Below are 72,089 nucleotides of genomic sequence, written 5' to 3'. Positions count from 1 at the left end.
GCCTTGTCTCCTAAACATTCTGGTTTGAAGAGTTAATATCAATCTTCTTTCCAAGATGATATCTCAACTGCAAATGGACATGAGGTTGCCAGCAGAACTCTCTCACGACAAGAATGGTCTTCTTCAGAATAATTACTATCCATTTGCTACATTAAGATCCTTTTTATGACTTTTCTCCATTGTTGCACCTCGTTCTGGCTTTTATTCTGAAGAGTGACTGACTTTCCATCCATGCTAATTCGTTAAAGAATGCATGGTGTAGCTCATCACTCCTTACACTGGAATTCTCTGAGATTTCCACTAGAGCCCATGATTAGAATCCAAAGATGACCCATCATAGCTTTCTCATCTGAAGGGCAAAAAGGGTTGGGGGAAATGAAAGAGAAGAAAGATCATCAAGTCTTTGGGGACAAACCGCACGTGGAAACAGTATTTTTACCAAAGTAGCCCCAAATTTCTTTTTTTTTAAAAGATTTTTATTTATTTATTCATGAGAGACACAGAAAGGCAGAGGCATAGGCAGAGAGTAAAGCAGGATCCCTGTGGGGAGTCCGATGCAGGACATGATCCCAGGACCCAGGGATCACAACCTGAGCTGAAGGCAGACACTCAACCTCTGAGCCATCCAGGCGTCCCCCCAAATTTCTTATTATCCCTTTACTTCCAAGATGGGGAAACAATTTCAGAAGTAATTTGTACCAAATCATGAGGCTGGTCAGTGGCAGTTGGGGACATCCACTCCTGCCTGCTTTTCCTTAGGGTGAGAGGTCCCAGACAGCCCTGTCACTTATCGTCCTGTTGTTTCTAATGAGTGATGGTCATCTATCCCTAAAACACTCTTTACCTCATTGCCCCCTCCTCCTAGAATGTTCTTTCCCCTTTTACGTAGCTCACTCTGTTTGGTCAGGTCAATGCTCAAATGACACCTGCCACCTCAGAGACACCTTCAAAAATAGATCCTCTCCTCACTGTCTCTCCCCTGACCCTGCTTTCCACTTCTCTGCAGACCCTCTCACACCTGAAAATGTATTTCAACCTTGTTTATTACTTCTTTCCTCTATCCATAAGTAGACTCCACAGTCAGAAAGGTTTTTGCATAAAGTAGGTACTCAGTATTTGAGCAGCAAAAGTTGGGTGGTTGGATAGAGGGTTTCATGTGGTGAAATTGCAAGAATCACATGATCTTATTTGACTCATGAAAGGCACTTAAAAATAGGAAGCCTCTGTTTCATTTAGTTTGGTTTCCCCACCACATTCTTGCAAAGCAGGTACTTAAAAATAATTATGTCCAATAAAAGTAGCTTTGGGTTCCCAGCCATGAATCTTGCCAAGTCTCCCAGTAGTCCTCCTGAAGCTCACCCTTCTATGGAAGGTGAAGATGGAAGACAGTTGGGAAAGGCTCACAGGTGGGATGACATAGGCTTCCTCTCTTCTGTTTTGTCAACATCCCCATATGTACTTATGGGCCTGAAAGTCACCATAAAATATTGGCAAGTCTCTATTTTGACCCTGGGTCTGCCTTGGCTCATGCCCATACTGAGCCTACTGACCCATCTACAAAATGGCCATAATAGTTTTGCCCCATCCAAATGAGAAGTGTGGAGAACTGGGGAGCCGGTCTGCCTAAATACCTCTTAAGTCATGAAGTCCTGCACAAATATACAGCCTCACTTATCCACCACAAAATCTCACTAAATGGTGTCTTGCTTTGTTTGGTTTAGTCGTTCGGGACGAAATGTTTATCCTGATCTCGCATTCTGAGAGCTCACAGGAATTTTAAATTTAATTTGATTTCTCTGATTCTGGCTTTCCCTCGACTTCCTATTTCAAGAGTGAAACTAAAGGAGGATCTATTTCTCTTTGGTTTCAGGTTCTAACAACGTTTTTTTTTTTTCCTTTTCCTTTTTTTTTTTTTTTCTCTTTTCTTTTTGCATTCTGATTGCAAGCAGCCTAACAAAGCCATATTTAAACGCGGGGAAATGTCACTTACATGTTAAAAAGCTCACAGAAGCAAGTCTGTCTCTGCTGAATCTTTGAAGACACTGTTTAATAAAACGGAGAGATCTTTCTGACGCTGTCCAACAAAACCTCTGGTAGATTTGTTCTGTGCATATTTTTGATGATCGTGATAAAAAGGTTGGGGGGGGGGTTGAGAGGCAGGGTGCATCACAACAATCATTTTTCATTACACTGAGATATCCTCCAGCCTTAGTGCAACAGAGTCGATCCGCAAAGATTGGGTATTAATTATGAAGGTGCACTTCAATTTATCAGCAAAGGATATCAAACAGGCCAAACGCCACAGCCTCTCATATAATTTATCTCTTCCTTGTAGGGAGGCAGATAGCAACGATTTGCAAATTGCCTCCTCTGCAAAAAGAAGGGAGAAAAACATACACACACAACACACAATTAAAAGCAGATAAGCATCAGGCGATGTGTCACATTTTCAGCAGAAAGCCAAAAGTGGAGGTCTTAATCTCCGGGGTTGGTTTGCTTCGAGTACTCAGTGATACTTCTCTTGATGTGACTACTTAACTCCTATTAAAATTAATAGGGGTCAGGCTTGATCATCAAGGGAGAGAGGGCCTCCTGGCGCGTATGGGCTTCAAGTAATAAGGATTTGGTGATTACTATATTATTTGTCTGTTCATTTTCAGATTATCTTGTAAGTGTATGCTCTTTGTGATCTTTGGTCCAATTATAAAGAATAACATGTCGTGTAGGATCTATTTTTATTAAAGCAGCTTTCTTCTCTTAAGAAGCATATAATTTGAGAGGGCATATTGACAGGATCTTAATGCAGAGAGCTCGAAACTTATTTTTCCCCCAAAGAAATCATGTTAGTTACTGTCGCTAACCTAGGGGTACTTTTGTGGGAACTTGGACCCAAAGATTTGAAGAGTATCAGTTCATAGAAGAACCCAACTCACACATGCCCTGGGTCATGGAAGGTGAGGGTACGTTTGCTCCCGCCTGTGATCTGAATTTGGAGTCAAATGCAAAATCCACAGCAACAATAGTTACCAAATTTCTTTGAGACTTACTTTACTCTTCTGTTAAATGGGCATAAAATCACCAGCCTTAGTGTTGTATAAAAAAGACCAGGTTTGGGGCACCTGAGTGACTCAATCGGTTAAGCATCTGCCTTTGGCTCAGGTCATGATCTCAGGGTCCTGGGATCGAGCCCCACATCAGGCTCCCTGCTCAGTGGGGAGTCTGCTTCTCCCTCTCCCTCTGCCTCTTCTCCCTGCTTATGCTCTCTCTGTCTCTGTCTCTCTCTGTGTGTCAAATAAATAAATAATTAAAAAAAAAAAGACTATGTTGAAGCACTGGGTGTCATATACACTGTATGTTCACTAACTAATATTTAAATTTAAAAACAAACCTTATTTTGACACCTGGAATGCTCATACATGGCTGGTGGAATTATAAAGCCGCATAACCACTTTAGAAAGCTGTTTGGCAGTTTCCTACAAAGTTCAATGTAGACCTATCCTATGAACTGGCAATTCTACTCCTATATATTTACCTAAAATTAAAAGCAGCAAAGGTTGGGTGGTTGGATAAAGGGTTTCATTAAAATTAAAAATATATATTCCAAAAAGAAAAAAAAGACCATGTTAAACTAAAAAAAAAAAAAAAGATTTTACTTGAGAGAGAAAGAGAGAGTGAGCACAAGCAAGGGGAGGGGTAGAGGGAGAGGAGAAGCTGGCTCCTTGCTCAGCAGGGAGGGCTGGATCCCAGGACCCTGAGATCATGACCTGAGCGGAAGACAGATGCTTAACCAACTGAGCCTCCCAGGTGCCCCCACACACAAAGACCATGTTTATAAAAGCACCTGGAATGAGAAGCCATGGTAAACATGGCAAAAGTCACCCAACATCATGGTCTCTGATCTGTGCGTGGAGGAGGATAAAGGAAAATGAAAGAGTTAGAATAGATTCACAACATTTTTAAGTATTGCCAACTTTGAATTTTGTGCATTAAAGAAATGAGAACAACAAAAACAATGAACATAACATCGGCAGCATCAGTTTGTAGAAGGCATATTTTAAAGATACAGTGAAAAATAGGGCATTCCTTTGAAACAAAATTTGCCATCATGAAAATCATACTGCACACCTCTCATTGCTCTCACTTTGCCACAGATGGTGAAAGGCACCTCTCCAACCACCTCCGATCTACAGGTAAGCATTCCAGAGCCTCTGAGATAAACCATCAGGGCAAGTGAATGTCATGAATGGGATCAGTCGCTCACAGAGAAAGTAATGATTAAGCAAGAAGTGGTGTGATTAAGCCTTTTAAAACTTTTATCTGCAGATAAAAAATGCTGTGCTCTGACCTATGGGATGGGAGAAAAGAGTTGCAAAACAAGTATCTGATGAGTGGTTAATATCCAAAATGTGTATGGAACTCATACGACTCAACAGAAAAAAAAATTAATAACCTGGATAAAAAATGGACAGAAAACTTGAATAGATGGTTCCCCAAAGAAGACACACAAATGACCAACAGGTACATAAACAAGTGCTTAACATCACCCAGCATCAGGAAATACAAATCAAAACCACAAGAATTCACTTATTATGATGAGCAATGAGTAATGTACGGAATTGTTGAATCATTATATTGTAAACCTGAAACTAATATAGGATGTATGTTAACTATACTGGAATTAAAATTTTTAAAAAAGGTAAATAATAAAACCACTTTGAGATATCCCCACATGCTTGTTAGGATAGCTAGTATTAAAAAGAGAAGAAATAAATGTATAAACTTGTCCAATCACTATCTTATATCCCTGAAACTAATGTAATAATGCATGTCAGCTATACTAATATGGGGGTTGCCCCCAAAATAAAAAAAGAGCTACCAAAAAAAAAAAAAGAGCTACCATATGAGCCAGCAATTTCACTTCCAAGTATACATCCAGACAAAATGAAATCAGTATCTCAAAGAGATGTCCCATGTTCATTGCCGTATTATTCACAATTGCCAAGCCGTGAAAATAATCCAAATGCCTATTTAGAAGAGAAACAAGGAAGTTCTGCCATTTGAAACAACATGGATGGACTTTGAGGGCCTTTCTTAAATGAATGAAATCAGATAGAGAAAGACAAATACTGTGTGATCGCATTTATGTGTGGAATCTAAACATATCAAACTCATAGGAACAGAAAGCAGAGTAGTGGTTGCCGGGGGCAGAGGGGCAGAGGAGATAGGGGGATATTAGCCAAATGTTACAGACTTTGAGTTATGATATGAATAGATTCGGGGACTCTGGGTATTCCATTGTGACTCTAGTTAACAACTCTATTTGGGGGGCACCTGGGTGGCTCAGTGGTTGAACATCTGCCTTTGGCTCAGGTCATGATCCCAGGGTCCTGGGATTGAGTCCCACATCGGGCTCCCTGCAGGGAGCCGGCTTCTCCCTCTGCTTATGTCTCTGCCTCTTTCTGTGTGTCTCTTATGAATAAATAAATTTAATCCTTAAAAAAATTAAAAACCAATACTATAGTATATGTTTGAAAGTTGCTGTGAAAATAGAGCTTTAATGTTCCCACCATAACAGCATCAGCAACAAAATAATTAGAGGAGGCGAAGAATGTGTTAACTAGACTTGTTGTGGTAAATACTTTGCAAGATATGCACGTATGAAATCACCATGCCATGCAACTTAATCTTACACAATATTATGTGTTAGTTATAGCTCAGTAAAGCTGGAAAAAATATCATCGCAGAATTTGGGAAACAATCACAACCCCAGATCCCTTCTAAAAAATGCTGTGCAGTTTATACTGTTAGACAAGAGCATTCCTGCTTATATTACTAAATTTTCTGCCACTCTCTTTCTTCTCATTCTTGTCATTGGATCAAGCTTATTATTTTTAATACTTGAATTTTCCTTAATAACTTTTTGTCTCTCAGTTTTTGAGCACTTAAAAATCTCCCACTATAATTGAAAATCTCTTTTATTACTATTACAGTTCTGCCCATTATTTCTTTATATATTTTAAGAGTATATTGGTAGGTGCATACTGGTTTAGAATTGTTATTTCTTCCTACAGAATTGTTCTTGTTTTGATTGTTATTTAATAAAATTATTTTCCTTAATGCTTCTTTTCCCCAAAGTCTTTTTTTTTTTCTGATATTGGTATTGCTATTCTAGCTTTCCTTTGCATTGTACTTTTACTGTCTTTTTAAAAAAATACTTTTACTCCCAACATTTCTGTATCATTATCCTTATAAGACAAATACAATATAGATGGAATTTGTTTACTAGGTATTGTTAACTTCTTATTTTAAAATAACTGTAGGTTAACTGTAGGTTATTTTAAAATACCTGTAGGTTTATATGCTATTGTAAGAAATCTTTTTTTTTTTAAGATTTTATTTATTCATTCGTGAAAGACACAGAGAGGCAGAGACACAGGCAGAGGGAGAAGCAGGCTCCCTATGGGGAGCCCGACATGCGACTCAATCCCAGGACCCCGGGATCATGGCTTGAGCCAAAGGCAGACTGAGCCACAGAGGAGCCCCTGTAAGAAACCTTAAAGCGAAATCCTATTTACCCTTTATACTGTTTCACCCAATGTGTACATCTTGCAAATCTGTAGTACAATGTCACAACCAGGATATGGACAGTGTGCAGCCAGTGTACAGAGTGTCCCTATCACTACAGGAATCTCTCATGTTAAACTTTTAATTTCCACACTTGCTCCTGTCCTGCTGCTAGCACTCCAAAGCCCTTTACAACTCTTCATCTGTTCTCCCTTTCTATAATTTTCTCGTTCCAACAATGCTATAGAAGTAGGATCACACTGCAGGCAACCTTTTGGGATTGGCTATTCTTTTTACTCATCATAATTCTTTAGAGATCCATCGTATGCATCAATAGTTGGTTCCTTTTCATCCCTGAGTAGTATTACACAGTATGTACATACTACGGTTTAACTATTCACTCATCTGGGTAGTTTCCGGGTTTTGACAATTATGAATAAAACTGCTATCGATATTTGTGTACAAATTTTTGTGTAAACATAAGTCTTCCTTTCTTTTTTTTTTAATTTTTTTATTTATTTATGATAGTCACAGAGAGAGAAAGAGAGGCAGAGACACAGGCAGAGAGAAGCAGGCTCCATGCACCGGGAGCCCGACGTGGGAATCGATCCTGGATCTCCAGGATCGCGCCCTAGGCCAAAGGCAGGCGCCAAACCGCTGCGCCACCCAGGGATCCCTAAGTCTTCCTTTCTCTGGGAAAAATTAACCAGGAGTAGAATAGGGGCTTTGCATGTTTAGTTTTTAAGAAATTGCCAAATTATTTTCCAAAGCAATTGTACCATTTTACATTCCCACCTTCAAGGTATGAGTGATCCAGCATCTCCAACCTCATCACCCTTTGGCCCTGTCACTGTCTTTGATTTTAGCCATTCTGAAAGGTGTCTGGTGATATTTCATTGTGGTTTTAATCTGCATTTCCTTAATGGCTAATGATGCTGAACATCTTTGTGTGTGTTTTTTTTTATTGGAGTTCAATTTGTCAACATATAGCATATCACCCAGTGCTCATCCTGTCAAGTGCCCCCCTCAGTGCCCATCACCCAGTCAATCCAACCTCCCACCCACCTCCCTTCTACTACCCTTTGTTTGTTTCCCAGAGTTAGGAGTCTCTCATGTTCTGTCTCCCTCACTGATATTTTCACTCATTTTCTCTCCTTTCCCTTTATTCCTTTTCACTATTTTTTATATTCCCCAAATGAATGAGACCAAATAACGTTTGTCCTTCTCCGATTGACTTATTTCACTCAACATAATACCCTCCAGTTCCATCCATGTCAAAGCAAATGGTGGGTATTTGTCATTACTAATGGCTGAGGAATATTCCATTGTATACATAAACCACAGCTTCTTTATCCATTCATCTTTCGATGGACACCAAGGCTCCTTCCATAGTTTGGCTATTGTGGACATTGCTGCTAGAAACATTGGGGCACAAGTGTTCCACCATTTCCCTGCATCTGTATCTTTGGGGTAAATACCCAGCACTGCAATTGCTGGGTTGTAGGGCAGGTCTATTTTTAACTCTTTGAGGAACTTCCACACAGTTTTCCAGAGTGGCTGCACCAGGTCACATTCCCACCAACAGTGCAAGAGGGTTCCCCTTTCTCCACATCCTCTCCAACATTTGTTGTTTCCTGTCTTGTTAATTTTCCCCATTCTCACTAGTGTGAGGTGGTATCTCATTGTGGTATTGATTTGTATTTCCCTGATGGCCAGTGATGCGGAGCATTTTCTCATGTGCTTGTTGGCCATGTCTATGTCTTCCTCTGTGAAATTTTTGTGCTGAACATCTTTGGATGTGCTTATTTGCTATATGTATATCTTCTTTAGTAAAATGTTTCTCCATAGCCTGTCTTTTCATTCACCTGGCAGTGTCTTTTGCAAAACAAAAAAGGTTTGTTTGTTTGCTTTAATTTTGATGAGGTCCTATTTATCAGTTTTTCCTTTTAGGGTTCTCACAGTTTATATGGACTTTAAGAATTCCCTGTCTAGTCCTAGATCCTACAATATTTCCGTTTTTACTTTAAAACTATTATGGTTTTACATAGAAGTCCCTCATTCATTCTGAGTTAATTTTTGTTTGACTTTCAAAATTTAGGTCAAGGGTTGCATGTTTTTGTTTCTGTTGTGTTTGTTTGTTTGTTTGTTTGCCTTTGGACAGCCAATGGCTCCAGAACCATTTGTTGAAAAAACCATTTGTTGAAAAGGTTATCCTTCCTCCATTAAATTACTTTAGCATTTTTGTTAAAAATCACTGGATATGTTTGTGTGCATCTATTTCTGAATTCTCTATTCTGTTCCATGACTTTTTATGTCTAGTTCTCTGCCAGGACCACATGGTTTTAATCACTGCAGCTATGTAATAAGTCCTGAAATTGGGAAGAATGATTTTTCTCACTTTACTCATTTTTTAATTGTTTTATCTATTTCAGTTCCTCTTCTTTTCCATACAAGTTTTAGAATAATCTTTTCCATATTATCAAAAAAAAATCTTGCTAGGATCTTGATAGAAATGACATTATACCAACATGTCTATATATGGACAATGACATCTTTATATGTTAAGTTCTCCAACCCATGAGCCCAGCATGTCTCTCCATTTATTTAAATTTCCCCTTTGATTTTTGATCAGCATTACATAGTCTTCAGCATATAAGTCCTATGCATGTTTTACAAGTTTTGCATATAACTATTTCATTTTTTCTGAGGCATTATAAAAGGTAGTACCCTCTTAATTTTGGTGTCCATCAGTTCATTGCTAGTACATAGATATAGAATTATTTTTTTCTGTTTGTCTTATACTCTGTGACCTTACTGAACTCACTATTTCTAGAAATATGTTGTAGGTTCCTTCAGATTCTCTACATAGACTGCTTATTTTACTGCCTTTTTTTTCTAATCTATTTTCCTAATCTTTACATTATTATTTTATATATAACTCTCAAAAACAAAATAAAGCTGGAAATTATTTTTTACTCCAAAATATAAATCTCTTATAATTAATAGTTTCATTTACTTATATGTATTGTGACTAATGATAAATTTAAATTCAATCCAATAATTTTATTATTTACTATTTTTTTTCTTTCTTTTTTTTCCCTTCTAATTTGTCTTCTATTGCATTCATTGGGTTTTCATTATTATTTTTTATCTTCACTTCTTTGGTGGTTTTTTTTTTTTTCTCTTTTAAAATACACCTTTGAGTTATACCTGTGGTTGAGCTTCTCTGCCTTTGGCTCAAGATGTGATCTGGAGACCCCGGATCAAGTCCCACATCAGGATCCCTGCGAGCAACCTGCTCCTCCCTCTGCCTATGTCTCTGCCTCTTTCTGTGTGTCTCTCATAAATAAATAAATAAAATCTTTTTAAAAAAGAAATAAAATACAACTTTGACTTAAGAAAGTCTAGTCATTATGATTATTCTCTTGAATATTGCGAAGTCTATCAAACAATTTTATTTCCTCTCCTATCTTTCATGGTTTTATTGTCTAAGTTAGCATTTTTTTTCCTAAACTTTTCCAAATCCATCCTTTGGACAATACTTTGTTTACTCTAAATCCATATATAATCAATCACATGTAAATAATCAATCCATTTCTCTGCCTAGTGTTGTTTTTTACATCCTTCCCAGTCCTGGATTTGAGTGTTCTTCCTCCACATGTCTGTCCTCTGACGGTTCTCTTAGCGGGAGTCCATGAGTAATAACCTCTCTCAGGTTTTGTTTGCCTGAATTGTCTTACTTTACTCTTGAATCAGCATTTAGCCGTGTACCCAACAAGTTGAGATGTATGTTCTCAGCGCTTTGACAATTACCCCGCTGTCTTCTGGCCATTGGTGTTGGAAACAAGAAGTGGGTTGTCAGCCTAATTCTTAATGCTTTCCAGATAATATGACTTTTCTTAGAGATTGCTTTAGATCTCTAAGAAATGCCTTTGCCATTCTCCAGGATCACCACATATACCTAGGGATGGATTTCAGACTCAATGTTCCATGGCTCAGAATTGGGGGCCACGAGAACATCACCTTCTCTCAGTATTAGCTTCAGTTTGGTGAAGTCACAGTGAGATCTCAACTCCTTTTGAACGTGCCTTAAGTAAAACACACTTGAGCTCAAACCAAGAGTAATTGGGAAGAGAAGCTCTAACAACATTACAGAGATGTCTTAGAAGCAGAAGTAAAATATATTGTCAACCTGCAGAGGAAGGGGATATTCTTTGGCAAAACATACACTGGTATTTTAACAGGATGCCCCCTCCTTAGTGGGAAAGCTCAACTTAAATTGAGCTTTTGGCCTGGTTACTACCTTTTCCTTCAATCTTGTGTTCATTCCTTTTGTGTTTGCCACGTGCAGAAGAAAATGCAAGCAAGATCATCTTCAAGCTCCTTTGCACAGCTAACGTTCTGGGACTTACGTGGTGGCTCCAATTCTTTCTATCTCTTCCAACTGGTTAGGCAGGAAGGCCACGAATGCAATTACTTACTTAGTGCTGAGAACATGCAAGGCCTCCACTGTGTCTGCCTTATCATCGGATGCTTGGGTTTCGGCACGCCAGCCGCTATGCCTCCTCCCCCTGACTTCCATCTAAAGTGATGCTAAGGGTATACATCTCATTTCCTTGACAAAAATGTCAACGGCATTATCTTATGCATGTGTTGTACAGATAAGGGAAAGTCACGTTAAACAATCTGTTCCATTCACTTTGGATTTACCGGCTCACGTCTTTATTTTTAATTCAGCAAAGCTGTGGTCTTTGTACTGGAGGTGGGGAGGCCAATCCAAGTCACTAGTGAGGTGAGTGGGTCACCTTCCATGTGTGTCACTTTGTTATTTTCTCAAGGAATTTTACAGTCAGTCAGAAAGAACGGGACATTCTCGGTTCTTCCAAGGAAAACGTATCTTGTTTATTTTCGTACAAAAATCCCCTGAGCACTGGGTGTTATACTATATGTTGGCAAATCGAACTCCAATAAAAAAATATACACACACAAAAAATAGGCCCCTGCAAAATAATGAGCTTTAAGCACCCAGCCCAGATGGTCATTTGTGGGGTGTAGAGCTAGAGGTAGCTTTATTTGTAGAGTGCTTCAGTTCTATCTCCCATCTCAAGTGTGACAATAAGATTTTTTGGTCCTAATATTTTGACAACAGGAATAAGGACAGCTAATACTCACTGAATGCTTTCTACCTGCCGGGCACAATGCCAAACACTCTATACATCACCTTTTTATCAGCCTTTATAACAACCCTGCAAGATACATACGGTTATATTTTCTATTCATGGATCAGGAATCTGAGAATTATTAACTTGCCTAAGATTGTCTATCTTGGAGGTGACCGAGCAGGGTTTGACTCCAGGTCTGTCTGAATCTAAAACCAGGTTTCCCCTCCTCTATTATTTACCAGTCAGCTACCAACACATTAGCCCTTGCTATGTCCACTGTTCTGAGAGCCGGACCTCAGTGGTCTCTAGACCATGGTTCATCCTTACGAGGCAGCAGTTTTTGGGGTGAAGAACCTGTGGCATCAGGATGCTGACTCACAACCCAGTGCATTTGACCCCTGAATCTGCCCAGAGCCACTGCCATCGACAGCTCGGAGGGCAATTCTCCCATGAAGACGTGGCAGGAAAGATCAACTTCTGTTCGGTTTTACAATTTTTTTTAAAAGAACGAAAATGCCCCTGGATGAACAAGAATCATTTTTATTCCCAATTTAACCCAGAACAAAGTGAAACGGAAATTGGCAATTATCCTGCTTTGAAGGAGGATGTACACTGCCAGCAGACGTAACTAGAGTTCAAAAGGAAGGTTTGTGTTTTCTTAGGCATGCAAGTGAAGACAGGTGAACTTTGCAAGTGAATCTCACATCACATAAGGAGGGCTCACATCAGAATTCCTCGCAGCATTGCTCTGCAGCGTTCAGGAACCACGGTCCACATGCACACTGCCAAGGAAAGTGAAAAATTGTGGCAAACTGCCTATGTGTTCATGTGGCAAAATTAATGGAAATGAGAATTAACACAGGCAGAGCAAATACCTGGGAATTCCACTTTTAGGAATCTGTCCTATGCATTATATAATATAGGAACAGGGCTGTTTGTTGTCTCTTTGAATGTGTATGCATAGTACAGAAAAATTGCTAACAAACGAAATGGAATTTATCAAATTAATTTCTATGTATGCGTAATATGGGATACCGGATGACTTAAGAAGAAGACATATCTGACCTGGAAAGCTTTCCAAAATCCCTTGGTAACAGTCAATTATACAACAAAGTGCGTTGTTCAATTCCAATTAAATAAATAAATAAATAAATAAATAAATAAATAAATAAATAAATAAATCAGAGACATGCATGCATGTATATATATGAAAATGTGTAAGGAGAGTCCTGGAAAGTCAGAAGCTCGGTCTCTGATTACCTGCAGGGAGAAGAGTCACATAGCAAATGTGAGGGGGAGAAGTTTTTTGCTCTTCATGCTCTTTCTTAGGTATTATGTATGGTGATGATTACGTATCACTTTTTTTTTTAACAACCAGGCTTTCTCAGTGTTGCATAATTTAAAATTTACTCATTCAAATTTTTATAAATTAAACCTCAGGAGCTAAGTCTACAGATGTGCTTTACCCAGAAGTCCAGCAAAGTTAACTTGTAAAAGGTAATAAGGTTGCTACAAAACAACTTTAGCAACAAAGTTCACTTGTACAAGACAACTCTCTCACATCAAGATATTGCATTATTTTGAAAAGAATACTTCATCTAAGCATTACAATTTAAAAAATACATTTTAAGTAAATCACTGAAAGTTCCACGAAACACTTACACTGAACTTAATCTTGCAAGAGAGGCCAACTACGTTTCTAACACAGTTGGGCCCTTAGGCACTGAGACTCTCTCCTTACTGTAGGAATTGCTGTGAATTTCAGCTGAAAACTACTTTACATCTCAATTACTCATGATTAATGTAATCAGATGGAATCAATTAATAACGTCAAAATATACAGGGAGAATTAACAGAGCACAACTGGCTCACACAGTTATGCAGTCAGGAACAGAAGCCAGAGGACACCCGCACACACCTAGCCTTGAACATCCAAGAGTGATGCCAAAAGTAACTCCTCGAGGTTACGTACTGGTGCGTTATGCAAAACACAATCAATTTGTTAAGAGTACAATATTTTACCTTAACAGGTATGTGGGACGACACCATGAAGTAGGTACGGTGACACCACCAGGGACTTGGTGGACCCTGGTTGCAGACCTGGCCATTATAGAGAGAAGCAAACAAGCATTCATGCAACAGGACAGCAGTAGCTTTGTCCTTCCAGCCCCTTGGAAGGATGGGGGAGCCTTGTGCAATTTGTAGTGTATCCTGATTTCTATTGAGGGCTTTGCATATGTTTGGGTGAGAGATATAACAGTGAGCATCAGCCAGTAAGAGTGCCTGCCTTTATGGACACCAAGTCAGGGGAGTGAGGATGGGTATTCATCAAAGAGGCAAACTGTCTTAAGATGGGAATGGAGTATGCTCTGAATGTGAACAGTTAGAGGTAAGAGCACATCATTCTAAAGTGATACCTGAATCCAGCCTTAAGAATGGATAGAAGGGACGCCTGGGTGGCTCAGCGGTTGAGCATCTGCCTTTGGCTCAGGGCATGATCCCGGGGTCCTGGGATCGAGTCCCGCATCGGGCTGCCTGCAGGGAGCCTGCTTCTCCCTCTGCCTGTGCCTCTGCCTTTCTCTGTGTCTCTCATGAATAAATAAAATCTTAAAAAAAAAAAAAAAGAATGGATAGAGGATGGGTGCCTATCCATTGGGTGGCTTGGTGGTCGAGCACCTGCCTTAGGTCCTTGGGTCCCAGGATCGAGTCCTGCATCGGGTTCCCCGCAGGGAGCCTGCTTCTCCCTCTGCCTATGTCTCTGCCTCTCTCTGTGTGTCTCTCATGAATAAATACATAAAATAAAATAACATAAAATAACATAAAATAAATAAAATAAAATAAAATAAAATAAAATAAAATAAAATAAAATAAAATGATGGGGGAAATGCAATTAGAAAAAAATAGAAAAGAATTTGGTAGGAGTGAGGAAAGGGTGGAAATGAGTATGAGGAAAGAACATTCTAGGCATAGAGAACAGAATGTTCAAAATCTGTGAGAGCTCGTTGAGACTTTTATCAACCCAGATGGTTCTTACCAACTCTCTGAGGTAGGTAGACCTCTTATTCTTCTCATTTTATAGGTCTGGAAACTGAGACACAGAGAAATTAAGTAATTGGTCCAAGATTGACAGAGGGAATCCTGGCAGTACCTCTGGGGCAACCGTGTGACCCCAACAAGTCACCTGCCCTCTCTGACCACCTCGTGTTGCCTGTGTGAGGTGGTGCTAGCAGCCAAGTCACTGTGTCATAGGAAGCCTTGCACACGGCGTATCTAGCAGGATGGCAAACTCACCGTCTGTTACTAGTGTTGCAAGGGGGGGCTCAGTTTATTTTATCAGGAAACAGCAGGAGCAGTTTTGGGGAGCACTTGCTGTATGATGCAAGTACCTCAAGTGCTCCAAGTCCATCATCCAGACCTTGAGATTTGTGTGTGATTTATCCTTGTGACAACATAAACAAGTCCGCTCATAGATGAGGACGCTGGGAGAGTGAAAGGTTAACGGCTGGCTCTGGATCACACTGCTAGTCCTCGTGGCATGAGATTCAGACCCAGCACTCAGGATGTCTGCAGCCCACCCTGGTCCCCATGTCCCCCCATGCAGCACTGACCACAGGAGGCCCCTGCCCTGGACATTGGCCTGAGTGCTGCTAAGAAGGGGCACCGTTTTCACATCTGAACAAAGGGGATGTCGGAAGAGCAGTAGCACTGCTGCATGTTCTTTTTCTCAGCAAAGCCATACTGAGATCTCATGTTATTGCTGGAGCAAGATGGGGTTTCCCTGAAGACTCATGGTATGGGGAAGAAAAGCAGAGATACTCCTTGGTCTTATCTTGGCTGGCTCTTTCCTTCTACATACACGTGGGATGTGTCTCTGTTTCTTTTTAAGATTTTATTTATTTATCCATGAGAGACACACAGAGAGAGGCAGGGATACAGGCAGAGGGAGAAACATGCTCCCCACGGGGAGCCCAATGGGGGACTCGATCCCAGGACCCCGGGATCATGACCTGAGGCAAAGGCAGACACTCAACCACTAAGCCCCAGGAGTCCCGAGATGTCTTTAAAACAAAAGAGGAAATACCCCCCTACACTCACCACCAGAGTGTGGCAGGGTCTGTGAGGTCCAAGTCAAGCAGTTACCCTCCAGATACAGGGGGAAATGGGTACAGGACTCCGAGTGACAGAGGAACCTGCCCGCTGGAAATCAACACTCCCGGCACAATATTAATGTGTGTTGCACCAGTGCCTCTACTTTGCCCCATGTCATCTCTCTCCTAGGAGCAAAAGAAGGAGGTGAGTGCAGTGAACCCCGTGGTTAGGCAGAAATGTTTACATATTCCCTGTTGGTTACTCTCTGGATGATCAGATAAAGGAATGGGAGTCAAAACTCCTGCACCAGGGGAGGCGTGACCCATTCCATTGAAGGGGAAGCAGGAGTGGGTGGCGGTACCTTGTGTGGGCTCAGGGCCAGGCTGTGGGGCTCACATGTCCACATCTCCTGTCCCCCACTCAACTGCCTCCGTGACTGGGCAAGTCACTCACCCCCAAGCCCCAGTTTCCTAAACTTCAAAAGGGATTCCTAGTGACTACAGAATTGTTCTCTGGCTTCAATGGTTTAAATCAAACACCTAAACGGTTTCCTGGCACCTGTGTGTCATGTTGTCCATCATGGTTATTAGCACTTGCCAATGTCGCACCCTTGCCCCACAAAAATAAATGAGCATCTGGAAGGAGCTATGCTATCTTAAATCCAAATGGCCTCTGACCAGAATATCCTTTGTGCTCTTTCAAATTCCTAAATCAACATTATTCTCTTTACAGATCAATAGCCATGTCACCTCTTCCGGGAAGTCTTCCTTGCATATTTAGCCTGTGCTAAAGGACTCCTCTCTGGAATCCCCCAGAAACTTCACTTAACTCAGTGTGTCATATCTAGCAGACAAATTACCTGCTTTTTTTCCTGGACTGTGAGCATTTGACAGACAGGAATTATATTTTCTTAAGTTCCGTATCTTTAGCATCCAGCACCATGCCCGAAGGTACTAGGTCCTCCGTTAATAGTTACTTGCCGAATGAGTGAAGGAATAAATGAAATGGCCTGAAAAACGCATTTCTGGAGTGGGAGGAAAACGGGCCAGCTGAGCAAACTGCCCAAGCTCTGGACAGACCATGCGTGGGCAAGTCGATGGGCCACTGTGTCTCAGTAAGCTTATCTGCAAAGTATAAACCGACGCCTAATCTGTGCGACCAAGGCCCTCTAGAACAACCGATCATTGCAAAGTGCTAAGAAAATTGAAAAGACAACAGAACTGCCATGAAAAAAGTAGTAATTTCCAGGAGCTGTCGCGCTCATCGTTGAAGCAGCCAACACAAGCGAGGCATTGTTCGTTAGCAGCGTCAGACTTGGATCCGAATGTGAGAGACGGTGGTGCCGACAGGCTGGTCCCTTGGGGCAGAGCTAGGCCCCGCCGTCACCTCGTCACCTCGCTCGGTCACGGCGTGGATGACATCAGCCTCCGCCAAGGGAAGCCTGCATCTGTGGCTGGCTTTCCAAGCCCCTCGCGTTAGGATTTTCTTCTGCACCTGTAAGTCATCCTTGGGGGAGCCGATTCCAAAGTTGGAAGTGGGTTTCAGGGTCACTAGATATTCATGGCAATGAATTTTCATAGAACAGAAAGGAAGAAATAGTTACAGATCCTTTTAATCTGCCTCTCTCCAGCATTTCTTTGCTGAAAAGTTCTGCAGGTATAGGCTGGGACGCTGGAATTTAGGTCAATGACATTCATGCTGCCTCTTAGAACAGAACCTTTCTGCAGCAAGTGCATGATTTCCTGTTATGACTGCAGATCTCACCAGCAGTGAAGTGACTGTAAAGGCGTCCATCCTGTTTGTTTATAATTCTTAACAATGGGCTTTTGGGGAAGGAGGGACCGACGTTGCCAACGCTCTGACGAGCGGCGCAGAGCATGTGATGCCACCTGAATAATGCATGCCCACTTTGTGTGTGTACCCGACGCGGGCCCGAATGCAGGATAATGCTGAAGGCTTTGAAGCACCTGCTCTGAGCGGCTCCGATGACAGCCAAGAGTCCAGATAAGATCTGAGCCCTGCCTCCTCCCCACCACCCGCTCGCCATGCTGCCCCCATTTCCCTTTTGCATTTAAAATAAGCTCTGAGACGCAGCCACCTGTCAAAGACACCGCTTTCCTGTGGTTCCTATCAGTCCCTTCCTGTCTAGCCCCACCTGGGTTTAGGGCCTTCTCATAACCAGGGTGGGACGTACACCCTCCCCGCATGCCTGTCCCCTTGGCCCCTCCTCCAGCTCCTGCCAAGCCACCCTCCGCTGCACTGACAATAAAACCATCTCTCTGGGCTGTTGTAGCCCCAAAGGCACACAGCTTGGATGTAGGACCCTCCCCACCCCCTCTGCAAGAGTGCTCCTTTCCTGCATAATAGTCTTCAGTGACTCCCCACTGTTTTAAGTCATGTTCGAACTTCTGAGCCTGACAGGTAAGGCCCTTCATGCTCCCTACTCACCACTGCAGCTTCATGGCATGGCTGGTCTCGCTGGGCCACCGTGCCCCAGCCATGCTCTGAGGTTCCCTCCCTCCCGGCTGCACCTGCATCCCCACACCTGTGTGTCCTGGCAATCGTTAGCCTTGTTATCCATCAACCCGAGCGGCAGCCACAACCACAACAATAAAATAGTGGTCAACACTCGCGTTGATTAGTCTATTCTGAGAACACGGTGGGCATTCCTTTATATAACCCTCAAAACCACACTGGGAGGTATGCACGCTTCTTAACTCCATCATGTGGAAGCCCACTGAGCCTCGGGGTGATACAATTTCTCCTCCAAGGTCTCCCAGCTAGAAACTTGGCAGACAGAAGACTCAAACCCAAGTCCATTACCAACCACAGCATCTCACTGCCACTTGCAGGACCCCACACTTCATCGGAAAGATGGCTCAAGTTCCAGGAACTCTAAAATGCCTGCTTCAAAGGGCTAATCTATTCTGGGTCCTTCTCTGCTTAAAACTGTACTTCTTCCCCCCCTTTGTTTTTCCCTAGCTGGGATGTTCTTCCTCACTATGGACACAACAAAGTGCCTATTCCTCCGGGAAGCGTTCTAGAATCTCAAGGTACAAGTAACTTCATCTCCCTCACACATCTGCAACATATTCCTCAATATTGGAATAACTCCCATCATCAGCCGTACATAGGTACACTTTTTTTTTACTATATTAAGAATACATATAAAAATATTTTTATAAATTACTGAATAAATACACAATTTTTTCAAAACATATATAAAGGTATGGAAAGTAAAAATATGACAAAACACCTGTGTGGTCCACCCACTTTAGACCTCACCAGCTGGAACAACCATTCTGTCTTGTTAACGTCCCCTTACTTTCCCGATGGCTTTACCACTTGTTTGTGTGCCTCAGATTGTTGTTCAGTGATGCACATTTTTGAACCTCGTGCATTATATTGAATGGGTTCTCTTGACAACATGCTGTTTTGCAAATGTTGTTGTTGCTTGTTCGTTTTGCATTCTTGGCTCAATATTGTCACTGAAAATCATCTATATTTGTTGTGTGTCCCTGTGCTTCATTTCTTTTCACTGCCAAACAATACTGTATTGTGTGTCTATACTAGGGCGTACTTACATAGTCCATAGCTATGTATGAGTTATTTCCGGTGTTTTGCCAGGACAGAGCTTCCATAGGCCGACGTTCTCCGTGCAACAGATGTGCAAGTGTTAGAGATTCTCCAGGATGTATACCTGAAAGAGAAAGTGCTGGGACCAAGGGTATGTGCATTTTCAATGCTGCTAGATAATGACTAATTGTTCTCCAAAGCAGTCTTGCCAATTTGTGCCCTCTGGAGAAATAGAAGAGAGTCTCCTTTGCTCTCTATCATTTTCAAAACCTATTATTGTCAGTTATTGTCAGGTATTATAATTGTTGTCCATCTGGTGAGTATAAAACAGCATCTCATTGTGGTCCTAATTCTCATCCCCATCTACCAATGAGATTGCCCATTTCATCCTCATCCTCTGTCCTTGACCTCTTGAAGTTCCTGTTGTGCGAAGTGCCTGCTCAAGTATTTTGCCCACTTTGCTTTCAGGTTTCTTGTATTTTTTCTTACAGGTTTGTAGGAGTTCTTTATTTATTCTGTATACTACTCATTTTTTATTGTATATGTTATACATAACTTTTCTATTTTGAAAGTTTTTATTTCCTTTTATTTTGCTATCTTTTTAATTTATTAATCTTTTCCTGCATGGATTTCGCTTTCTATGCCTGTTTAAGGAATATTTCTTCACATGAACTCATTTCATATATTTTCGTATACATATATTTTAATTACTTTTATCATTTTGCCTTGCACTTATAGTTTTTAACCTGAAATTTGTTTTTATGCATGTTGTGATGTAGAGCTCTATTTTTTCCATATGAATAACAGATTGTCTTGCACCATGTATTTAAAAATCCATTCTTCTGCCACTGATCTGTGATGCTACTTCTACTCATAAAATAAACACCCCCCACACACACACCATCTTTTACTATTAATCTGTTTCATTGGTTGGTTTGCCTAACCCAGGCATGATATCACACTGCCTTAATTACTACCATTTAAGTAATTATTGATATCTGCAGAAGCCAGCCAACTCAACTTGTTCTTCTCATTCAGGAAAATCTCCCTTTTCCTGCCATTTGAAATTTCATATAGATTTTAGCATTAGCTTGTCAGTTTTCACACACATACCCACAAAACCTACTGGGATAGTATTTGAATTACAAAGACTCTGTAGATCAATTTACAGAGCATCATCATATATATGATACTGACTCTTCCAATTCATTTATCAATGTTATTTCAATTTCTATAGATCTGTAAGGTCTCATAATAATCATTTTTCTAATTTTCTTCATAAAGACATCAACCCTCTTTTGTTAGACATATTCCTAGATTTTTGAAATATTTTTATGTTATTGGCAATAATGTATCTATTAAATTGTACTTTGTGTTTGTTGTCTGTGTATAAAAGTATGATTGATTTCTGTAGATTGATTTTGATTCAAAAAAGCTTACTAAACTCTCCTGCTAATTTTCACTCCTGAACGTGGCCCTACTTGGGCATGATAAATGATCTTTGTTATGTCAGGCTGTATTCTGTTTGCTAATATTTTCTGTAGGAATTTTTTATATCTGTTCACAGGAATATTGATCTGTAATTTTCATTCTCATAAAGTCTTTGTAGGATTTGGCAAGTAAGGTTACTCTGGTCCCCAAATTTATTGAGGTATGTCCTCTTCTATTCTGTAATCTTTAATAATTTGTATAAATTGGATTATCTGTTACTTGACTCTCTGATAGAACTTGATGAAGACATCTAGTTCTGGAGTGTTTGAAGAGAAGGTTTTTTAAGTTTGACCAAGTTGCCTTATTTGTTACAGGGCTATTCACATTTTATTTAGTTCTTGCTAAGTTTTAGAAATTATATTTTTTTCCTAAGACTATGTCCATTTCATCTCAATTTTAAAATTTATCAGTAAAAGTTGTTTATAATATCCTGTTATGATCATTTCAGTATCTTCAGTTTTGTAGTAATATATAAACTTTTTTCTTTTCATTTCTTCTTCCTCTTTTTTCTTTTTTTCTTTTTTTATTTTTTTTTATTTTTTTTTATTGGTGTTCAATTTACTAACATACAGAATAACCCCCAGTGCCCGTCACCCATTCACTCCCACCCCCCGCCCTCCTCCCCTTCCAACACCCCTAGTTCGTTTCCCAGAGTTAGCAGTCTTTACGTTCTGTCTCCCTTTCTGATATTTCCCACACATTTCTTCCCCCTTCCCTTATATTCCCTTTCACTATTATTTATATTCCCCAAATGAATGAGAACATATAATGTTTGTCCTTCTCCGACTGGCTTACTTCACTCAGCATAATACCCTCCAGTTCCATCTATATCTGTTTGTTTTCTTAATTTTTTTTCAAAATATCTAGTTTATACTCTATTGATCCCTCTTATTTCTTGTTATTTTTAATTTCGCTTTTTTACTCTTTTAAAAAACTCTTTCCTTCTTTTTAATTTCTTGTCTTTGTTTTTTGTATGTGTGTATTGATTAAAGTCCTAACTTGGAGATTAAGCTCATTAGATTTTAGTCTTCTTTCTTTTATAGAATAATCTTTAAAGGATATAAATTTTCCTCTACATGCTGCTTTGGTTGTATCACACATATTCTGGAAAGTTTATTTTTTATTTTCAACTCTACATATTTATAATTTCCATTATAATTATTCTTTAATGTATGAGTTGGTTAAAGCTATATTTCTAAATGGTCAGATATACTGATTTTCTAGATATATTTTTATACTGATGCTAATTTACTTACTATAATTCAAATTACTTCCCTGCTACTTTTGTGTGTTGTTATTGTTGTATCTTGATGTATTTTCTTAAAAGATATATTTATTTCAGTGATAGAGAGAGTGCTGGAAAGAGGCAGAGGGAGATGGAGAGAGAAACTCAAGCAGCATCTGCACTGAGCATGAACCCTACGTGGGACTCAATCTCATGACCCTGAGATCAGACCAGAGCCAAAGCCAAGAGTTGGACACTTTTTTTAAAAAAAGATTTTACTGGAGATCCCTGGGTGGCTCAGCAGTTTAGCACCTGCCTTTGGCCCAGGGCGTGATCCTGGAGTTCCAGGATCGAGTCCCACGTCGGGCTCCCGGCATGGAGCCTGCTTCTCCCTTCTCCTGTGTTTCTGCCTCTCTCTCTCTCTCTCTCTCTCTCTCTCTCTCTGTCTATAATCAATCAATCAATCTTAAAAAAAAAGATTTTACTAATTTACTTGATAGAGAGCATGAGAAATCACAAACAAGAGGGAGGAATAGAAAGAGAAGTAGACTTCCCACTGAGCAGAGAGCCTGAACTGGGCCTCGATCCTAGGACCCTGAGATCATGACCTGAGCCAAAGGCAGGTGTTTATCTGACTGAGCCATCCAGGCACCCCAAGAGTCAGACACTTAACCCACCAGCCACCCAGGTGCCCCTTAAAGTTAACACATATTTAGTATTTTTTAAATTGCCAATACTTGACTCAGTATCCCCACAAAGATAATATTTCATTTGATCATGTTTCCTACATTGAATTTCAGAAATCATCTTGGTTTATTTGACATCTACTGGAAGAACAACCTTTAGAATTTTCTTTAGAGAAAGGCTGTTTAAGGTTAAACTTTCTTCTTCATTTCTGTTTTCAAAAATGACTTCATTTTGCTGTCCTTCTTGAAATATGTTCTCTCTGATATACATAATTCTTAGTTGACAGCTATTTTTTCTCAATACATGGAAGCTATTAGTTGCTGTCTTTTGGCTTCAATTATTGCTCTTAAAAACTTACTTTCATATTTCAAGGGATAACTTTTATCCCTTCTAGTTGTTTTTAAGATTTCCTTTTTGTCTTTGGTTTTCTGCTTTTCATTATAGTGTGTTTAAGTTTATATGTATGTACTTTATTTAAGCTGTTTGGGGACTTGTTGGGCTTACTGAATTTGCAGATTGATGTACTTTGTCAGTTATGGAAATTTTTCAGATATTAGCTCTTATATACTGCCATATTATCTCACACTCCTTTTGAAACCCTGTATGTTAAACCTTCTTTCTGTATCCTCCATATTTATTAACCTCCCTTTCATTCTCTTTGTCTTGCTAAGGTGTATTCTAGACTATTTCTTCAGATGTATTTTCTAGTTCATTAATCTTTCAGTCAGCTACATCTCATATGCTGTTAAACAAAGCTGTTGAGTTTTTCATTCTGTTTTTTTTATTTCTTGTTTTTCTATTTAATTCTTCTTCTGATGAAATTTATCACTTTTTTTCATTTCTTGATCTTACATTTTTCATTGTCTTCTTTTGCTTTGCAACACATTGAAAATATGTATTTTTAACAACTTTGTAGAGGTATAAATTCTATACAATAAACTATTTGTATATATATATATACATTCTTTAAGTGCTCATCAGTTTGTTGTGTGATGTATCAGGACCTTTTGTTTGCATGAGGGCACCTAGCTCTACATACAGCTAGAAAATGATCTTGGCACTGACTGCTTCATCTCCCTTTTTTGTTTTGTTTTGTTTTGTTTTGTTTTTTGTTTTCCTCCATCCACCCTCCCTCAACTCCTAAAGCAGATTACAGGGTTCCAATTACATACACTTCACAATAGTACTTTTCAAAAAAATAAATTTTCTAAAATTGCATAATACAGAGAACTTTACCATAGGGAGAGACTAATTTCCTAAGTGTCTTTAAAAAAATCTCTGCTCCATAATTTGATTTTTTACTTTCTGTTTACTAATAATCCATGTGCTACAATTTCATCCAGGTTGCTGTTTGTTTTGCTTCTTAATCTTGCTACCAGATTTATATGTATGAAGTGTTCCAATAGTTAAAAAGAAGTATTTCAATATTGTACCTTGAACCATACCTCTCTATCCTTTGGATCAAATCTACTAGTGATGTTTCAGTGCCTTCTAGGCTCTACCATTATGCTCTAACATTATTCTCTAAAAGTGCAAATATGGTCATAGTTTCTGTGAGTAATGGGATTGTGCAGCTTGAATATCTGTGCTAAACTAGCCATCAGGCAGGCTTAATTTCACTGTGACATCAAAAAACCCTTTCTTCAAATTCTATTAATCATAATTAACAGTAATGATAGTTCACATTTATTGAGGATTACTCAAGGCCCAAGCACTATGCGAAAACTTAAAAGTGGGCTAACAGGGGATCGCTGGGTGGCTCAGTAGTTTAGCACCTGCTCTGCCCGGGGTGTGGTCCTAGAGTCCAGGGATCAAGTCCCACATCAGGCTCCCTGTGTGGAGCCTGCTTCTCCCTCTGCCTGTGTCTCTGCCTCTCTCTCTCTCTCTCTATGTCTCTCATGAATAAAGAAATAAAATCTTAAAAAAAAAAGTGGGCTAACACATTTAATTACTACAGCAACCGTATTGTTGTCAACATCAGGTAGAGAAACTGAGGCACAGAAAGGATAGTTATTTAATTAAAGTCAAAAATGCAGTGCTTGGTCGATCCAGGATTCATACCCAGGGCAACTAGCCCCAAGGCCCAAACTTTTAACCACTATATGATGCTTATGGTATTCCCTAATGGATTTCTAGACTCTGATTTTCGTATAAATGAATAGCCTCAGGGCACCTGGGTGGATAGGTGGTTGAGCCTCTGCCTTTGGCTCAGGTCGTGATCCCAGGACCCTGGGTTTGCGTCCCTGTCAGGCTCTCCGCAGGGAGCCTGCTTCTCCCTCTTCCTATGTTTCTGCCTCTCTCTGTCTCTCATGAATATATTTTAAAAAAATCTTTAAATACATAGCCTCCATTATATTGACCACTTCTGTTATTCAAAGATTACTTTAATACCAAGCAAGTCTGTTTGTGTCAACTATGATTCTTGATGTTTACCAGCCTTTTTTATTTTATATAACCTAATTGAAATCTAGCCACAATTTTTAAGGTATTTTAACAACCCTGTTTACAAGCATAGAGAGTGAGATTTGTGTTTATCATGTAACTTGTCCAAGTTACACAATGGTAATTTAGCGACAGCTCAAAAAATTTCTACTGTTCATCTATGTCAGACACCAAGGAGAGTCAATCAGCCTGTGATAAAGGAAAGATCAAGGTTTTATAGAAACAGAGAGCCACTGAGATAGGGAAGGGGAACCACGAAGTCTGGTTGGGCAGTTAACACCAGAGCTGCATCTTATAGGAGGAAGAAAAACTGTCCAATAGAAGTTGTGGTTGGATATATGTTGGCAGAAATCAATGAGAGATGGAAAGGTGTTGCAGACCAAAGGAACAGCATAAGCAAAGGCACAGAGGCATGAAATAACATATTTAGTGAAAAGTGAAATCTGTTCCACTGTATTGAAGATAAAATGTAAGACAGGGAGCACCAGATGACATTAAAGAGTTGGATCTTTATCTCAGAGGTGTTTTAGAACCAAAGGAAGATTATAAGCAGTGGGTTTTTTTAGGAAAAAATAAAAGATGCATAATCATGAAAATACAGTTGGACACAAAAATAAATATTTATTTCAAAAAAGTAAAAAAGGATGTTGGAAGAAGCTGTGAACTTATGCATCATCATCTTCACAGTCAATGGGCCCTTATAATAAAATATGAAAGAGGCAGAGTCAAAGAGCATTTCCTAGTAAGTGTTTCTATCCTTCCGCTATTTTGCCATATTATTGACAGCATGGTATGGTGTGAATTAAGGGAGGCAACACATGTGAAGAAAAATATTATAGTAATCCTTCTGAATGGATGTAGCATTGCAGTAGTCATCATGGACCAGAATGGGTTGAGAATTATTTCACAGATGAAATTAGCAGTATCTAGTGGGTGGTTATTTCAAGAAGCAAAGTTGACAGCAACTACTATATTTTGTCTTGAATGGCTGGTTGGATGGGTAGTCAGTTGTGGCTGTCAGGAATCACTCACTGAAATAAGTAATAGAGAAGTTGAGTTTGAGGTGTCCATAAAATATCCAAAATGAGAAAACCAATAGGTTTTTGAGTTAGGAGCTCTGGAGATTGCTCAGGGCAGGGGTCATGGATCTGGGCTGGGTCAGCACATGTGTTACCATGAATGCCGTGAACACACAGTGTGGGAAGAGAAGCAGGGCCATAGGGACTACGCACGGGTGAGCTGTGGGTAGAGGAGGTAAATCACAGACAAAGCTGAGTAGTGGAAGGTAAACTGGTGATGATTCTCATGGAAAGGTGAGAAGTAGAAGGTAAACTGGTGAGGATTCTCATGGAAAAGGAGAGAGGAGATATTTCAACAGGGAGTGATCAACAACATCAGAGATACTTGATCAAAGATCATCAAAGATGGCCCACAGTGCCCATCTAAGTTGGATACTGTAATGTGACCACTGAGCTTTCGTACTTCCATGAAAGCAATTTCACCCCAAGTCTTCTGCTCTTCCCATAAGACCATAATGAACTCCAAGAAGTTAAAACATCCAGTGACATGGTTCTAAGAGATCTCGTGTTAGTTAGATAACTAATAATTTTTTTAAATCTTTAAATACATAGCCTCCATTATATTGACCACTTCTGTGATTCAAAGATTATCTTAATACCAAGCAATTCTGTTTGTGTCAACTATACTGCTGCACAACAAATTACAACATATTTAGCTACCGAAAACAACACACATCTATCACCTTACAATTTCTGTGGGTCAGGAGTCTAGGCACAGCTTGACTGGGTCTTCTGCTTCAGGGTCTTCCAAGACTGTTACTGAGCTGTCATTTGGAGCTGTGGCCTCATCAAGGCAGGGCTGGAGAAGGTGTCCCTCCAAGCTTATGTGATTGTTGGCAGCGTTCAGCATCCTGCCAGTTGTTGGACTGTAGCTCTCAGTTTCCCCCTAAATATCTGCTTGAGGCCACTCACAGTCCCTTGCTTCCATCCTCTGCTGAAAGGCTGCTTATAGCACAGCAGCTTGCTTCTTCAAAGCCAGCAAGGGAGGTGTGTCTGTCAGTAAAATAGATATATAGCCTTAAAATGTAATCACAAAAAAAAAAATGCATCCCATAACTTCTGTTGTTTTCTTTTGACTAAAAGCAAATCACAGGTCCTGCTCACACTCAGAAGGTGGTATTCAAGAGGGTTACCTTAGCATCCCTTTGCTACAAATCCCCTTATAATATGTCTCCTACCTTCTTACATGTTCCTTTGTCAGCTGTTGGTCTTTCAAGGCCATTTGCTGTCATTATTAGTTTGTTTGTACCCATAGGAACTGCATCACTGGCCAACCTTGCCTCTAATTCAAAACTCAATTTTTTTTCTTGATTTTAAAATGCCTCAAATTATCCACACATGGCCAACTGGAGATACATACTTCTGCTGCTAACCTGGGTGTCTCTAGATGCATGTCTTCACTTTTCTGAACTTCAGTTTCCTGCCCTTAAATAGGGAATAATAGTCCCTACATCCCAGAGATATTGTCAGATTACCAAATTAATCACAGTGATTCATGTAAATTGCTTAGCCCGGTGCCCAGCTCATAGAACTTGCTCCATGGTAGCCATTTTCTTTGCTGTTAATAAGTGAATAAAAATGAACGGAAGGCAAAATGGGTGTCATGTTTATCCCTGTGAAGTACTATTTCAGGGAAGGAGGGAAGCTATGAACACGGAAGATTAATGGTGATTACCCACGGCCGTGTGACTTGGGGAGAAGAGTGCACCGCAATCTGAGAATTTAAATGTTAAGAAATGCTGCAGGCTTCAGCATGAAGTCCTTCAACTGGATTTTCCCCTTCAACTCTGTGTATTATTAAATACCCTTTTTAAGTTGACTTCCCCTAGGCTGACATACAAGTGGGAAGTTTGGGCTATTTCTAAATGAAAACTCTGTTTTTCATAACGAAGTTCAAGGTGGAAACGCTGAAGAATGGAGTACCCAGTGTCGTTCCTATCTCTGAAGCCCAAACAAAGCTGTCCAGGTGATAGAAACACACAGGAGTGTGATTTCATTCTGATACGGGGAATTTATGGATCCAATTTCGTTTGTATTTGTACAAATACATAGATAAAAAGCGAGCCTGGAAGGTATACCTCCAGATGAGATGAAAACCAATCTTTGAATATGCATGTAATATTGACTGGATAATTGGAGACATTTTAAAATCCAAATAAAAATTGAGTTTTACATTAAAGGCAAGGTTGACCCTAGAGGTGGTTTGACAGTTCAGTCTTCACATGCTCATCATCTTCAAAGTGTAAGTAGAAATGTCTGGAATTTTTTTTTAAATTGATAGCTTATAGTTAATGTTGGCAAGGTATATTAAGGCCAGGAATTCTCAATCACTGGCTGGTCAAATGCTTAAAGAGAAGAAAAAAAATTATAAGTGGCCCTCAATCCATATGTACTAAAAGCATTATCATTTTTATTTTTATTTAGTTCCAATAAAATTGTGCATGGAAAATACTTTCCTGTCACTTCTAGAACTAAGTGTTGATCCATCATCCCTCTGGTTAGGTCCTGGGCTACGTATTTATATGTGTTGCTTCATTCGGTGTATACCACAGGCCAGGGAGGCAGTTGCTCTCATTATCAACATGTCATAGGTGAGGAAAGTAAACTTCTGGGAGTCTAAGAACCTGGTATACTTCACTTTCTTATAAAGAGGAAAATCTGAAGCCTAAAGATAGCTCTTTCCAATCCTAGAACACTTTGGATTTCCAGTAACTTTAAGTTAACTTAATGATATTGTTCAAGAAGTACTACTCAAAAGTAAAAGTATTATTATATAGGAATCCATAACCCTTTTTTAATGTTGTATGAGGTGACACTGATCAAAACATTTGGGGACATTAGGGCAATTCTTTACTTGCAACATTAAAGTTGAAATATAGTCTGTATCTTTCTCAAAGAACCCCTCCAAGAGTTCTCCAGTTTCAGCAATCATTTCATATATTTCTATTTTATACTTCACTTCAGATAAAGAGGCTCTAAGTGAATATGTGATAATTAGAGATACCTGGATTAGGAAACACCTGGCTCTTCTGTGAGGAGCCTAAGGAAAGTACAGGCTCACTTGTGACAGTCCAAAAATGAGACACTCATAAGTTTAATTAGTGAAATGGGAGGAGAGCTTGCCTGTTCTGATGTTATTCTCTTTCCTGTACAAGCCTGAGAAGGCGAATTGGTTAATGGTGACAGTATCATCTGTGAGCCTCTTCCAACCCCTCCCCCGCTTCCCAGATCAATGGGAAGTCAGCAAGTCTTGTGAAATCACCACGTCCCCCCAAGTAAGCTCCATACATACACTTGAGGTGATGCCCCACCCAGACCCTCCTTGTCAATGCTGTGATCCTCCCCTAGCCCGAGATCTCACCTTCCACCATCCCATTCTCTTGTCAGAGCCATCCTTCCAGTCATCCACAAAGTCAAACTCCCTACAAGTTCACTTCCCAGCACATGGTAGAAGTTAACATCATCTACCCTTAGCAATCCCAACCCGACAGCTCAAAGCAATTTAGATCCTCACTTCAGTCTGTTGGGAAAATGCAAAATATGAGCATAGGTGACCTTAAGGGAATGAGTGATTACAAATAAAATTCCAAACACTAAACAATTCATTATCTTTCCTTCTATGCATGTTGAGATTAAGAAACAACATCGTGCCATCTTGTACTGGCACAGACCACCCAAGGCTCCCCGTCTCCATCTCTAACCAAAAGGAAACAAAATGAAATACTAGTGCCTAGTATCTTGGTGTCAAGAAAGGACCCTCCACTCTTCTTAGCACCCAAAGATCCAGCCCTTCCCTCTTGACATTTAGAGTAGGGACAAAATCCTTGGAAACAGAATTCAACTTTCTGACAACATCCTAACAGAAGTCACCGGCAGAAGAACAAAATCCTTGTGGGCAGAGACTATATCCACCTTACTCTCCATTGTTTAGGTCCTCAAGCACCTCCAACAGGATCCAGCATACAAGAGGTGCTCATTAAATATTCAAATGAATGGATAAATAAATACTTGAAAGAATTCAAGTGATCTTCACACATATTTTAGTTTTTATTGTATTATTATTAAAAATACACACAGGCTGATGGCAAACCTCTTAAATCCTGCTTACTTAGTTTAGCCATGTCGATGTTACACCAACATGATTTTAGCAAATAATAATTGTGCCACTTATTGAACAATCTATGTGCCCTGAGATTCGTCACTATGTATCTCTGGGTCTAAGCTCAACAAATAATATAATTGAGAGAATTAATAGAATGAGAGGATTGTACTGAAGCTCATATGCTTTGTAATCTCATCCTGAAAGAACATGGACATCTAAGGGATAGATGCTAGCCCCAGGCCACCAGCTCTCTGTAGGTATTGTCTAGTGGGGAGATGGTGAACGTCACCTCTCTCTATGGGGTAAGACACAGTGAATGCCAACTTTAGCATCTCCAGAATGTACCAAAACCTGTGCCAGATCAGGTTGCCTGGTATGTGTGTGTGTAGGTGGGAGCCATGGAGGAGGGAGGGGCCTTCTCCACATACACACTCCATTTTACAGTTTGAGAAAATACTTTATAGTCATCTTGTCATATACCACTAGAGCTTTCTCGGTCTGAGGGACATCTGAGTGAGAAAAAATCTAGGTATGTTCCCTAGAAGTGATGCAGAGGTAGATCTATAATGCAGTTTGAGGGAAAAAGGAAAATGAAAAAGAAAAAGGCTTCTCTAGTGTTTCAAATATTTTCTTCATTTTGGCTCTGAGCCCACATTGCAGTGGGAAGAAAGTGGAGAATGGTAAATCTAGTCCTCCATCACAAAAGACATTTTTTAAGCTTTTTTTTTTTTTAACTTAGCACTCTGTATTAAATATGCATAGATTTAGGGTTTTTCCCCCCAAATAATTTCTGATATCTATGGGGTTATGTCTTGATATTTATGATAATTCTTAATACTTCTTCATGTACTACTTCCCCCAAAGCTACAAGCATCCAGTAAGTATCTCAGGTACTTGAAATTAGTGCTGATTTTTTTGCGCAAGTAAGGATAATTCAAACTAATTAGAATTCCTCCCTTTTCACGACACTGTCTAAAGCCTTCACAAAACCACAAGTACACACTTGTGACAACATCACAAAAGTCTGTAAGGTGTTTCTTAGATTTTTCCAGATCTTTCTGTGTCCTTAAGAGAAAATTTTTATTCTGGGATGGCTTCTTTTGGTGAGCTCCTGTAAGGAAATAAGAAAAGAAATGAAAAATTGATATAATCCATATCTCTAGCCAATCGAAACAAATTTCACTACTTATTTAAATATAAAATAGTGACACCGAAGCACATTTTAATCATGACCAATAATTGTTAATCCAAGTCAGTCACCTTGAACTCCGTAACATTCTGCTTTCTCTTTTTGGCTCAGTCATCCAATGAAGAAGGAAGCAAAAAGTCGATGTAACTGTACAGGGATAGTGTGATTCTATTTCATATTTCATTCAGTGTAGAGGGACTGTCTCAGCATCTGTCAGCATCCAGGAGTCTCCTCGATCCCTCCTGGATGTATTCATCTTCTCTCACTAACTGATTCATGCATTAATTTGTTTGTTCAGTTGCCATACTCATCTTCTCATGCATTGACCCACTCATTTGTTCACTATCTATTCCCCCATTTTCTCATTCCATTCATCAATTGACTGTCTCACTTAGACTTCCATTGGTACATGAACTGATTCATCCATTCTGACAGTAAACATTACTGAGGGCCAGCAATGTTGCACATGTGGCAATAGAGTCTAGTTGCTCATGAACTAGTAGGCAAAGAAGGGATGCATTACACCATTACACAAATTAAAGCACTCTGGGATCATTGCCTTGACCAAAGTATAAAGAGAGTATGTCAAGTAGAGAGTGAGCTTTTTAATGGTGGCCAATGTTTTATTAGGGTGATTGTTTACAGTTTGGTCTAATGGATTTGCCAGATGGCAATGGTGGAAAAGGGTATCATCCGTGCAGTGGGAACAACATCACAAAAGCTCAGAGTCATGGAAGTTCTCAGCATTTTCAGAAAATGATGACTATCTCTGTATGGCTCAAGTGAGAATAAAATAGAAGGAAGATATGAGGCATGAAGTATCAAGTCAGCACTGGGTCAGACTTTACCATGAAGCCATGTGGAAATGCTTGGACTCTATCATTTTAGGACATTATTCCAAAATGTCATCTTTATATGCAATTTACTGGGTCCAGATCTCAATCGTGTTTATATTTCAATCATCAGCAATCTGTTCCTTGCTTAACTTTCTGGTCATATCTCCTATGACTTTCCTATGTCAACATTCAGTGTACACAGAGTGAGTTGGGGACTTAGAAGGAGGAAGTTTCTTTAACCTCTGTGTATTAGACAAACTATGCAGATGTCACTGTGTCCCTAGCATTTCTTATGGTTTAAGTTCCTATTCCATATCCTGGCCATCAGAGACATTAAAAAGGTACCTTAAGCCAGTCAACTAGCTAAAAGACTCTGGAGAAAGCAGACATATAAAGTTAATTCTTCATCTCTCAGGAAGAGAAGACTCCATCCATCCATCCATCCATCCATAGATATAGGTGGAACAGTCAGAGTATGATTAAGATATTCTTATATCAGAATGAAAAATCCAGGGACAGGAAAAGGACAGGTATGTTGTGGGGTGAGAGGATGCCAGTGGCCATGAGAAGGATTGTGAAAGAGATTCTAACAGTGTATAATGTGCATAACTGAGTCCTTTGCTGGAGCTCAACTGGGTTCATAAGCCTACAAAGTTTCCCTAGGTGTCCCGGAGGTCACATGGGACCAAAGTGCAAGTTGATGCTTTCTTATGTGGTTTCTGGACTGTTCACTCATGTCCAGGAAGTGAACTGGTGTAGTGTTAAGACTCCTCAAGATCTCACATTTCAAAACATCTTATTCTGTGTTTGCACACTTCGCTCAAGGAGTCCTGCCTTCTGAAATGCATCCATCTCTCCCACGCTCTACATTCTGAAGTTCTTTTCACTCATCATAGCCCACTTCTGGTTCCTTCTCCAAGATGTGTTCCTGGTCACCCTTGAGTCTACTTGTATGATCTCTCTTTTTCATGATCCCCCATCACTTTTTCTATGAATGTGTTCCTGGAGACCTGGACAAAGCCAATGTGGTTGGAATGGACTTATTTTCATCATAACCCTCATAGTCAGCCAAAGTTGTGCCTTGTGAACAGCTAGAGATGAGTCGAAGTGGAGTTTACCCTCTAGCTGGCTGTAGCCCACACAAAGGTCAGTGAGAGTCCAAGGTAGCCTATGTGTAGAAGAGAGAACGTGACAAGCAAGAATTCTACTAGAAGTTGAAGGGGAGATGCATCATTTAGGTAGTGTCCACTCCCAGAGAATGGACGAGGCCATGTTGAGCACTCCTCTGGAGACATATATCTTCCTGGGGTCACTGTGTGGTGGTACCATGTGCCTCCTTGCTTAGGTGGCAGCGGTTGACCCAGAGATACAGAGTGGTCTTAAAGGTCCTGTTAGAATTATGTGGCAATTTATCGTGTGCTCCCTCAGTAGCATTTTCCTAAAAAATCCCCCTAAATATAGAGACCATGGGTTTCATTTGGTTACATGACAGGTAAACGAGAGATCATAGCTGAATGAGGTCAGAGATCATGCCTAAATTGTCTTCCCTGCTACAATAGCAACATAGTCAACAGTGAGACAAAGACCAGGAGTCCATTGTCTTACATTTCATGATTCTGCTCAATGCTGTACTACTGACTCTCCTTACTACTGCACATGCAGGGTCCCTCCTTCCTACAGGCTAAAGCTGATGGGAATGGGATGAATGTAAGTAACCAGATCTGCTTGACCAAAACGCAATAGTTGACAAAGACTGATTTTTAAGGGAGGCTTAGGAGAGAATGAAGAATTTAACATGTCACTTCATCAATCACTCTTTCAAGCCCCCCATCTACACACCCATGTAACTCAGTCACCCACTCACTCCTTCATTCACCCACTTATCTATTGATATATGATTGTTTGATTGATTGTTTTTTGATTCATTCATCATTTTTTTTTTATTCATCTAACATTCACTCATTCTTTCAGCCATCTTTTCTGAATGTCTGGCCTGGTTAGGGCCTTGTGGTGGATCCAATGATACAAGGAGCTCTCCATCGAAGAACTGACAGAATGAGGAGAGGGCAGGAGGTGGACTCCAACATGCAACAAGCAAATCCTTTAAGTCAATATATAAGAGCCGTGATAGAGAGTACTACAAAGTGCCTGGGGAGCCCATCACCCTTTTCTGCATTTAATGTAGTACTTTCAGAGAGTTCTAAAAAATTCAATACTTATAAATTCAAGATCCTCAGGGGAGGAAAAGAGAGCTCATAGGGGGGGAAATAAATCTTAGCAAATGAAGGAATCTAGAGGAAACCTCTTCCTTCCTGCTGTCTGATTGAATATAGAAAGGAGGCTCCCGTAGCCAGCTCATATTTCCCAGCTTCCACCCAAAGGGTCAAGCAGCTGAGTCTGAACAGGCAGAGCAGAGGGAAGATGTGCTTCTCCCTCAAGGCCCACACCCCTAGTCTCCTGATCTGTGACCTGGACCACAGGGGCCTCAGTGCACAATAGTAGTTGCTGTGATTCATCACTGTGCTCTTGCCCCTGGGACTTGGTATTTGCTCATCTTGTTTTAGTCTCTCAACTTGCAAAATGTGAGATCTTCTTTCCTAAATGAGGTGAACTCCAATATTCATGGACACTCTGCCTTTTGGGGGCCTTAAAATCTATTTTCTAGTGCCAGACAGCTTCATGGGTTTTCATCAGAAAGAGAGGAACTTGGACAATAAGGGTCTGAATTATGGCTCTTCACTTATTACCATATGATCCCAGAGGAGTTGCATAACCTCTCTGAATCTCAGTTGGATCATCTGTCAAGTAAAGAATGGTATGAGTGATAAATTACCTGGTTTCATTGGTCCTTCATTGTGTACTAAATTTTTCATTGTGTTACATAGCTTTTTATATATAATTCTCAAAACAAGTCTATGAGGTAGGTAGCTTGGTCAATTAGATTATTGCTCAAAAATGTGTATTATTAGGGCACCTGAGTGGCTCAGTTGGTTAAGCATCTGCCTTCCACTCAGGTCATGATCTCGGGGTCCTGGGATAAAGCCCTTCATCGGGATCCCTGCTTAGCAGGGAGTCTGCTTCTCCCTATCCCCTGCTCATTCTCTCTCTCTCTCTCTCTCTCTCTCTCTCTCAGTCTCCCAAATAAATAAAATCTTTGAAAAAAATAAATATGTATTATTTCTCCTGCTCCATGTCCAAGAGGCAGAGTCCACTTCTCCACTGACTACCTCTGCTTGGATATGTGAATCAATTTGACCAATGCTCCATCAAACATTGTGATGTCACCAAAGGCACCAAAAATACTTGTAAAATGAAGCTTGCTCTTTTGTATCTCTGCCATTGCCACAAGAGGAACCTGCCTTCACAAGCCCACTAGCCCAAGCAAGATGAGAAATACGTGGAGCAGAGCCACCCCACCCAGCCACAGAGCTTCAGTGAGAAGAAAACAGAGCTACTGCAGCTGAAACTGGAACCACTCAGCTGAGCCCAGCCATACCTCAGCTGAACCACAGATGCACAAGCAATAATAAATGGTTCTGGTTTAGCTATTGAAGCCTGTGGTGGTTGGTTTTGCACCACAACTAACAATAGCATTATTATAATCTCTAAATCACAGTCAAGCACCCTGAAAAACAAAACGATTAAATGACCAAGGTAGTAAGTGGCTGAGCTGGGCCTTCATCTTTTAATCACTCTGCAATATTGCCTCTCTACTAAGCTTTGCCTCCTTTATAATATGATCCAATCTGAGGTTGTTAGAAGAATGAGAAATGCTTGTGCAAAACACCTTGCCCCGTGCCTATTAATTTATTGAGCGTGCTGCTACATGCCAGGCCCTGCTCCAAGAGCTTTGCATGAATTAGAATAATAACAGTGTCCGCCACTCTGGCTGCTTATGGACTTGCAGGGCAATTCCCTGTAGATCCGCATGGCTGTCTCCTGTGGACAGTGGGTCCTGGAGCACGGGGACACGTCCCACGCATATAGACATGATCAGGGCTCCCATGATGCCTAGCACAGAACAGACTCCAGAGATATTTGATGAGGAGTGTTTCAAAAATCAACCGAGAATTTAGATGTGTCTTTACAAACAGCTTCCATGAAGACCTGTGACAACAGTGAACCTCACCAACCTCTTTCTGATTTACTCTTACTGTCCTTCATGTATCGCATCCTGAAAAATATATATATCCCAATTTTTTTTTTGCTTGTCTTCTTTATACTCGCAGACCCAACCACACATATATACTATTTTGTCAAAACAGTAGCTGCACAATGACATACTGCACCTTGGCAAACTCACATCCCTGCTAAAATTACACCAAGCAAAGTTTGTGGTTGGTTACATTTTTTAAAAAGACATCATGTCCCATCTCCTCAGCTTCAAGTTAGAAATCACCCTGAAACTTGGGCTGCAAGCAGCGCACAGCACAGTGGGCAGCATGTGGGCGCACAGGCCTGCCTGCCTGCTCGCGCACACACACACAGCCTGTGTGTTGCGCCTCATATAGTTCTTTCATATCCATTGCCAACGCAGAAGGGGCACATGTTTGAGTTTCTTTGCTGCTCCTAATTACACTGAGGCGAGAACATTCGTGTCTTCCACTTGAGATTGTTATGTTTTCCCCCAAGGTCCAGAGAGAGCCTCGCTGCCTTTGTCCTTTGGTTTGGCTGAGTGCGGGCAGTTAGACGTGCCCCGTGCTTGCCTGCAATGTGCCAAACAGGCGCTGGAGAAATGCATGTCCTTGGCAGTACAGCGGCTTTGTCTGTAGCACAAAAAGCAGAGGCTGCGGTGTTGAACGCAATCCCGCAGTGCAGACCGCTGGCCAAAAGTGTCCCCCAAAGCAGGTCAGGATCCTGCTGTCCTGGGTGCTGAATTCAGCACACAGATGTGACTTGTGTGACCTGATTTTTTTTTCCCCAGGTGATCCAATATTTCAAGTTGGAATTTTACATTTAGGTTGGAAGATTCTCTTGGAAAGCTGAAAGCTGGGACAACAATGGGCCTCATTTCCACTCACGGCCACTGCGGCTGGAGGTGCAGAGGGTTGACTCCTTCACAGGGCCCTGGCTCCCTCCCCTGCACAGCCCTACCACCCTGCCCTCTCCCCCTCAATGAAGTTTGGCAGAGGCTCTGGCTGCCCTTGCACTGCCCTGATTATTATTTTCCCCAGTAGTAGAAAAACATTTCTCTTGCTCATGTCCTTTATCAAAAGTATTATTTTAAAGATAATCTAGGAAAGCCACATTTTTTCTTTTTGCAGAAAACTGGAATTGAGCACTTTTCATTGTGAAAATGAAGACCTTCCATTATAATGACTATGCAAACCTCCCATGTGATCCATGAATGGACATGTTCCTGAGTGTCCTTGTCACTCAGGGTATTTCATGGCATCTTGATCACAAAGACCCTCCCAGCTCCCATTGGGAGCCAGGAGCTCAATGAACTGGGCTAAACTTGGGCATTAGGCAAACTTAGGTTCAGATCTTCTTTATAATTCCACAGCTCTGAGACCTTGGAAATGTTAAAGAACTTCTCTGCATCTCAATGCTTTCATCTGCAAAGGACAAAGGGATAGAACCTAGCTCACAGTTACCTCAAGGAGCCATGGCATGATTGTGCATGAATTACAAGCAAAATTCACAATAAGTTCTCAAAAATATCATATTCTTGCCCTGACTAGGGAAAAAAGAACCCCTCAAGCAACAGCAATAAGAATATCTTATAAAAGTCCAGCAAATTAAATAATTATTATTGCAGTGATTTTTTAACTCTATTTGTCATTTCTGCCATTTTAACTCAATGCGCATTCTCACACACACACACAACACACACACAGTGAGGGAGACAGTTGGTCACTGAAAGTCAGTTTCCCTTTCTTCCCATGCTCGTGTAGCTCTTCCACATTTCTGAAGTCTCTTTGCAGTGAGGGATAACCATGACACGAGTTCTTGCCAGTGGACTAAGCCTGAGTGGTGTGTGTCACCTACTTCTGCAGAGTTTCCTAAGAAGCAATGAGTCTACCTAACACTCTCGTCCTCTCCTGGCAAATGATGGCAAGATACTAATACTGGAGAAGCCACAGATTGAAAGAGCTTGGTCTCCTGAGCCACTGCATGGAGGAAGGGTGCCTGCTGACCAGATATACCTGCCTTGGAGGTTATTATATTTGAGGCATTACACTTTGGTGTTCATTTGTTTCCGCAGTCTATCTGTCCTAAGTAAAGTTGGCGCATGCCAGTTCATACAGGCACAAGCCTATGAGGTTTGGGGCTTCCTAGAAAACACTGTAGCCACTGAAGAATATTTGTACATTAGGAAGGTCTTTGGACCACATACAGGAATTAACAATGTAAAGGTTTTTAACTTCCAGTTCTAGCCATCATAGGAACAAAAGGGACCCATCAGGTCGTCAACAAATATTTGTGGAATACTTATTTTGGGAGCCTAGCATCAGAATAGAAAGTTGAGTAAGATGGAAAGAAGCTTTATGTTAAGAGAATCTACACGGCAGTGGTAAGTGCCTGACCGGCTTGATCACCTGGTTCTGCACCTCATCGGCTTTTACCCAGAGTGTTTGTGATTAACACTGTAATGCTCCTGTGGGGCAGACAGTATGCTATGCATCTGCATTGTCTCAGCCACACCCCTGTTCCTCTGTATTCTCCTCTATTGCAGGGGCTGGAAACTTGGCAACTCCACCCCCTAGTCTCTTTGATCACCCAGCTCTGGCTATGTTCTGCCACGGGGAGGGATTTACAGAACACTGAAAGGCAAGTGGAGCCTGAGGGTGACAGCAGATCACAGCCACATCGTCCGTGAGACTGTAAGATCCTGAGTTGCTGGCGCTGCAGGAGGAAGTCATGGGCCCCAAGAATCTGGGCAGTAGGAGGTGATAGACAATCCAAGTACCTCCCCCAAGACGAACACACACCAGCTGCTTTTTTCTGGATGGTCTTACTCCACTTAAGATGCAAAATCCATGGACCCCATGCCTGACTGGTTTAGCTCTAATTACAGCCCATATCTTGGCTATGGGAGGTCTAGGCACCCTAAGTGACACATCCACCAGCCTCAGTTTCACAGAGAAATGATATCGTGTGCAAATGCAAGCGAGGATGTGAATAGAAGAAGATGAAGACACAAGAAAGCCTCAACGGTGATAAAGGATTTAAGTATAGCCTCATTATTCTTCTCAAAGCCTTGCCTCAGTTCTCCATCGGTTCAGGGTTCATGTGGCCTACAATAAATGATGTCTGACACCCTCTTCAGTGGCACCTGCAGCTTCTTTGAGTATTCACACATTTAAGACCCAGCTTCATTAAGTTTACACACTCTGCTGTGCCACACCACTGTGCCTTTGTCCATGTTGGTCCCTCACCTGGAACACACTCATTTTCCTCTCAGTCTTCCCCACCCCAACCTCTTGGCTATTGCTTTTAATTTTTAACTCCTAGCTCAGGCATTCCTTCTTCAGAAACCATCCTTGGACTTCCTCTTCAGGCCACTTTAGGTGTTCTTCTCACCCATAGAGAATCTTGTGCTTATCTATATCATAATACTTATTAAATCACAATACAAAATTTGCTTCAGGACCCAGGACAGCGCTTGAGTGCCTGGCCCACAGTAGACAGTTATTACAATAACTGCCATAAATTTTTATTTATTTATTCACCCAAAAATTACTTATTGACCATCTTCATTATGTCAGAAACTGTTCTGGGAAGTATATATATATATATATATATATATATACATATACATATATATTGCATACTCATTCAGTACCGACTTCTGTGCACAAACTTTATATGCTTTATCCTTAGGAGTATCCATTAGCATCTGCATCCAGAGCAATCCTGTGAAGATGAAATCAGTATTAGCCCCAATTTAGAGATGCAGAAACTGAGGCTCAAAGAGGGTAAATACATGTCTAAGAAATGAATAAAAGGAAGAAGAAATAAATGTGACCATCTCTCCAATTAGACTATAGGCTCTTTGAGAGAGAAGTGAAATGTACTTACTCAGCTCTATTGTTAAGTGTTTAATATGATATGCAACTGGAGCAACCCACATTCGTGCATGCCCACTACAGTTCTTCTTTAATTAAATCTGTTATTTTAACATCCTTATGAGTAGCACCCCCTTTCAACTCAAATGTGTCCATGTTACCCAATGCCTGGCTCCTAGTGAGCACCATGTTTATGCTGGTTAAACTAAACAGAACTGGCCCTAAGTAAAGAAGTTAAAATTAGAAAACAGCCCTTACCCCAGCAACAAAGCTTTTTCATCACACCACATTGTGTCTGAAGGAAAGTAGTCAGTTCTGAGTGGACTTCATGATCAATCCATCAAAGACAGGCAACCCATGGATTACCTGACTCACCTGGCTGAGAAAAAGTCCTTCATCTATCTACTTGCACTCTCATTTTGGAGAATAGAATATGAACTTCAACTGAGCTACACTGAAGAAAGGGGAAAGCCACAATTGGGATATGTGTCTCCTAATACCAAGCCCAAAGCTCACTCTAGCACCACGATGGTTGTCTCAGCTCATCTTCACTCAAATATTTTTTCTTCATGGAATACTCTTGTCCTCTTGATGGCCTAGATCAACTCCATTCATCCTTTAAATCTCCATTCCCATGACCCAAAGGCTAACTTCTGAGTCTCCCATCCTGCTATTTATAAGCCTCACCCTCTTCCTTGGGTTACTCAGAGACAAAAAAAGTAACTCTATAGCTGCTTTGCCTTGAGAAAGAAGCTCCCTCAGGACTGAGCTCCTGTGCCGTATATCCTTGCATCTCACCCCTCTTCCCCTACCACCCTAGTGCCTGGCATGGGATATGTATATGTTGACTTAAATGAAATGTAATCCTGAGATATTAATTTTATCATCATTGTTATTTCCAAAATTCATTTCTCAGAATTAAACATCTACTCTCTTTTAATATCATGCTTCTTTTCTCCCTACAGATTTAGGACTCATATTCAATGTATTTAGGATTCACAGACTATTTATTTTCCATGGTTCTATTCACAAACATTCACTGAACACCATCTTGGTGTCAGAAAGAGCCCTGGGTGCTGCAGATTCTCATCAGTCCAGCGGGAAAGTCAAGGAGAAAAGACACACAAATCAATATATGATCACATTGTGCTATGACACCTGCAAATGCATTGCAAATGCTTAGTTTCTGTGGAAGATAGGCAGTTTCCTATGCCAGGAAAGTAAGGGATGCTTTATGGTAGGGTGGGAGGGTGGACTTTTAACTTGTTCCTTGAAGGAGAAGCAAGAGACTTCTGTCCGGGATTAACCCCTGCAGTAACCATGTGATCTATCCATGCCATTACTGGGATCCTTCACACATGGGATCCTCCAGTTCTTTTTTGATAGTCTTGCTCATCTACTAGCTATTAGATCTGTGAGAGCTGAAATGACTTTTATCTGCCTACATGATTCAGCCTGTGGTATGCACCCCCAAGCCTAGAGTTCCAAACAACCCCTAAGTAAGCATATATTTCTTGGATCCTACCCCTCTTCTCAGGTCACTTGGCAATAATTTTCTGTAATTCATGTGGTAGGGTAAAAGACCCTGCCCAACTCACCAACCAGCACTCCCATCATCCCAGCCAAGCATACAGTCTCTGGCTGGTTGTTTAACCCTGGACAAGATATGGAATTTTTTGAACATCAAGGTCCTCCTCTTCAAAAGGGGATAATAGTGATGCCTCCTTAGGGTTTCTGTGGGAATTAGATCAATGTAAGGTTGAAAAGACCAAGGACAGTGCCTGGCACATGTTAAGTGGTGTGTGCTTACTGATTTTCTAGCAAATAACCATCTCTGTCATCACCATCATCGTCATCATCATCATCATCATCAATAGCAATAGCAGCATGATAACTAATATAAACTGAGTACTTACAGTACTTTAGTGGTTATGCCAAGCAATGAAGATCTTTTATTGAATCCAACTCTGTCTAGTATTGTAATTTCCACTAAGACACAAGGACACTGAAGCTCAAAAGAGTTAAGTCATGGTCTAAGGTAGCAAATGACATAAAGTACGAGTGTTATTCTATGCCAAACTCTATTCTCTGATGCCCAAGGCCATTCAAAGAGATGCAAATGTCTTCTCCAAATGTTCCAGACCCCACAGAGACAGCATGCCCTTAGCATATCACTTACCTGTAGGTTATCCAAGATGGTTTCCCCAGCCCCCACTACAACAAACTGTGAAGTTGAATGAATTCCAGCAGTTTCTTGGTGTTGGTGGGATGTCCCAGTGTAGTCTTCACAGAGGTCTCAGCCAGTCTTCAGACTGTCAGGTAGGAGAGAAGAGGTTCAGGGTCAGAGCTCAGCTCACAAAAGGAATTCATTTTCTCCCACGCTGCCGAAGACAGATCCTTTCCAGACTCTGGGTTAGTGCATGTCTGGACAAAGGCCACACATCCAGACTCACAGGATGCCCATGGGAGCATGGTCACCAGGCTGGAACATGCCACATCAGACCACCCCTTAACAATAGGGATCAATACAAAAATCCGAATCACTGCCCAATGTGAGGAGCTGCTGCCTTTCCCCCATCTCGTTCAATCAATCCCCATTCAGTTTGGGCAACCACTAAAGTGCCATCACTTCTGAAGGAGAGAAAACCGAGCCATAGAGTGTTATATGGCCTACCGTGGGGCACTCAGTTCCTCAGTCCAGGCCCTGGGCACTCCAGTAAAGCCCTGCCCATGGCTTCTCTTCCTCCCCCATGTATGTTCTATCAGAAAAGAAGTGCTATCAGAGGCCAGCTGCCCTACTAAGACCCTTACAAGGGCCTTCTCCTTGGTGCCAGGGGCCCATCCTCCAGAAAGAGCTATACCACTCCCGGTTTCCTAAGAGAAAACAGGACTGTGGGCATCAAATCCTCCTCAGCTTCTGCCACATGAATCCAAAGAAGCTCAAATAGAGGAAATCACCATATAGACTCAATTGTATGGACTCCGTTGGGTCCCCTTCAGAACTGTATGTCTAAGACCTCACCACCAGTATCTCAGAATGTGATTATCTTTGGACATGGGGTCTTTAAGGAGATTATTAAGGTAAAATCAGGTCATATGGATGGGGTCTATTCAAAAGCACCAGTGTCCTTATAAAAAGAATGGGCACCAAGGTGTACACACACAGAGAAGAAACTTGCACACCAAGGAGAGAGGCCTCTGGAGAAACCAATCTGCCAACACCTTGATCTTGATCTCCCAGCTTCCAGCACCCCAAGAAAATACAAGTCTGTTGCTCAGGCTGCCCAGCCTGCAGTACATTATTACAGCATCCCCAGAGGCCTGACACCGTAGTAAACAGCGATGTGGCAGGATGGTGATCCATGAATGGGAGCACCGCGTGCTCATTTCTAGGGAGTCATCTACTCTGATGCCTGTGTGGAAATTCTGCATTTCTGTACACAGGACCCCCAATGAGGCCAAAGAGGCTCTGAACTCCATCTTTCCTTCCCCTTCCCCATCCATCCTAGATTCCCAACATCTAGCACGCACCCAAGTAGCAGCCAGGGCCACAGGCCTGTCCAGGCCAGGGCTTCTGACTTTGCCTGTGTGTGTCTGTCAAACCAGCCTCCTTTCCTGAAAAGGACAAGTCAGAGCCATCTTTCAGGGGTTTTCTTCCCCTGACAGAAATCAGCAGGGTTAGAATAAACTGCATAAGTTATCAGCTCCTCAGGAAAGAACATGAAAAGGGCCCTTCTATCACTTAATGAAAAATAGCTTCTTTTTTGGACAGAACTTCATAGGCCTGCAATCAAGCTATGGCTCCCCTCTCCCTTCCCTGACGTGCCATGCAGGCAAAGCAAGTCGGCATCTATTAATAATATTTTCTCCTGCTCCTTTCATTTTTCTGCATGTCCTACCACTGTCAGGCCCCGTGATGGAGCGGAGCCTTTATCTCGTCCGAGTCTGGCCTGTCAGGGTGATAAACAATTCTAACAAGAATCAGAATAAAGATCTTCCCAGTAGACTCTGCAGAGAGATAGAGGCTTTTCTCATTTTCTGGACGGAAAAAAAAAAAATTTAATCTAGCGGCTCCGGCTTTTTTCAAGCGTCACATTCAAAGAGATGCAAATTTGTCAGAGCCGAGACCCCAGCTGACTCTGAGCACTGCATGAATGTCAAAGGGGGGAGGCAGTGTCTTTGACATGGCTGCCTTTTTTGGGGGGGGAGCTCTCTGCCGAATGTTAAAAAAAAATAAGGTTTCGCTTTGTAGTGCGTGTTTCAACAATTTTCATAAGTTTTCTTCTGAAATAAAAAACTGCCATCGGGAAGGAAAAGAGAGGAGGAAAGGGACAGATGGAGGTTTGGGGTGAAGGAGGAAAGAGCCCCAGAGAAATGGCTCCATTGAGATGTCAGGTTAAACTGAAATGCACAGCAGTCGTCGTTTGCTGAGAAGGATGGGTGGGGGCCGGATGCAAAAATGAGTTGCAATGAACGAATGAATGAACACAGGTATCGGATAGTTGGGAAGCTAGGCCTTTTGTTAGATTTGCTTATTTTCCTGAGTTGGTGGAAACCGTACACACTTCTTTCTGGATCTTTCTTCCCAATTTACCATTGCCATGAAGGAATCCGCACGTTTTCTTCTGCTGCTCTGTTGGTTGCCTGGATTCAGAGGCAACAACAGCTCCAGCTCGGAATGGTCAGGCAGATAAAGCAGGAGACCAAACAGGAGGGAAGGGAAGACTGTGGTGGTGGTAGGCTGAGGAAGAGCAGGGAGGAGATGTCCTGGGATCCTTGGGGGCATACTGCAAGTATACGCTTGCCACTCAGTCCCAAGTCCATTGTGGAATCTAAAACCCCACTGAGGTAGCCTGGGCCTGATGTGATTCATGAAGAGTCCTTTTGGCCAGTTTTGTGGAGTAGGGCTTCAGTATCTCCCTGGTCCCTGCCTTCAGGCTGCATCCTTAGCTTGAGCCCAACTGCCAGCTCAGTGGAGCATTCACATCTTTTCTAATATGGCTCCCATCTAGTCAAGAGCACTGGATGCCCACATCCCCACAGCCTTTCTTCCTCTTCATCACTGATCAACCATGCTGGTTCTTCCATCACTCAGCTTGCCTCTATGTCCTGACCACCTCCCTCAGTCCCTGAGTCAGCACCAACATGTGGCTTTCATTCCTCTGAGCACCACTAGCACAAAGCTATGGTGTATAGCTGACTTGAACTGAAGGTCAAAGTTAACAGAGGGTTAATGACAATGTAAGGAGGAGACAGTCATGCTAACAGAAGAGGCAATGGTGTGAAGTCAAATCTTAGCCATCACTTGAGTAATGATCTTCTCAGACTCTACTTGATGCCCCTGAATACTGGCAGGCTCTCTCTCCGAGAACCTGGGGTGCCAGTGCCTGTCTGCCTCACTGGACACAGGAGGTCTCCAAGAGCCTGATCTTTCATTATGCATAGAAATTTCAATTATCCATCCACTCATCCACTCATCCACTCAAACTCCCCCATCTGGCCTGCACCATATTATCCTTCCAGAATTGATCATTTAGGTAATAAGCTGTATTGATATCAACACGCCCTATATACCCTTACCTTCCCTTGTCCTTGCTCTAAGCACCCAGAAATGTAATGAGAAGTAGGTGCATGTTTGTACCTATGAGGCAGTTGGTTGGTTGGAGTAAGGATTGGGTAATACATGGGATAGGGTTTGTATACTGAAAGGGTTCCTGGGGCCCTTCTAGTAGGACAGTGCACTATGAAATATAGGTCTTCTCATCTATCCAGAATCATTTGAGTTTTTGTTTTGTTTTAAGTAGGCTCTGCGCCCAATGTGGGGCTTGAACTCATGACCCTGAGATCAAGAGTCCCAAGGTCTACTGACTGAGCCAGCCAGGTGCCCCTGCCCAGAAGCATTTGGCACTCCTCTTTTTATCATGTCATCTTCCCTGTTGTCAACTCCTCCCTGAGCCAGCACTTAAGTTGCCACAAGAAACTCTAGTTCAAGACCCAAGCAATGGCCTCCTTCAATCGTGAGTTATGGCAGTGATGAGCAGTCTTAGGGGGCATACTTGTGCTCACGTTTCCTTCCTGAGATCCCCAGGTGCTACTTTAAACTGCAGCCATCTTGCCAACACTTGTTTATTAGCTAATTAGGAGAGAGAAGTCTTGACCACCTTAAATGACTCCATTCCGGAGAAAGCACTCTCTCGGGATATGTAGAGCTCTGGAAGAGAAAGTGGGCTAAAGTTCATGGTTTGTGAAATAGCCAGTGACACAGTGGGTCCATGTGCCATTCTATAGTGCCAGTGGACCCAGAGGATAGGAGACTGGACATCTTCCCTGCTCTTTTTTTTTTTTTTTCCCTGCTCTTGAGACTGTTTGAAAAGGGAAAACTTTCCCCCTTAGAGTTGGGGGAACTTTTTGACAGTTGAAGGTTTTGATGAGTCAGGACTAGCCTTCTACCAGGAAATGCATCGCTGCGGGACTTCTCAATCTGGTGAGAATGAAGCTAGTGGGATGAAAAGGAGGAATCTAGGGCCACTCATTTAATTCAAATACATAAGGCAGCCTAGCATAGAGCTGAGCTCAAAAGTCCGAATTCACAAGCTGTGGTTCAAGACCTCTTCCTGCCATTAGACAGGTGTCTTTGGGAAAAACATGTGGGTTCTATCTTTCTTAATCCCCTGTTAGAAACAAGCAAGGAGACAACCACAACACCAATAGCAAAACAGTAATAATGCCTGCCCCATCATCTCGAGGATTGTTGAATCAAAAAAGACATGGAACGTGCTTCTCAAATTGTGAAGTAGAATGCAATGCCATGTGCTTATTCTTACTGACTTTCTTCCTTTTTGTCATTCTACTAGTATTTTCACCCTAACCGCTCAACCAAATGCCACCACCACTATGAAGCCTCTTCTTATATTAGAGGAAAAATTTGATTTATTTCACCTATCCAATCCAAGAAGATATGTTACTCTGTATCTTTAGCAAATGCTTCCACATTCTCATTGTCTTCCTTGAGTTGACTCTTTGATTGTCTCTCTCCACAGACTGATGCTTTTCCAAGAGATCAGGTGTTTTACTTTTCCCCCTGGCACAGAGGAGGGGCTCCAAAACAATTTGTGGTTAAGATTTATTCAAAGTTGCATGAGCAGATGATAAATGCTATTAGATGCAAACCCAGAAGCCATATAGCGAAGCTTCCTAAACATCTCTTTGTGTGACCCTGTGGTCTAGAAGAAAGACAACATTAATATTTTACTGACTGTGCATTTAGTTGAAGACTATTCTATGTTTAACTTGAATAATCTTGTTAGTGTTAACATTAGCACTAAATCAGCTGTTGTTCATGTTTTTATACAGAAAAAAATCAATAACATGCTTAAAAATATTTGCTTAAATTTGAGCAAAAGTATCTTTTGTCTCTTTCAGATGACAAAATAATCATTCATTTGATGTATGAATATTTATCTTGGACCTTCTTCATAAGAGATATTGGATTCATCATGGGGAATGAAGCTGGTGTCTACCTTCAGTGCGCTTGTAGCATAGTAGGAGAAGGAAATGAAAAAAAATATGAACAAAAAAATCAATAAAATGATCACAAGTTGTGATAAGTTCTTTCACGAATGGAGTACTGTGGCAGAGTTAAAAAATAGTACAAAGAAGCTCTCTCTGAACAGATAATTAAACATAACTTAAAGGGTTGAGAAGGGGCCAGACAACCAATAGAAGAAGGAAGAATATTCCAGGTAGAGGGAAAGGCACATGGGAAGATCTCCATGTATGAAAGAGCTGAAGCATATTCAGAGAGCAGCCCACAGATTCATGAGACTTCAAGGTAGTAGTAGATGAGGAAGGAATGACATGAGATGAGTTTGCAGAAGTATCCAGGGGCCATCTTGCTCAGGAAAACTCATGAGCATATGATATAAAGAACTGTAACCCAAGTCCAAGAGAAAGGCACCAAAGGTGATTATCAGGGACTGACGTAGTCTGCTTGCCAGGCTGAGGCAAATGGACCAAAGAGTCTAAGAAAGGAAGCCAGGAGTCTACAATGGTCATCTGGCTGGGAGCAGATGGTTGTCTTTCTGGACTCATTGTGGTTTCAAAGAAAATGGAGAGAAGTGAGGGCAGCCCGGGTGGCTCAGTGGTTTAGCGCCACCTTCAGCCCAGGGCGTGATCCTGGAGTCTCAGGATCGAATCCCATGTTGGGATCCCTGCATGGAGCCTGCTTCTTCCTCTGCCTGTGTGCCTGCCTCTCTCTCTCTCTCATAAATAAATAAAATCTTTAAAAAAAAGAAAATGGGGAGAAGTGGATGAAATTGAGAGATATTTTAGAAACAGGATTGACAGAGCTTATTGATGGGCTAAATTTGAAACATGGGACAAATGGAAGAATTGCAACAACTCATGGGTCATCAACTAGGACTGTTGGACAGTTGGCAGTGTACCTATTATGTCAAGGCAAATTAGACAACAGGTTTTATTGATGAAGTTCCACTTTGATACATTATGAATGGATCAGTTACCTGAAATCTTTTCCTAGCTGTATTCTCAATGCTTAAAAGAATGCCTAATGCACAATAAGTGATGAATAAGTATTTGTTGAATGGAAAAGAAGGTCCATAGATTCCCAGTAGGCATTTGGGCATATGAGTCTAATGTTTAGGTTAGAGATACTGGTCAGAAGTAAAAATTGGGGGGAAAAAAGAAGTAAAAATTGGGAATCCATTAGCATTTTTTTAAAGATTTTATTTATTTATTTATTTGTTTGTTTGTTTATTTATTTATTTATTTATTTATTTATTTATTTATTTATGAGAGACACAGAGAGAGAGAAAGAGACACAGGCAGAGGGAGAAGCAGCGCCCCTGTGTGGAACCCAATGCAGGGCTCAATCCCAGGACCCTGAGATTACAACCTGAGCCAAAGGCAGAGATGCTCAACCACTGAGCCACCCAGGCACCCCTCCATGAGCATTTAGATTTAAATAAGCCATAACAGGTAGAAGAAATCAAACAGGGAGAGAGTATACAGGTAGAAAAAAGCTCAAGACAGAGATCTGAGCAACAGCATCTTTTAAATATCAGATAAAAGAGAAGGACTCCAAAGGACAGAAGCCAGGGTGAGAGAGGAGGGGGACAGAAGCGAGTGACAATTCAGGAAGTCAGAAGAAGAGAGTGTTAGTGACCAAATGTGTCTGCTGACTCAGAAATGAAGGCAGAGCATGGTCCTCCAATCATAAATGCTTCAATCAAACGCTAGAAACAAGTGAACTCCTTCTGACTGAACATTCTTTTGGTTTTACAATATGCTGATTATCGCAAATGGTTAAAAGACTAATAATCCTTGGATTACAACTCAGGAAGAGATTAATAATCCACGAAAAAAACCCTCAGTTATAGTAATAATGATATTCATCTCCAATGCCCTGGGGTAATGCAGGGGAATCTGTCTGAGATCAAAGCCAGGCAGACCAAGGATCAAGTTGCAACCTGTCCACTTCCACATGTATGTGCTGGGGCTCGTTAAAGCCTTAGTAAATATCAAACTCCTTGTCCACTGAACTTGAATGATAAAACATAGTATCCCACTTGCTTATTCACAGAGCATTCACTAGAGTCAGAAAAGCTAACATATGTGATAAGATTTTGAAACTGGGGGCATGCACTGCAAATATTAAAGTCCATTTATAATCACAAGAAGCAATGCATTCTTGTTCACTTATTCACTCACTTGTCCAATATTTAGAAAACCCCAACTTCAGGCAGACCATAGGACAAGGAGTAAAGCACAGACACTGCCTTCACATCCCTCAGTCTGGTGACTTTTCTTCATTTTGTTAACTTATACTGTAAAGGAAGCATCCTACATTTTTGGTAAATGCGTGCAGAGGGGAAGTGGCGATCCACCACAGATATAACATTAAATCTGAACTGAAATGATGCCCCATGTTACTGAAATCATTAAGATGTATCATTTGCTAAGGACTCACCTTCAATAAAATAAATGTCCCATCTGTTTTCACATAGGACTTAGCATATTCTTCTAGGTTGGCTCTTGGTTTTAGAGTTATTGCCCATTTCCAGCTAGAACATGATTTCTACTGTGACAAGATCTGTGTCTTATTTGCAGTCTGCATGGTGTTCTCTAAACATTTTCTGTATTGAATGGGTTTTCCAAAGACAACAACTCTCAATGCTAACCTTGTGGCTTCAAGTTGTGGTGGTGGGGGGGAGACATTTCTAAGCACCCTTAAGAGCTTGATGAACCCTACCAGGTGGAGGTCAGGAAAAAAACCACTATAAGGAGACAACAATCCTTTAATGAATCTTGATTGATAGGGAACAACAACTTCCCCCAAAGGAGAAATTCAGTGATGGAGAACACCAGAGAGAATTTGCCTTCTTGGCTCACAATCTATTTACATAGATAGTGACTCTCAGCTGCCATCCTGAATGAAGCAAGCTCATCCCGTCTCAGGCAGCCACTCAGAATCCTACAATGAGCCAAACCATGACTAGAAGGACTTCAGCCTCTGCATATCTCTGCCAGAGATTGAAAAGGTCCCCAGGGATGTCCTTCTGGAGGGTGACTATGTGCCAGGTGTGAGAAGTATGGAGGAGCCACTTTAGAAGACAAGAAGCCACAGGACCTTCAGGCCAGTTCTGCAGCATTGACTCCTATTTAAGAAATTACTTCCAGAGTACATGTGGCTTAAAGAGAAGACAGTCCAGGGATCCCTGGGTGGCGCAGCGGTTTGGCGCCTGCCTTTGGCCCAGGGCGCGATCCTGGAGACTCGGGATCGAATCCCACGTCGGGCTCCCTGCATGGAGCCTGCTTCTCCCTCTGCCTGTGTCTCTGCCTCTCTCTCTCTCTCTCTCTCTCTCTCTCTCTCTCTCTCTGTGACTATCATGAATAAATAAATAAAATCTTTAAAAAAAAAAAAGAGAGAAGACAGTCCAGAAGATTGTGATCATTAACCTTTGCTACCCCAGAACCATGGCATCACCAGATTCCCAAGAAAGGAATAGGGGAAGTCCAAAATGTTGGCAGAGAAGCTCCTACCTGGAGCCCAACCTATCCCACTCCTGCCCTTAAGAGATGTGTGGTTCTCCAGGGAGCAGCTGTTTCTTACCTTCAGGCATGTGCATGTCCACAGGTTCCCTCTCCCTGCCTCTACAGAAGCGAGGTCACGACTTCAGATCTTTGGTGTATATAAGAAACATCTGGTCTCTAATGTTTAAAAAGTGGATGCTTAGGCCTCAGCTGTAGCAATCTGGAATGAGTCCCTGACACCTGTAGGTTGAGTAATTCTGGCCCCAGGCCCTGGATGATACTTTGAACAAATGATGAGGAGGTTAAGAGCTCAAGCACCAATGTTAGAGTACCTGAGAATGAAACCCCATTCCGCCCATACTTGCTGGGTGACCTGGTGTATCCATCTCAACTCTCCATCCCTCAGTTTCTCTGTCAATAAAATGAGAATAATAATAGTGTCTACTTCATAAACCCCCTGTGAATACTAAATATAATACCCCTGCAAAACATATATCCTAGTGTGTGGCATATAGTAAGTAGTAAATAAACAGTAGTTATTAATATTACATTAGAAAAAATAAAAGCAACAAAAATAGCCTCCTGTCTTGAGAGTCTCCCACCACAACACTGTAATGCTTGATTCAGAGAGTGTTTTTATTTTTGTATTTAACACAGCTGACATCATGAGAAAGGGGCTGGCCTCCCAGGGGATCCATTAACTGGAGCAGTGCCACGGTGGTAACACTGGGCCTTTGGTGGTGCTGTGCTATTTGTAGTAGCAACATCACCAATATCATTAGTTCCGCTGCAGGGTAAATACTAAGAATCGAATGAATGTCCAATCACTGCAGGGTACAAAGATACACATGAGAATCATGTCCCTGTCACAAAACCAACTTACAGAAGGGATTCAGTGATGCATGGGTGTAGTCATTTATTCAACAAAGACACATTGGGCATCTCCCATGTGCTTGGTTCTGTGTACCAACAGCAACAAAATAGAGCAGGTGGCCTTGAATAGCAGAAAGGAAGAGGAGCTTTCTGTTTTGTGTATTATTGTGGAGTTTCCTAGTGGAGGTTAGAGAACAGGACAGATCAAGGGACAGTTGAATTCTTCTGTATATAATTTTATGAAATGCCATCTTATGGCATTGAAGGAAAAAAAACACCAGTATTCTATTACTTGTGTATGAGGAGAAGACTTTTGTTCTGTTTTGTTTTGTTGTTTTTTTTTTTTTTTTAATTTGTGACATGAGGAGGAAAAGGGAAATGGTAATTCTGGGCTCTTTAAAGAACTTGTGTGATGAGTATCAAGATGGCAGGCTGAACTCCTATTTCATTGCTCACAAAAGTATCTCACAAATTGCCAGAGAATATGTTTCAAACAAAACAAGAAAATAGGATGAATCCATAAAAACAAGCAAGAGTGCCATTAGCAGATTAGAAATGTTGAAGAATCTCTAAAAGACTAAAAGCAGATAATGGGAGTAAAACATTGTACACACACATGCACATAAGCGCACAAAAGTGTGTATGGACACAGAAGCGCTTTGGATGAACTTCATGCTAGAGTTGGAAGAGACAGGGTGGGTGGAAATTCATGAGCAGAAATATAATAATATTCTAGGCAGAAGAGATCAGCATGTGTGAAGCCCTGGAGCGAGCAAGACCAGGCATGATGGGGAAAATAAAGGGGTGTCTAAACTGAGTGGTGTGTTGGACACTCCAAAAAGTTCCCATAGCATCCTATTCTTTATCCCTAATGTAGCATTCACGGCCCTCCACAAACTGTCCTCAGGATTCCCTTCCTATCTGATTCACCAATTTATCTCTCCAACTACCTTTGGCATCCCAAAAGCACTGGACCACTGGTCTTTTTCAGGAAAAAGTTCTGGACTCCTGCTATGCCTTCATTGGGGTGACACTCCCCTACCTCTGTCTTTGAAAGGCTCTTCCATCAAGTCCCATCCAAGTGTCACCCCTTCTTGAGGCCAGTTTCAATGGGACCCATTCTTTCTTTATACCAACTTAGTACTTTGTATGTCCATGTAACCACTGCTGAGGTCTGCCAGCTATATAATCTCCTTGCCTGGGTCTTTATTCACCCAGAACACAGTGAACATCTTGAAAAGAAGAACTGTGTCTCTCTCAGCACTTTGTACATGATAGGAGTACATAGAACAACATCTAGAATATTGCAGCTACTTGGTAAGTCAATGAATAAACATTAACTAGTCTGTGTGTGACATGCTTTTGGAATGTACAGGCTGGAGACTTGTCAAGAAAGGCCTTGAAAACCAGGATGAGAGGCATTGGATGAATTTAGCAGGCAAGGGGGAGCCATGGCAGGTTGGGGTGACATATGAAAAATCTAAGAGCAGTCAGTGTAGAAAGGGTGGAGCACCTGGGATAGGTGCCATGCGAAAATCTACCCACATGGTGAATTTATGGTGAGGAAGATGTTCCAAGAGGTGGGCCAAAGTTAAGTATTTGTTCCCAAATAAAACAGAAAAAAAAAGAAAGAAAGAAACCTGACAAACAGAAATACACAATATAGCAAAGCTGGCAGGAAATGCAACTAGAAACACGGCTGTTTCGACGGCTGCATGTAAAGCCAAGTTCAGAAACAAATTCTTTTTACAATATGGCCTTGTTAGGTGCTCAATTTTAATTAAGTAGGGAGACAAAGTACAACACCAACATGTTAAAGGTAGGCACGCCGTGGGAAAGGCATCTGATCTGGAGCCGGGCTTGTTTATGGTATTCTTGTCAATATAATTGTCATCTTAGTGCTCTGTTTATTTTTAAACCCAGGCTTTGTTTTGCATTATCTACAAAAGAAGCATTCATTTCCAACCAAGTTTGGAGGCAAAATGTTCATTCGAAATTCTAAATATATCAGGCAAATTAAATTTTCCTGAGAATTTGCACAACTGGGGACCTGAAGGGATAGTTTCTAAGGAAAGGAACGGTCCAAAAAGAATGATCAAAATGGCCCATTTACATGTAGGGTATCCCATAAGATAAACCCCAGGGTAAGGAGGAGCTGGGATTGCTTCTGTGGGAGTGATGTTTGAAGAGGTGGCAGATGTGGGTCCCAGCCCTGAATTTGCTCTCCGGAGTGTGATCTTGGGAAAGCGATTTCACATTTTGAGCCTCAGGGATGACATGGTTGATCACATCTCCGCCATGGATATAATAATCCCTCACCTGCCAAGGGCCCACCTCTGTTCTGAGGAGGAGCATAGGAATGTGTGTGGGAAAGCTCAGAAAACTATGGAAAGATGTGACACCTGTCCTTTTGGGCCTCCAGTGAACTCAATCTCCAAAGACACCACTGTCCCTTCTCTGCAGATGACGTGCCTGAGCCCCAGAGAGGATCCTAGATCTGGGCCTTGCACAGGGATACATTGGAGGTAGACATAAGAGAAGAGAGAGGGTCTTGACTCCTTTCTTTCAATGTATTCTGTGATGTTGTCCCAATTCCACCTTTTCCCTCTGCAGTGAGCCCCAGGGGCTATGATAAGGAGGAATGAGAAGACCACTAGCACATATTGCCCTTTCTGTGATGGGATTTTGTGTCATGTGTCTCAAAAACCCCCAAAATTGTCATATAGCTTTTCTGGGAAATCAGATTTATAGTAGATGATAAGCTGCATGTCTCTGAAAAGGTCTACTCTCAGCCAAGTGTGAAAGCAAAGATATGAGGATATTGCCTTTCTTTCCCCTTTCCCTCCCTCCTTGCTTTCCTCCTTCCCTCCCTCCCTTTCCTCTGCTCTACCACTCTTCACTGAGCATTCTATGGGGCCCACCAGTTTGTGTGATGCTGTGAATCTCCACATTCACTTCTCGGTTGGCTCTCCAGAAGCCTCTCACCTCCTGAGCCTGGATTTCTTTTCACCTCCAGCCCAAGGCCCCAGCTCCACAAGACACAATCTGTACTTCTCACATGTTTTTTCACCCCAGGACGTTGTTGGTATCCCCCTCTCCAATCTGATCTACATCCTACATCTCTAGACAAATGGTACCCGAGAAAGGGTCTTTGTCTTATAAAGTCCCAATCCAAAGTCTCTCCCCTTTGGCTTCACAGAAGCATATGGCTTAGAGGCAAGAGAATGGTCTTTAGATTCAGATCAAATCCCCATTTGGTCACTTCCTAGCTGTGCGATTCAAATCAGGTGGATGATCCATCCAAACTTCAGAGAGGCCTTTGTGGAGGTCTTCTGATGACCAAGCAGGGTGGCTATACCCATTAGAGCTCCCAGGAAAGAAAGCAAATGGCGAGTGAGATCAGTAAGAAGAGCAACAGGAAGAGGGGAAGCAGAGCAATTACAAGCACAGTTGCACATTAGCAGAAGCAGGAGCCAAGGAAGCAGCCCCAGGAGCACAGAAGGTGGGGACAGGGAGGTAATAATGGGGACAAGCATGGAGAATGATGTGCTACATAAACAACTAGGAGCCTAAATCTCAACTCAGACCCTCTGAGGTTAAATATATGACCACAGCAAGTCACTAAACTTCTAGCCACCTCAGATCCTCCTAACTCTGCCCAGGCATCTGGTGCTGGATGGGGGTGATGCTGGCCAGAAGTGGTAGGAGGGGTGCAGGCAAACTGAGAAGTGCCGTGCACCCCTTTCCACCATGCTCTTCCTTCGGTCATTGGTTGCCTTTGTTTCCTTTTGTTCTTTCCTCTCTTCCAAGAACTTTGCTCTTGTACACAGCCTGCATTTAAACCTGACCCCCAGCTTCCTTCCAGAGAGTTTGCTGATACATGAGTGGCCAACCCAAAATACAGAAGAATGTGATATAGAGCACACATCGTCTTCCAGAGCACAGAATGGCCCGGGAGTGGGTGGGTGGGAGTAATGGGGAAGTTGTAGGGAAAGAAAATTAGGGGTGTTTGACTCATCACAAATTGTGCTACTCATACAGACACCTTCAGAAGGGCAGAGTGGGGGCTCCTGGCACCAAGCCTTCTGACACCAAACGAACTCCACCAGACCCACACTTTCATGCACGGCAGCAACACAGAACCTGCTAAGCTCAGATGAGGTTGCTCCTTCGATGGAGCAGGAAGGAAGCCCAATGCTTCGGGCTATTGGATTTTCCTAATATCGCCAGCGTGGTTATGAGCAGCGTTATGTTTTATTTTCAAACCCAGCATGCATTAGAGAATTGCTCTTACTTGATAACAGCTCTGCCTCTCTCGGGAAGTGCATCGCAATTAAACTTCATGAGAAGTTTTATGTGGTTTTGATACGGCATCCCCCTTCTGAATGCCCCGCTAAATGAATTTCTAAATCTGCAGTCGGCACCCATTAACTCAGAATGTGGGGAAGAGCTGTCTATGATTAATAAAAATAACAGCTTGCGTAACAGCGTACATTAACGTGTGCTGCGTTTTACAATATCTCAATTAATTACAGATAGGTAGTTTTAGCAGGGGAAGAGATCTCATGGGTCATCTACTTCACTGCTCCCTTCCCACTCAGGAATAAGGAAACCAACACCCAGGGTGAGTGAGGAATAAAAAGCTGAACCAGCATGACATAGGTCATCGGTAGTAGAGCCCAGACAGACTCCAAACCTAAATGCCAGACCAACCACTTGCCTGGAGGATCAGACTGGGAACCTTCCCTAGGACATCACAGATAGATTCTCCTTTACTCTTGGGGCTCAGCCCTGCTCAGAACCTGATCCAATCCTGTTGGACTCACATATATCATTCCGTGGCTCACCCGTAGGTGAGATCCAGAGATTGTTTTAACAATACAAGCTTCATATCTGACATTTTTGGCATTACCCATGGTCACTTGCTGAAGTCAATGTCTGCCCCCAGGGCAGAGGATGGGCTTCTGGCTTTGCCTCCATGCCCAGCTCTCTGATTTCCTAGATACCCCCACGAGGCTCTAGAGTCCTGCTGTAATAGACTTGATTGGATATAATCATGTGGTTTAAGTTTAATTTCAGCCTAGACTGCTGGGCCCTCCCAAGCAGATGGGTCTTCCTTAGACTGAATTTTCCATACCTTTTGTAGACTCTGTTGGATACCAATTGCACAGGACCTAGAATTTGGGACAATCCTACCAGCTCCTTTTCTCTCTTTTGCTGTCTTCCTGTCTGTCTCCACAGAACAAAGCTGCACTGTGCCCATCATACCTCAAGCCCTTACCAACCCAAGTTATGACATCAACACTTAATTATGGTGAACAGTGCCTGAAAGAGTCTTAAAATTCATAATTGATTTTGGAAATCTACCTGAGTTGGCGGTAGACTTAATGCTACGTGTTCATCCATCTTATCATTTCTTCTTTCTGTGCTCATTAATCCTGCGCAGCCTCCTGTGTAGTTAGGCTGGTGGCCTGCAATTAATTGTGGATAATGATATGTATCTTTCCAAAGAAGGCTGTTAAGATCCTGTATGAATGCTATTCCCCTTTCACAGAGTCCTTGGAAGACAATTATTGAGAGGTTGGGGTCCCAAGATGGAAGGATGCTTGTTCCTTGAGTCACTAGATGGAGAGAGACCCTGTCAACCCCCATCACATTTTGCACAAGGAAGAAATATACTTCCTCTGTGCTAAGCCACTCAGATAGCAGGCTTCATTTGCTATCCCAGCATGGCCTGGCCCATCCTAACATGGCCTCCACTCATCACCTAAAGGATGTTTTTTATGTTCCAGTCTCAGTTTCCTTATCGGCACACTCTTCCTAGGTACTTCTATGGTCTCTCCCGTCCTCAGCCCCTTCAGTGTGCAAAATGCACACAAATCTAGTTCAGGTTCTGCTTTTGAACTTCAAGGTCTCAACATCTAACTATCAGGGTATCTCTTAGGAAACTAAGTCAACATGCCCACAACTAAACTGACCATCTTCCCCTGACCATTTTTCCATTTTCTATTGGTAAATTAAACTGTTGGTTTTACCTATTACATAGACAAAAATCTGAACATTATTCTCCTTTTTTTCCCCTGTCTCCCACAAGGCACCAAACCCTGCAAATTCGTCCTTCTGCCATAATTCTTGAAACCTCCTCCTTCCCATCTCCATTGTCTTTCGTCCTTAATTCTTTCATTATCTCTTGCCTGAATGCCAATAACTGTCTTTCATCAGGTTTTGTTTTTTTTTTTTTTTTTGGTTTTGTTTTTGTTTTCCTCTGGTTTTCTTTACTCCAGCCTTGTCCATTCCTCAGCATCTTCCCATCACGATACAGTTAACAGAACTCATTCATTCCCTACCAAAAGGCCTACTGTGACCCTCTCATTCTTAACTGCTGTACAGAGTTTCCAAGGCATTTCATGGCTGGATCTCAGTACTGCAAAGAGGGCCAGGATACCCCCTCTGAAATCAGACCCTCTGCTGTCCAGTTAGATCTCACCTGGGAAAGCCACTGTCCTCTCTGGCATTACTGTCTTCAAGTATCAAAGAGAATAAAGAATATTTCTTTTATTAGGTTGTGGTGCTGATTGAATCCAACCATTCATAGTTACATAATTATTTCTTTAAATGTGACAGCGATAATGAATAATTATTAATAATGAAAAGGATTACTATAGGATCATACACTGGCCACATGTGATGTGTCAGTAACTGTGCTAAACACTGTCTACACCAATGGCATCTCATTTAATTTCTCTAACACCCCCACTCGGCCTTCAATGCACAGAAAATAAGAAACTTGTTCAAGAAAACACTGGTAGTAAGTTGCAGAGCTGAGATTCAAACCCAGGTCTATCTGATGAGACATTCAGTGCTCTTTCAACTCCACCATGGAATGTGGATCAAGGAGCAAAAAAATATACTGCTTGATATCCAGAAATAGACAAATGGCTTAAATATAGTAGGTCATTTAAATAATGTTATAGTACAGGGTTGCCACCTGGCACATCTCCAGGAAGGCACGTTTGCACAGAATGTATGGTGAATATGTGGCAAATAATGCTTCTTGGTATATTATAGAATCACTAAAAATTGCATGTATACAATTTCACATATATAATTACAATTATATATATAAACATATGTGGTTACTTTATAACATTGAAAAAGCTTATATCATGTAGTGATTAAGGGCACAGGGCTCAAGAATCAGATTGCGTTAGGTAGAGACACAGCTTCAGAACTGTATGGTTCTGTGACCTTGGGCAAATTACTTAACATCTATAAACAGGGAAATGATAGAATCTATTTGATAAGGTTGTTTTGAGGACCAAAGAAGGCAATATATGCATAGTTTTTAGAAAGTTCCACATCAATTTTGCTCAAATATTGTCCTCATCATCATCATCGTCCTTATTGCAAGTGATAAAAATCAGGAAACAAAATTGAACTTGTTTTATATGTTAACCTATATAAAGCAACCCAGAGACATAAATAACCCTGGAAGAAAATGTGCTCAGGCGCTAGCGATGGGTCTCTGTGGCTTGTTTAATTAGGAATATTTTTTTTCTCTTGATCTCTGCATATTTCACATGTTAGGTGATGAATATGTGTCACTTTTATAAGAAAAAATAACATTCTACTGTGGCTTTAGACGAGGAGTTCTGTTTTCTGACCTCACTTTTTTTTTTTTTTAACAGGATCCTCTTTGGTCATTAAATTCATTTAAAAGCTCTGATCCATTTTTGATCATCTGAAATATAGTGACAGGCACCAAAATCAATTCCTACATTCCAGGTTTGCAAAGAGTGTAAATTATTTTAGAAGTCATGTCAGGTAGACTTTATTCCAAGGTTTGTCTGCACATTTTAATCAGAAAACACAGAAGGTATATGCAGCTTAGGTTGAAATATCCCTTCACCTTGTACTCAGAACCAGGCTGACTTACTGTTCGCCCGCTGATAGGACGGCCTGAAGTTACAGCGTGTATGATAGAGACAGCCTGGGCAGGAACTGAGGGAAACACATAAAGAAACATTTATTTAAAAAAAGTAAATCAACCATAAAGATCCTCCCAGCAGACCTGAGAGATGGAAGCCTCTCTCTCATTTTCTCCTTGGCAAAATTTAATCTATCGCTGGGGTTTTTCAAGCGTCATATTCAAAGAGATGCAAATCCGTCAGAGCTGAGACCCCAGCTGACTTTTAGCACCTTGTGAATGTCAACGGGGTTTAAAGGTTGAAGTGACTCACCTCCATCCATCCCAGCTAATTCAAATACATATGTGTTTGTGTGTGCGCGTGTGTGCACGTGCATGCACGTGCATGTGTGTGCCTGTCTGTCTGTGTTCTTTTTCATAAGAAGAATGACAAAAACAGAGCATACATCCACCTCTGTGTTCAGCGCCTTCTTTGTGTGGATCAGTTTGCAGCAAATCTGAAATTTAAAAGTAAAAAAACCATACTGAGAAACAAAAGTGCAATTGAAGAAACCACAGTCTATCGCTGAACCACAGGCCTTGCAAGAGAGTTTTTCTTTCGGTTTGAGTTTTTTAAATAGCCATTGTTCTGTCCATCGCCTTTTTCACAATCCACTCCGATGAACTGGTTGAGGGATAACTATTAACTCATGAGTGACTCCATCCTCCACGCGGCTCCCTGCACTCAATTCCCTTAAGTAATGTATTTACAATAAAAAATAAGAGGTTTTGGGCAGCCCTGGTGGCTCAGTGGTTTAGCGCCGCCTTCAGCCCAGGGTGTGATCCTGGAGACCCAGGATGGAGTCCCACATCGAGCTCCCTGCATGGCCTGCTTCTCCCTCTGCCTGTCTCCGCCTCTCTCTCTCTCTCTCTCTCTCTCTCTCTGTGTGTGTGTGTGTGTCTCATGAATACATAAATAAAATCTTTAAAAAATAAATAAAAATAAAAATAAGAGGTTTTAATTAATATTTGGTATCCAGATATGGGTTTATGGAGATGGGGATTGGCAAGACGGCTCTGAAATCAGCGTCCCCTCCACCTTTGCGCTAATGAAAGATCAATCTACTAATGGGAATTCTGTAAGGTGGAGTCACTGGAGAAAAATGATGGCTCCTTCTGCATAACAAAAGCCCAGATTAAATATTAGTAATTCAGAGCTGCTATTATGTATACAAAATTTGAAAATCATTTTCCTTTCAATTCAACCATTATTTATTGAGTTACTACTAAGTGTTGAGCTCTGAGGATATAAATAAGTCTCAGCCTCAGTGTCGGCCCTTAAGGAGAGTGGAGCCTAATAGGGGAGTATATTAGTCACCTATTGCCATAGTATCCTGCTGAATAAACAAAATCACAGGAGCGTGCAATAAGAAACAATTACTGTGGGACACTTGGGTGGCTCAGTGGTTTAGCGCCACCTTCGGTCCAGGGTATGATCCTGGAGTCCCAGGATCAAGTCCCACATTGGGCTACCTGCATGGAGCCTGCTTCTCTCTCTGCCTGTGTCTCTGCCTCTGTGTGTGTGTGTGTGTCTCTCATAATAAATAAATAAAATATTTTCTAAAAAAGAAGGAAACAGTTATTGCTCATGTGTCTTGGGAGCTCCCCCAATCTCACTTGAACCCACTCACATTGCTGAAGGTGGGCTAATTGTTAGCTGGGCAATTGAGGTCACTGGGCTCTGCTCTGTGGATCTCTCATCCTCCATTGGGTGAGGCTCGTGGCAATGGCAGAGACACAACGGGGTGGGCAAGCCCTACTACATCAGTGCTTTGCCAACCTCTACTTAGAGCAATTTGCTAACATCTCATTGGCCAGAGGTTATATGGCTCAGTCCACATTAGAAGGGAAGAAGGTCACAAAAGCAAAGGGCTTGAGCACCAGTGAGGGCAAAGCCTAGAGCTGTTTTGCATTGTGCTTCACAGGAACTGATAAGTATCACCATTTTATAAATATATATCCTAGAAAAGCAGGTGTATACCCTGGTGTATCAAGGACAGAGAAATGCACCCTGAGAGATGCAGGAGGGGCTTTCTATGAAGGATGATGGCTAAGCTGAGTTGGAGGGATAATTAGGAGCTGATAAAATGGATCAGAGAGACAGGTATTATAGACCATGTTAAGACCACATGGCAATCTAAGACCAAGCCATGGAGGAGTAAATAAAGCCGACCAGCACTGCAAGAGCATATGGGGGAAGGCAAAGGGGACGTGGAAGGTGCTAGATCAGGCTGAGAGGTGATATGAGGTCTGATTCTGGAAGATGTAGGACATTACATGCCTATTCGCAGACCTCAGGCTTCATGTGTCGGTGAGGTATCCACAAGAGTACATTGATAAAAATCTGCTTTACCAACAGGTGTGGAGGCTGTGAAAAGAGCAAGGACACCACCCCAAGTGTCTTCCCTGTTGTAACTGAACTAACAGAACTGCAGGCAACCCCAGCCTTCCTTTATGCTGCTCAGAAAACATCCCCTAGGAAGAAGGCATTCTTGGAATACAACGAGAAAGAGATGATTGTCTCTTTAAGAAAGTGGTCGGGGCAGTGCTTTTGGTTTTGAAAGTCTGGAGACAGTGGCATGAGATTGATTAGGTGTGTACATGTTGGCTGAGAAAGCTGTAGAAAGGCGAATGGAAGTGTTTGACAAGATGAAAGACTATTTAACACGGGAGACAGCTGCTTGACTCAAGAGATCTATAACAGCGTAGTCAGGAAAAGATACCTTCACGGCAAAAGCTACTACAAGCTCGGTCACACGACTTTTGTCTGGCATGACAGGCTCAACCAAACCCAGTGTGAAGGCGGAGTTTAGCTCACGTGCCACATAACAGGTGGGCAGTGGCCAAGAAGCTTTCGTGGCTGCTTCACCTCTGCTAAGCCTAGGCACTGGCCTAGGCTCTCTGCGGATCTCTGTAGAAAATGAGGCTATCCATCAAAGCTTCGTGGTGGCGTGAATTAGGACGGGCTTTCTGGTGAGACAGCCTCAGGGGGGGAATGCCAGCCGCAGGTCACTCTTTTGCCAGTCTTGGCAGATTGCTTACCCTCTTTGACTCAAATTTTACTCATCTGTACAATGGGATAGTATCAGCTACTTCCAAAGGGAAGCATGGAAGAAATCACTCCCTGCTCATGGGGGTATATTAACCTTCTGTTGATGGAAGACCCCAGTGCAGATCTCCCTGGGCCAAAATCAGGGCCGAATCTGTACATTTCCAGGGGCTCTAGAGTATAATCCTTTTCCCTGCCTTTTCCAGCTCCTAGAGACCGTCCACACTCCTTGGCTCATGGCTTTTTTCATCCATCTGTAGAAAAAGAAACATTACATCTCTCTGATCTTTATTCTGGATCACATACCCCTCTGACTTCAGTTGGCAAAATCTCTTCCACTTTTAAGGATCCGCATGATTAGTCTAGACCTACCCAGATAATAAAGGATATTCCCATCTCAAGATCTTTAACTTAATCACATCTAAAAGTTATTTTGCCATATAAGGAAACCTATTCACAGGTGCTGGGGGTTAGGACATAGACATCTTTGTGGAAGGGAGTGGGGACAGTTATTTTGCCTGCCACATGGGGAAAGCTCTCTTTGACCCTACAAGTCAAGAGCATTTTGCAGTGAATCTATGATGTCTACATTGAACTGACCAAACACACAGCTAGATACAAGATGATTTATGGTCAAGTAGGGGAGGTGTCCATGACTGACAACTCAAATGCTAGTAATAATGCAAATAATGCTCAAAGAATGCCTCCCTGATTGGGTAAGTTAACATTATCCTAGTAGATACCCTCACAATTGCCTGTGCTTTTCTTTTTCCCTTTGCTCATATTATATTTCTGATGCCTAGCACAGTGTCTAGCATGTAATTGGTTGTTGACAAATATGTATTGGATGACTGAGTATGCCACTGATAAATGATCTACCTCAGTCTAGGTACCGTGCTAGTCACTTGGTAGATATCATGTCTAATCTTCATCTTGAACTTTAAGATCAATATCATTATTCCCAATTCATAGTGGAGAAAACTGAGGCTCAGCTCAACCCAAATGCCTTTCCCAAATCTCAGAGTTTGTGAATGATAAAAGTGAGGTGCAGTAGAGGCCTGTGGGGCCCTGAAGTCCACTCTCTTTCTTCTGGTAGCCACCATAGATGGACTGTGGACCATAAATCCACCAAGTTCAGATAATAAAGGATCTTGTCCACAATCCAGTGAAATTGCCATGGCATCACTACCTGGGTAATAATCAGAGTAAAATACCAACCAGAGCATCAATATCAGATCAGCAAAATATCAATCAGAGCATCAATAATAGTACCTAATCATACATAGTACTTACCTTGAGCCAGACCCTTCTGTCAGTGAATGTTTAATCTAGATTAACTCATTTAATCTCAGCAACAACACTGTGTAGTGCTCATTGAAGAGGAAACACAAAGGTTAAGTCACTTGCCCAAGGCCACACAGTGAACAGAACAAGAAGCCAAAGAGTCCAGGAGTCCATGGGCTTCCCTGCTGTGCTCTCTACTGGCTCGTAAATCACCAGAGAGCCCATCCTGGTAACCTATTTCTTCAGTCTGGAGTCATGGTGTTTGGAGAAACTCATCACATGATTCACATCACATGATGTACTCACAAAACAAATATGAGACAAAGAGACAAAAATAAAGAGAAGAATGTCAAGGACATAGACATCATTTTGATGTGAATGGGATCTAAGCTACTTAGTTCATCCCTTTATTTTACAAATGTGGACTCAGGCTTGCTCAGAGAAGGGAGGTAATTGCCAAGATTTACCTGGGGAGCTAGCCCTGCCCCTCTTTTGTCCTGCAGAGAGCCTTGCCCAAGAAGCAATTGGCCCTTATGCTATAACGGTGGGTCTCTCACCTGGCTCCCTTCCAGGGACAGAGTTCCCCCTAGATCCAGGCCAATGTCAGCAACTGGCCCCTACAACACTGTTGACACATCAGCAGCCTTCAAGTCCTTTGGCTCTTAAAGAATGAGGGCCTGTAGGCCCTGTCTCCAGAATATATCGCCAATCCATCTGCTGTTCCCACTCCTGTCCAAACCACTGTCCTCTCGCTCCTAGATCCAGGCCCCAGCTCCTACTTGGTGTCACTACTTCTTTTTTTTAAAGAGCCCCTTGAAAAAGTCATTCTGAGTATATCATTGTTTTACTTAAACCATCCATGGTTTCCTGCTCTAGATGGGCTTACTGAGCCCACAGGGCTTGATCCACCTCAGCCCCCAATTATGTCTCTGATCTCATTTCACACTATCCTTTTCCTCACTCTGTGCACCCTGGAGCTCTTTTCTTTCCTTCCTTCCTTCCTTCCTCTCTCTCTCTCTCTCTTTCTTTCTTTCTTTCTTTCTTTCTTTCTTTCTTTCTTTCTTGATTTATTTATTTCAGAGAGACAGTGTGAGACAGAAAGAGAGTGTGAGTGGTGGGAGCAGTGGAGGGGGAGAATCTTCAAGCAGATTCTGTGCAGAGTGACTCCGCGCTCCATCCCACAACCCATAAAATGATAAAAGTGAGGTTCCAAAGGCTTTGGACCTTAGCCAAAACCAAGATTCAGATGCTTAAATCGACTGAGCTACCTAGGAGTCCTGAACTTATATTATTTTTTTTCTAATTTTTTAACTTATTTTATTTAAATTCAGTTAATTAACATAGAGTGTATTACTAGTTTCAGAGGTAGAGTTCAGTGATTCATCAATTGCATACAACACCCAGTGCTCATTACATCCTGTGCCCTTCCAAAGCCCATCATGCAGTTACCCCATCCCTCATTCCCCCATCCAGCAACCCTAAGTATTTTTTTGTATAGTGAAATGTCTCTTATGGGTTATCTCCCTCTTTGATTTCATCTTATTTTATTTTTCCCTCTCTTCCTCTATGATTCTCTGTTTTGTTTCTTAAATTGCACAAAAGAGTGAAACCATATGATAATTATCTTTCTCTGATTGACTTATTTCATTCAGCATAATACCCTCCAGTGCTATCCATGTCGATGTAAATGTTAAGATTTCATCTGAATTTATTTTCTTAAACATGACTCATTTGTTTCTACCTCGGTGCCTTTGCACCTGCTAGTCCCTCTGTCTGGAATTTTCTTTTCCCTGAATTACCAATGTTTATATCCTTTGCATTTTTCAGGCCTCAAATCAATTTTTAAGGTCACCTCATCAGAGAGAGGCCTTTCCTGAACATCCTATGTTACTAGTAGCCCCAAGTCCAGGTTCTCTGTATTTCTCATAGTGTTACTGTTTGAGATAATCTTATTCAGTCTTGGTTTGCTTGCTTATTCTCTGTCTCCTGGACTAGAATGTTGGGTCATGGAGAGCAGAGCAGGAGCCGTGTCTGTCTGTCTTCTTCGTCACTTCCACTAGAGTGGCATGGTGCCCCCCACTGGTCAGCAGTATCAATCTGGCCTGGGAGGGAGTTTCTCAAGAATGTTGAGTATCTTATCCCCAACCCTACCAAATTTGCATTTTAGCGTTACCCCTGAAGACTCAAATGCACTTGAGAGTTTGGAAAGCCGTGTTCTACCACGGGGCCATGATAACAGAAGAGTTCAACAGAAATATATTAAATATATGAATGAATGAATGATCTTGCATGACATCTCAAAGATGTAGGTGTTGAGTGTTCTATGTCAGTAAATTTTATGGCAGGTCTTCTGGGACTGCAGAAATTTAATTCGTTTAATTCATAAAAGGGAATTCCCAAATGATGTACATGCACCTGTGATCAGGTATGTTGAGAATCGAAGCCACAGTATCTCTGAAGTGTCTGAAAAATCTGCAGACACCTGCAATGTCCTACTTCAACGGACAGGCTTGTCACTGCTCCACAAGGCCTCATCCTGTTTCCTGATGCAACTTTAGAAATAATAGACACTGTTCTCATGAGTAATCATTTGATGCTGGACAGTATTCAATTATGGTCATGAAAATAGCATATTTAAAAAAAATTTTTTAACACATACATCAGAACACAGAGTTCAAAATGAACAAAGTCCTTCAAATTACCCACCTTGGATTAATTTTGAGTTGGATCTCTGGTATGACCATGACTGTGGGGAAGTATGGACAGAAAGAACATAGAAAGGAACGTAGCTAAAGAAGACTGACCTTTTGTTGAGTGCTTAATTTTATGCTTTCCACTATTCTTATAAAATGTTTCCCAATGAATAAACATAATCGGTGTATTATTAGAAATAATAGCAGGAATACGAATGATGCCTTAAACGATCATGTAGACTTCCAACAAACACAGCCTATCAGTTACCTACCTGGGTTCAAGTTCCAGTCTTTCTCTTCCCGCTGGAGAATTTGAACTCTCAAAGGACTGAAATATTGTAGAATAAGGAGAGAAAGCCCTCACTTGCCCACTTGTTCTATGGAAAGTTCCAAGCACATAGTTGCTCTTTTCCACCTGTTTCTCTTTTGCAGACCAAAGAACTCACGAGGCTAGTACATAGTAGACAAAAGACTAACCACAAATAAGAATGGCTTTGCTGGCATTCTGGGCATGCAGTAGCAGAAGGAAGCAGGCAGCTATCAATAAAACTGGTGAAGCTGGAAGATGCTTCAAGATCATATTAAAAGCCAATAGATACCCCCAAATAGTATACACATCAAACAGGTTCCAGTCCTCAGAAGAACAAGAGCAATGCCTGTTTTCCAGGCTTATTAATTTATTTGACTTTACTAGCTTATTTGATTTTATTTTGCTTTATCTGATTTGACTTTATTATTTTTTCACTTGGTTTTAACTCATCTCCTTTTGCAAGCACGTCTGTGTCATATACTCTGAGCTGGGCACTGTTCTTAAGTGCTTAACAAATACCAGCCCCTCCATCCTCACAGCAATCCTGTAAGGTGCCACAAATATGAGCCTCATTTTACATATGAAGAAACTGAGGCACAGAGAAATATAATTGCCTACCAGGTGCCACTTGCAATTGGCTCAGATGGTTTTAGGTACTGTAATCATATAGTGCCTGATTCACTAGGTAGCTCTAAGAATCTAGGCCGGTTTTTAGAAGTCCCATCAGTGATGCAGGAAGAAGTTGCATGCCACAGAGGCTCTCCGGGCATGCAGCATCAAGAAGCACTGCAGCAACGATAAAGTGGGACTGAGCTTCTCTTCTGACTCAGAGGAGTGAGTGGGGAGGGGTGGGGGGAAGCTCCAAAGAAGACCAGTAGCGGAAGGGATCTAAACACAAGAATATACTCAGGTTCCAATACATTGCTTCAACAACCGTACCCCAAGCTGAGCTTCATGGAGAAGGTCCTGAGCTGAGAGCCTAAAGAAGCTGGCTATGGCTTGAGGCTGATCTGTGGCCAGCGGTGTGACTTTGCCCAAGTCATTTACGCTGTCCGAACTTTGATTGCCTCACTCTTAAACGTGACAGCGTTAGCTTTACCACCCAGCGGGCTAAAGGAAACGGAACTAATAACAGCTCCTGGCACACAGTAGGGACACATCAAAAATGCCGGTTGAGTTCACATGTAAAGTTGAGATGATCAATGCATGCACAGCGGATATATGAAAAGGAATTTGTTTTCCTGAAATTGCACTCTGCCAACAAATTGAAAAACACCACCAATCCGAGAAATGCACGATATTCATGCTCTTGTGCTGTTTGGTCTTGAATTTTTTATCTCCCAAGAATAATGACCTCAGCCCTGGGCATTTCCAGGGGATTAATGACCAGCGGAATTTAATGACCCTGGCTCCAGCCTAGAGCCATCCCACATTCCCTGGGTACTCATTAATCCCAGGTAGGCCAGCAGCCTTTCTTCTCGCTGCAACAATCATACCCAAGTTCAGCCCTGCTGCAGGTGGAAGGGCCACTGGGACTCTGCGCCTCTACTTCAGTCCTCAGCCTGATCCAAGCTCCAGCCACTGGCTCATTTATTTACAGGGGCAGCCAGACAGTAATTAAAATATGCTAAGGAATTCCCCTGTACGATGGCAGCTGGACCCAATGATGAGCTGCTTCCAATACGTGCCCCCATCCCCGCCTCCCCTTCAACACACACAGATTAACTTTTAGGGAGGCAGCTCAGTATTGCTTCACATTTTATGTAGAAGGATTTCATGAGATTTTAATGAGTTTCTACCACTGGAAAAGAAAGCTCACAAAGGATCCATGCAAATTGCTTTGTCTTGTGCAGCAATCCCAGGATGATGACATGCTTCAATATTTAGTTTCTGTAAGGATGTATAGATATGCTGATACATGCACACCCGCCCCTACACATTTCTGCTTGCAAAAGTGCAAGGTGAAATGGTACTACAGATGCACAATGTGGTCTGTGGGATAAAACCCTGAGGCTGGATTTCTCAAGTGGACATCTGCTAGCAGGACCACAGGCTGGCCTGTGTTTCCAGCACCAAGGCACCTCCCACCATGATACTCAGTTTGCTCTTCTGTCCAATGGGCAAACCGTAAGTCTCCAAAATTATGTCCCCCTGGAAAAATTCATAATTCCTGTTAATCAGCTGACAAGTGGTTCAAACATCTCCAACCTTCTTCCCAGGGATCGAATCACAAGGAAAGGAAGTTTATAAAATGACTGACATTTATCAGATGTTTTCCTCCCCCAAACAAGTCTCTGAGATCAGCCTTACTGTCTATATTTCTCAATGAGAGGACTAAATTCAGCAAGTGGCGGTGTGGGGAGAGGAACCCCAGGGACCATACTCTTCCATTTTGCACAGAAGGGCCATCCGAGGAAGGACTTCTGGACTGGATGCAGAAGCCAGGCAGGCCAAAGGCTGGGGCTGCAAGCCAGAACAGCAAATCCACCTTGTGTACCAAAACGTGGGCTAGGCTGGGTAACTGGATAAAGAAGGACCTGAATGAAATGCCAAGACCGGGAACAGGTGAGATGCCAGGAGAGACGAATCATAGAACAGGAATCCCAGTTAGCCTGAGCTAACGAGGTGCTCTTTTAAGAAATGCCTCTAGGGGAGCCTTGGTGTCTCAGTCAGTTAAGCATCTGCCTTCAACTCAGGTCATGATCTCAGGGCCCTGGGATTGAGTCTTGCATTGGGCTTCCTGCTCAGCAGGGAGTCTGCTTGTCCCTCTCCTTCTGCTTCTTCTCATGCTCTCTCTTGCACATTCTCTCTCTCAAAAAAATAAATAAAACCTTTTACAAAAAAAAAAAAAGAGAAATGCCTCTATATTGATATGTGTTAATATATATGTGTATGTGTATATATTCATAGCTCATGTACATATATACATATGTGTATATTTGTAGTAATATTAACTTATATGTATGTTTAGTATTTAAAAACCATCTAATTCAAAATCTGTATAGAATGGTGAACTGCCCTTTCAAACTATTTTTGCTCTGTTTTGTCTTTTTTTTTTTTTTAAATTTCACAGAAGGAGCAGCATTTTGAATTTAGAAATCTATGTTCATCATAAAAAATATGTTCATACATTTCACAAGTGGTTAACGAATTACATGAAAGCCACCCATCAGCAAGTGCTCTGGACAAAACTCTCTGCAAAGGAGAGGAGAAAGTAACATGACCTCTGGTTCTATCCTCTTCCAATCAACCCCTGTACTCATTGAAGCCTGACAGGGGGACAGGGACTATCTTTCCCACCTCTGAATTTCTAGAGCCTGCTTAGGACCAAGCATATAGCACCATAAGTGCCGCTGGATGACCAAAAGACTGTGTGACTGCAGGAAAGAAGCCCAAGCCACATTGTTGTATTCATATTGGTTGAGCCATCAGAGGTGTGAATTTTTCAAGTCAGAGATCATGGTGACCCTTTGGGTCGGATGGTATTAGCAACAGAGCAGATAGCTTCTGGGTGACCTTCTAATCTCAGTTCAGTGGTAAAAAGAAATCTTAATGATCCTGATAAAACCATAAGGACCAATTAATAAATATCACTATGTGTCGTACCTACAACCCCATTCTGTCTTCATGAGGACTGTGTGAGAAAACTACTGGCGCCATGTTTCAAATGGGTAGACAAAAGTTCATAATGGGGAAGTTATTTGCTGGGATCAAATACCTAGGAAGTTTTAAAGACTTGGGTTCAAAGACTACCTGTGGTAAAGCCAACTCCTAGACTCTTCTCCGTGGTACCCACCAAGTTATCATGAAAATCGACAATTTCCTGCTCAGCTCTCAGTTTCTTCTTCTTTTTTTTAAGGTTTTATTTATTTATGTGAAAGAGAGAGAGAGAGAGAGCATAATGGGGAGGGATAGAGGGAGAAGGAGAAGCACTCTCCCCGCTGAGTAGGGAGCCCAATGTGGGACTCAATCCCAGGACCCTGGGATTATGACCCGAGCTAAAGGCAGATGCTTCACTGACTGAGCCACTGGAGCCCCTCAATTTCTCCTTCTCTCACTGTCTCCAAATTCCAAAAATCCAGAGCTAATTCTATGGTAAGTTTCACTGAGCACACTGAAACAGCCCCTTGTAACTATGGACTTAGAATGAGGAGGAAAAAAAAAAAAGTCAAGAAAGAACGTTTTTTTTACCACTGAAGAGTCAGAAGCACAGAGAAGAGGGTGTGACTCCTCCAATGTCATTCAGAGTGCAGGCCTTTGATCTTCCCAATTCTTTCCAGCACCATTCTCTATCCCTACTAACGCCCACTTGCTATGACCTTCCAGGTTTGCCTATCCCAAAGGCCTCCACTGCCACAAATTATATATATTGTTTAGCTGAGTCCTTGGATAAATTTAAGTCATTGTT

The 72,089-nt window shown here is 41.7% G+C and overlaps 2 long non-coding RNA genes across 4 annotated transcripts; one reads left to right on the top strand and one right to left on the bottom strand.

The window, feature by feature from the left end:
- The first annotated feature begins 17,112 nt into the window (after positions 1-17,112).
- On the top strand, positions 17,113-23,748 carry LOC144321116 (uncharacterized). 3 transcript variants are annotated; one of them, XR_013386825.1, is made up of 5 exons: positions 17,113-17,311; positions 18,798-18,868; positions 19,443-19,542; positions 20,992-21,042; positions 22,225-23,748. It is a non-coding gene; the product is annotated as an uncharacterized LOC144321116 (long non-coding RNA). The 3 variants fall into 3 exon arrangements; XR_013386823.1 differs by lacking the exon at positions 20,992-21,042; XR_013386824.1 differs by lacking the exon at positions 20,992-21,042 and having other exon boundaries at positions 18,798-18,949.
- A 7,682-nt stretch (positions 23,749-31,430) lies between these two features.
- On the bottom strand, positions 31,431-42,767 carry LOC144321117 (uncharacterized). The gene is made up of 3 exons (XR_013386826.1): positions 42,634-42,767; positions 40,221-40,302; positions 31,431-31,528 (listed from the first exon to the last, which is right to left on the bottom strand). It is a non-coding gene; the product is annotated as an uncharacterized LOC144321117 (long non-coding RNA).
- Positions 42,768-72,089: the final 29,322 nt, after the last annotated feature.

The sequence above is a fragment of the Canis aureus genome, chromosome 9 (assembly GCF_053574225.1).
Source record: "Canis aureus isolate CA01 chromosome 9, VMU_Caureus_v.1.0, whole genome shotgun sequence".
In the NCBI taxonomy this organism is placed as follows: domain Eukaryota; kingdom Metazoa; phylum Chordata; class Mammalia; order Carnivora; family Canidae; genus Canis; species Canis aureus.
The sequence above is the reverse complement of the archived record's forward strand: the minus strand, read 5'-3'. Positions and strand labels throughout refer to the sequence as shown.